The sequence below is a fragment of the Panthera uncia genome (genome assembly GCF_023721935.1).
Source record: "Panthera uncia isolate 11264 chromosome B3 unlocalized genomic scaffold, Puncia_PCG_1.0 HiC_scaffold_1, whole genome shotgun sequence".
Taxonomy (NCBI): Eukaryota; Metazoa; Chordata; class Mammalia; order Carnivora; family Felidae; genus Panthera; species Panthera uncia.
In genome coordinates this window covers 110,948,088-111,019,946 of record NW_026057582.1, presented here as the reverse complement: position 1 = coordinate 111,019,946, position 71,859 = coordinate 110,948,088, and the positions used below count along the sequence as shown (strand labels likewise).

Sequence of the window (71,859 nt, the reverse complement as noted above, 5' to 3'; positions counted from 1 at the left end):
TTGATAAGATCCTTGCTGGTGTTCTCAGGATCATCCCAGTCAGTGATTCTGTACTTCAGAGCACCATCAGGTAGGACATAAAAGCTACCAAGACTGAAAGGGATACTACCATACTGGAAAGCAGTAATGATTCTCAGTGAATTGGGAACACTCACCATTCAGTAGTTTGGGCTGGGCAAGATCTCCTTCTATTGTTATGAAAGTAAAACTTGGTCCAGGAGGTTTTGGAAAGTGAGAGGGCCAGGGCTATAAGCCACCTTGCTCTTGTGAACAAATAAGCTTAGTTAACACTAGATGCTCTTTTCCTTTACAGCTGTTGACACTCTGGAAGGAATCAATGGGGAAGCCAAGATGACGTGAGAAGAAAGAAGCATAGGAAAGAAGCCAGCCATAGGAAAAGCTAAGCACCTAGTACTCAGCTGTGCCAAAGAGATTTGGGGGTGGGATTCCTCTTACTGCACCCTAGGTCCTTCAGCAAAAATCAAAGCCAGAATAGGGAGACAGTGCTCCAAAAGGGCTAGCTCCTTTTAACTATGAAGGAGCCAGACTGAGTGAGTGCAGGTGGGGTGTGGCTATGGATTTTGAGAATGAAGAAGGTGCTGCTGAGGAGTCAGCCCACTTATTTAGTCAGATCTAAACCTCCATGTTGTTGCCATAAGGCCAAGACAAAATTTTTATTCCAGTCACATAAGGCCAAGACAAAACTTCCCCAGCCTCATGGAAAAGAAGGTGGTTTTGGAATGGAAAAGATGGAGACCTAGCACCTGGGAGAGGAGGCTGTGAAATCAACTTAGGATTTAGGTTCCTCGCACAGCTTGGCCTTGTTTATTGTGCAATGGTTCTCAGGCCCTGGCTCCAGAGGGTCCACTGCTTTGACTAAAAGACCTAATCTTCTTTCTCCACAGTCTTCCAAATGGTCCAACCTACTCTCTATGGCAAAACATTCCTTTATATTATGGTTTGATCTCACCTATGCTACAGGGGAGTTAACAGAAGGGTCTGTTCCACACTTGAGACCTAGAATAAAAGTGAAGGATGGTGTCCCCTACTCCCCACCCCTTCTCCATTCTGTTAGCAACTGCTACAGCAGAGAGGCTATCAATCATCTAGAACCAGGTGAAATCAGAGGCAGAGGCACAATGGCCTAATGTAACTCCACGACAGAGGAACATGAACACACACATTCTTGAGTCCATCTTAGAGAGTCCCCATGAAACTCACAGAAATGACATTACTGCTTTCCAGTAGGGTAGTATTCTTTCCAGGCTTGGTAGCTTTTATATCCTACCTGATGCTGCTCTGAAGTCAAGAATCATTGACTGGGATGACCCTGAAAACACCTTTCCATGGGAAAGGGGGCTAAATTCTTGCAATTAGTAGGTAAAAGTTTAAAGTTCTTGAATTGGGACAATAGTGTTTTGGGCAGTAATAACATAACAGATTAGTGAGAGCTGAACACACTCATGACATTTGGGAAGTTCATTATGAGAACTGCGGACTACTTACTGATCCTAGAATTAGAACTTAGTTAACATTGCAAACAGGATAGATACTTGACTTAAAATTGTGTACTTAAAGGACTCAGTTGACCACCTCTAAATCATTAACAGTTGGCCTCATAGGTAATATCCAGGTTCTGAGAAATAAACTATTTGCTACTGTAAGTGACAAAATTCCAAGACTCTCATTCATTAAAATTTTAATAATCTTCAAGTCCTAAATTTTAGCCTGGGCATGATTACATAAATATTGCAGTTTAATTTTTATGCCTGTATCTTTTACTCCATTTCTCTAGAAATGGAATTTGTGAGTGTAAATCTCTGGATACACATAATCATATTGCTTTGGTTATAGCCATTTACATGGTCCCCAGTATATATGAGAGTGTCCAGCATTGTGTCTCATCACTTAAAAATCTCTGCTAATGTCGCGTTTGAAAAATCTTATCTTACTGTTCATTTGATTTGCCTTTCTTTAATGATTTATTATGGTTAAAATAGTTTTACCTATGTTTACTAAATATTTTTAGTTTTTGTTCTGTGAATTGTCTGGTTATCAAGAATTTATTTGAGGGGCGCCTGGGTGGCTCAGTTGGTTGGGCAACCAACTTCAGCTCAGGTCACGAACTCATGGTTCATAGGTTCGAGCCCCGCATCGGGCTCTGTGCTGACAGCTCAGAGCCTGGAGCCTGCTTCGGATTCTGTGTCTCCTCTCTCTCTGCCCCTCCCCCACTTGTGCTCTGTCTCTCTCTATCAAAAATAAATAAAATATTTTAAAAATTTTTAAAAAGAATTTATTTGAGTATTTGCCTTTTTATTAATAATATACATTTTAAAATATTAAGGCCATTAGCCTTTTATCTTTCATATTTGTTGCAAGTATTTTCTTTAGTTTTTCTTTTAAGTTGAAGGTGCACTTGAATTGTCTGCCTGCCTTTGATTTTAGTTCCTTCTCAAGATCTTGTGTTTGGGTCCTGCCCTTGAGTTCCACATGTCATAGATGCTCCAGCTCAGGTCTGAGCCTAGGTGCAACCCCTCCAACCCCACATCCAGCATCTGGAGCCTCTGCTTATCTGTATCTCTTGTGGATAATGGGAAAACTGTTTCGTGTAGTTCTGTCTTTCCTCTAAGTGTTGCTTCTGATTGAAAAACTCATGCATATGGTATCTTCTAGCCCTAGAAACTTATTTTTCAATGTTTTATATTGCATTTTCAGATCTGCTTAAGTTCACATAAAATTTGACATTAATAATTTACTCTAAATAGCTAGCATTTGTTATACACCCTTATCTGACATGCATTTACATGCTCTTCTACTGTTGGCAGAAGAACACACTGACCTTAAAAGTTAAATCTGATGGAGGCTGAGACACCTTGCTTTGTTTCCCGGTTATGATCAATTACATCTATTTCTGCAAGTGATGTTAGAATACCAACCATACTGCTTCACAGGGACAGCTTATAAAGGCCCAATGGGTTCTTCCCAGAAAGTAAAGAGAGTATCAACTACTGAGTTGGGAAAGGTTACACTGAAAACACCAAAGAAAAGGATGGCTACATTCACAATTTGGCTGAGATCCATCCTGGACTTGGAGAGGTGAGGGCAAAGAGATCTTGGAGGAGGAAAGATGAAGGGCCAACATGGCAGAAAGCTCTGGAACTGTGGGGCCTGTGGTGTTTAATTTGGTGGAACTCACAGGGTGGTTTGGGTGTGTGGCTCCAGCACAGCTCATAGTTGCATGTGATCCAGAGTCCTTCGTAGAGCTCAAAGCCATTCTTGATCACCAGGAACCTCACCCAGTTCAGTGGGGACATGCAGATCACCATTAGGAAACCAAAACCACACAGGCTGCCACAGAACGTTCGGATGTAGATGTGTGTCTGATTCACATGCTGCTGCCGCCTCTGGGGTGGCATTGAGGCATTCGGATATTTGTTGACGGGGAGGGTAGGCTACAAGGATGAGGGAAATATTGCCTACCCAAAAAGATAACCATTGATCCCCAGGGGCTCCTACTCATCTCTACCTTAAGTGTCTCCATGTGGGCTTGATCTGTGGCTGTCTATCCCTACCCAGGGTGATCTTTTCTCTTTCTTTAGGATACTCTATCTAGACCCACCTTTAAGTAAGTCTTCTTCCTCCCATCTGACCTACAATTAGGTACCTCCTCACCCTTTGGTAGTGCCGGTTCCCCTTAATTTTGGGAACCTTAGGATTATAGAAGGTCAAGGCCATTTGTTCCCTGCTCTCCATCTTGGCAGCCAGTTCGCTTTGTAACTGCCACGGAATTTGTCTCAGCACCTCCCACATGTGCTGGCAGCATCAAAACAGGCCAGAACCCATGGCACAGATTCCATGTCCGTTTGATATTCTGGGTCTAATCAGATCAGGAACAAATCATCATATTTTAATCAAGTGCATGCATATGTGATGCTCCCACCTCTCCCTTCTCTGACCCTTTCAACTCCTTCATTAAATAAATCCACAAATATTTTGTCAGCAGTTGCTGTGTGTCAGGCCTTGTCTTAGGTCCTGGGATATAAAGACACAGTTCCCTAATAGCCAATAAAAAAGTTAACTCAGGTGTCTTCGGGACTCCATAGCTTGTGGTTAGAATTCAAGATTACGAGTAGCCTGGCATTCATGGTCTTGCCCCAACACTAAGTGGAAGGCCATGGGTGTGTCTCAATAGGCTCACGAACCAGTCTGTCAGCCATAGATCATCATGCAGTATTCCCCTCCCCATCCCCCCCCCACCTTTTCTTCCTTTCTTGCTCGAGTACCTTCTCTTCAATGCCTTCTCATGAAGCCATTCAAGGGTGCTACGGTTCTGCCACTGCCAGTGCTGACAGGGCCCACTGTGAAAATGCCAGCATCCCCAGCGCAGGGGGCTACCAGCCTGCGTGCTGAAAGCTACCATTCTCAATAGTGCAGCAGTGTTGGGTTCTATGTGAAAGTGAGAATGGCCTTTCCCTGTTTCCACAGCCAGCACAGCTTGTGCCCAGAGTAGCTCAAAGTCTTCTTTTCAAATAATTCTCTCAGTGTTGCTCCTAACTCCTCTCCCCACAAGGGCTCAAAAGCAGTCCAAGATGCTGAACAGACACCATCCTGTTCCACATCACGGACATTTATTCAAATAAATGACCAGCTGTATTGCCAGCTCTTGTTTTCCATGAACAGATAAACTCCGATTCCTAAATTTGGGCTGAATTAGAATGCCCTATCACCCGTTTCTCCCAGCATACCCTCTCCTCGCCCGCCCAAGCGTGTCGAAACCTATACTTTGTTAGCTGGTGGGAACAACTGGCAGTTAGCTTGTTTATGTCCATGCTTTAGCATGAAGCCCTCCTTCTCCAAAAGTGTTATTTGACTCTCTGTCTACCAGAACTTAGCCTAGCGCCTGGAAAGAATAGTATTTAATGTTAAATGAATAAATGAACAATATATTTTTAACTAAAGGACAGAGGTTGGTACAGAGGACAGAATGGTTAACATTTTCAGGGGAAAATTAGGAAAGATTTATTGGAAGAGGTGATGTATTAATTGGATTTCCAGCTAAGGAATATTCCAGGTGATAGAGGTGATAGGGCACTGAGGCAAAGAGAATGATATGTCTCAAGGCAGGAAACCATGGACAGCATGAGGTTCTTGAGACATTAGAAGCAATGTAGTTCTACTAGGTACAAACTCAAAGGTGAGGGTTGAAGGGTGCAGATATCAGCAAGAGCTAGATCACAAAGAATCCTTCAGACCATGCTATGCAATTGTATTGTGAAGTCTCAATTGCTGTGATACGCTAGTGCCACTGGAGTGATTATAGGAAAGACTTTTCCATTTGCAGCAAACTGGCTGTACAGCATGACTGTTAGATGCACACTCATGCCTAGGGAGCTAGACATAGGCATTGAATACACAGGCTTACCTTTCCGTCCCCATTCTAGCACTTACTTAAGTAGTTCCAATACTCATGGTTAGGTTACTTGGGGCAGTTTCCTTAACCTCACTGAACATCAGTTTCTTAATCTCTAAAACTGGGTTAATATTCATTCCTGCCTCATTAGAATTTTTGTGAGGATTAAATGAGATGATATGCATAAAGCTCTTAGCACAGTGCCTTCATACTTGCTCAGTAAATACTATTATTATTTATTTTTTATAAAGCATTTTTAAAATGTTTTATTCATTTTTTGAGGGAGAGAGAGTGTGAGTAGGGGAAGGACAGAGAGAGGAAGACAGAGGATCTGAAGCGGGCTCTGTGCTGACAAGCTGACAGGCTGACAGCAGCGAGCCCGATGTGGGGCTCCAACTCATGAACCACAAGATGATGACCTGAGCCAAAGTTGGACACTCAACCAACTGAGCCACCCAGGCGCCCCTGTTTGTTTTTTTTTTAAGTTTATTTTATTTTTTAGTAATCTCTACACCCAATGTGGGGCTCAAACTCATGATCCCGAGATCAAGAGGCATTTTGTGAACAGTGTCTGATTGGCGAATGATGCAACCCTCCAGCTGTTGAAGGAACAGGTTGGGCAGTACTGGACAAAAGGTAGGATGTTCTTGGCCTGCTGGGAACTTGCTAGGGCCCGGATGCATATGACAAAACATTATTCATGCATCACTGGTGACTGGGTATATTGCCACTTCCCCCACTTTAAAAAGCAATTTGGAAAAAATAAAATAAATGAAATAAAATAAAATAAAATAAAATAAAATAAAATAAAATAAAAGGCAATTTGGGGTCCCTTGCCTATTTGGCAGCCACTACCCCGGAGCCTGCAGGGTCCAGGAGGAGCATAGCTCAAGCCAGTGGATCTTGAGTCTTCAACACCAACCCAACACAATGTGGAGTTGCTGCAGAAACCAGACTATGGGGGCTATTTAGGCTCCCAGTCCCTCCCTGAAGAAGCCTGGAGCTCTGCTCTTGCACTGATGCCCTTCACTGTGGAACTGGCACAAGCTGGTTAAGGACTCAGTCTCTGAGAAAACAATTGGATTGATGTGAATGCAGTTTTGGAAAAACACGTGGATGATGTATACTGTAACATTCCACCACAGCAGCCAGTGAACCAGCGGAGGCACTGGCAGAGGCAGGCCCTGCTCCTGGGCCCCATGCTGACCTCGCAGAGGTCATCCAGGGGGGGAATGAAAAGCCAGGCCCCCACCATGGGATACTGAGAAGAAGAAAAAGCTGCTGGGAAGCTGCTATCAAAAGACATACTCTGGGAAAAAATGGCTCATGGAAATCATTAGTAAAGGAGACAAAATTTGGATGACAAAACATATAACATCCAGGAACTGAAAAATGATGCTGAAAACACACAGAACTCTCCTTTTCATTTAACCCTAGAAATACTGGGGGGGCGGGGCACCTGGGTGGCTAAGTCAGGTAAGCATCCGATTTCGGCTCAGGTCATGATCTCACAGTTCGTGAGTTCGAGTCCCTCATCAGGCTCTGCACTGACAGCTCAGGGCCTGGAGTCTGCTTCGGATTCTGTGTGTGTTTCTCTCTGCCCCTTCCCTGCTTGTGTGCTTGCTCTCTCGCTCTCGCTCTCTCAAAAATAAAAATAAACATTTAAAAAACACTAGAAATATTGGGTAAAAGGAACTTCATACAGATCATGCCACGAGTCACAATGGTAAAGCACAAGGCATCGTCACATGCTTGAGAGCAACGCCCTATCATGGTAGCAGAAGAAAGGCGTTCCTTCCCCTGGATATGTGCATGTTTGACAAATACAATACATGGTATTTCACGAGAGGATTTTCTACAGAAGAATTAAGCAAAATGTGAGAGACGAAGTATATGCCATTGCTAGCCTGGCACACTGGTGCTTAAAGCATGCTAGGTCCTTCCACAAAAGTGTTCTTGTGAAAGCATCCCCTGCTTCTCTTCAAGTTGCTCTGGAGGACTATTAAAGAAAATTCGACAAGTGAATTTTTATATAGTCCACCCATCTTTGCAGCACAATAATGCATCATTTCCATTATCTGTGTATATTCAATCATGAAGAAAAATAACTTAAAATAATTTCATGGCCTTGCAAAAAAAAAAAGCAGTTTGGTTAAAAGAAAATAGAGTAACATGTTTGTGACCTTACAGTAGGCCAAGAATTGTTTTTAAACAAGACTTCTGGGGCGCCTGGGTGGCTCAGTCGGTTAAGCATCCGACTTCAGCTCAGGTCATGATCTCACACTCCGTGAGTTCGAGCCCCACGTCGGGCTCTGTGCTGACGGCTCAGAGCCTGGAGTCTGCTTCAGATTCTGTGTCTCTCTCTCTCTGCCCCTCCCCTGCTCATGCTCTGTCTCCCTCTGTCTCAAAAATAACTAAAAACATTAAAAATTTTAAAAAAATAAACAGGACTTCTATTCACCAAAAGGTACCACTGAGAGTGTAAAAAGGCAATCCATAGAGTGGGGTAAGATATTTTCAATATGTGTATCTAAAAAAAACTCATAGCAAGAATATAATGAAGAATTCTTACAAATAAATGAGAGAGGCAACCTAATAGAAAAATGAGCAAAGTCCTTAAGTGATGTTTTTTCCAGAATAAAAGCATATACATATATAACATAAAAAAGTGCTCAGATTCATTAGTCATGAGGGAAATGCCAATTCAGACTGTAATGCGATATCACTGCACATCCACCAGAATGACTCAAATGGAAAAGTGTTGGCAAGTATGTAGAACAACCGGAACCCTCATACACTTCTGTTGGGAACGTAAATTGGTATGTTCACTGAAAAACTGCTTTTCGGTATCTGCTGGAGCCGAATAGATACATGTCCTTCTCATTTTAGGTAGCATGCAACAGAAAAAAGTGTCCACATGTTCACCAAAAGATATGTATTACAATGCTCATAGCAGCACTTGTCATAATAGCCCCAAATTGGCAACTACCCAATTGCCCATCAAGAGAAGAAGGGAGGGGCGCCTGGGTGGCTCAGTCGGTTAAGCGTCCGACTTCAGCTCAGGTAATGATCTCACACTCTGTGAGTTCGAGCCCCGTGTCGGGCTCTGTGCTGACAGCTCAGAGCCTGGAGCCCGCTTCAGATTCTGTGTCTCCCCCTCTCTCTGCCCCTCCCCTGCTCATGCTCTGTCTCTCTCTGTCTCAAGAATAAATAAAAACATTTAAAAAATTTTAAAAAGAGAGAAGAATGGAAAAATCATGGTACATTCATACAATGAAATACTATGTAGCAATATAAATAATTTACAAGCACAGAAGCAATATGGATGAATCTCATCAACACAATGTTGAGCAAAAGCAGCCAGATACAAAAGACTGAATATGTATGATTCCATTTATATGAAGTACAAAACAGGCAAAATCTGTGTTGTCAGAAGTTAGAAATACCCTTGGGAGGAAGATGACTGGGGACTAGGAGGGGACACTAAGGGGACTTTGGGGTGCTGCAAATGTTCTTTTTCTTGATCTGGGCGTTGATTACCATTCTATATGTATACTATACTTTAATAAAAAGTTAAAATATAAAACCAAGAATCTTAAAAATGTATCATTTGTCTTAGTAATTTCACCTCTAGGAATCTATGAAATAAATATTAGTTTTATAGCTTGTTGATATAACCTCTTATCTGCTAGGAACAGTACTAGGTGCTTTACATATGTTAACCCACTTGTTTTTGTGAATCACATTTTTCCATTTCATCTTCTAATTTGTTACTGCTGACATATAAATAAGTTATTCTTGTCTATGTATTTTATAGGACCACTTGACCAAATTACTTTAATTCCAATAATTCCTTTGGATAATTCTCTTGGATTTTCTAAGTAAACATCATATCGACTCCAAATAATAATAATTCTGTCTCTTCCTTTACAAAACTTGCCTTATTGGATTGATTGGACCCTCCAAAACAATGTTTATGAAGTGTAGTAGGCATCCTTATTTTACTCTTGACTTTAATGGAACTGCCTGTATTCCTTTTTGTTTCATATGTATATTCATTTTTGTGTTAGTTTCATTCTATTTCTGTTTTGCCAAGATTTAACGTTTAGAATGGCCGTATCAAATACTTTCTTAACCTCTAGAACATGGTCTTTCTCCCTTAGCCTATTTACCATATATGTTGTCATAATACATTTCCTAATGTTTATCTAAGTTTGCATTACAGTAATTAAATGTTTGTATAAGATACACTATTCTTTTTTGCAGATTTTTATTTAAGTTCTAGTTAGTTAACATATAGTGCAATACTGGTTTCAGGAGTAGAATTTAGTGATTCGTCATTTACATATAACACTCAGTGCTCATCACAACAAATCCCCTCCTTAATACACATCACCCATTTAGCTCATCCCCCACTCACCTCCCTCCATCAACCCTCAGTTTGTTCTCTATAATTAAGAGTCTCTCATGATTTGGTCCCCTCTATTTTTCCCTCTTCTCATATGTTCAGTTTTTTGTTTCTTAAATTCCACATTGGGTGAAATCATATGGTATTTGTCTTTCTCTGACTTATTTTGCTTAGCATAACACACTGTAGCTCCATCCACATCACTGCAAATGGCAAGATTTCATTCTTTTTGATGGCTGAGTAGTGTTCCATTATGTATATATACCACATCTACTTTATCCATTCATCAGTTGATGGACAGTTGGGCTCTTCCATAGTTTGGCTATTATTGATAATGTTGCAATAAATGTTGGGGTGCATGTATGTACCCTTTCAAATCTGTATTTTTGTATCCTTTGGGTAAATACCTAGTAGTGTAATTGCTGGGTTGTAAGATAGTTCTATTTTTAACTTTTTGAGGAGCCTCCACACTATTTTCCAGAGTGGCTGCACCAGTTTGTGTTCCCATCAACAGGGTAAGAGGGTTCCTCTTTCTCCTCAACCACACCAACATTTGTTGTTTCCTGTGATGTTAATTTTAGCCATTCTGACAGGTGTGAGGTGGTGGTTTTGATTTGTGTTTCCCTCATGATGAGTGATACTGAGAATACTGAGAATCTTTTAATGTGTCTGTTAGCCATCTGGATGTCTTCTTTGGAAAAACATCTATTCATGTCTTCTGCCCATTTCTGAATTGGATTATTTGTTTTTTGGGTGGTGAGTTTGATAAGTTTTTTACAGATTTTGGATACTAACCATTTATCAGATATGTCATTTGCAAATATCTTCTCCCATTCCATAGGCTTCCTTTTAGTTTTGTTGGTTGTTTCCTTTGCTGTGCAGAAGCTTTTTATCTTGATGAGGTCCCAATAGTTCATGTTTGCTTCTGTTTCCCTTGCCTTCTGAGACAGTGTCTAGTAAGAAGTTGCTATGGCCAAGGTTAAAGTTGCCTGTGTTCTCTAGGATTTTGATGGTTTCCTATCTCACATTGAGGTCTTTCATCCATTTTGAATTAATTTTTGCGTATGGTATAAGAAAGTGGTCCAGTTTCATTATTTTGCATGTCGCTGTACAGTTTTCCCAACACCATTTTTTCCATTGGATATTCTTTCCTGCTTTGTCAAAGATTACTTGACTGTGTGGTTGTGGGTCCATTTCTGGGTTTTCTGTTCTGTTCCACTGATCAATGTGTCTCTTTTTGTGCCAGTACCATAAGTCTTGATTACTACAGCTTTGTAATATAGCTTGAACTGCAGAATCATGATGCCTCCAGCTTTGCTTTTCTGTTTTAGGATTGTTTTGGCTATTTGGGGTCTTTTGTGGTTCCATACAAATTTGAGGATTGTTTGTTCTAGCTCTGTGAAAAATGCCAGTGGTATTTTGATAGGGATTACACTAAATGTGTAGATTGCTTTGGGTAGTATAGACATTTTAACAATGTTTGTTCTTCTAATCCATGAGCATGGAAAGTTTTCCCATTTTTTTTGTGTGGTCTTCAATTTCTTTCACAAGTGTTCTATAGTTTTCAGAGTACAGATCTTTTACCTCTTTGATTAGGTTTATTCCTAGGTATCTTATTGTTTTGGGTGCAATTGTAAATGGGATTGATTCCTTGATTTCTTTTTCTGCTGCTTCATTACTGGGGAATAAAAATGCAACAGATTTCTGTACATTGATTTTATATCCTGTGACTTTGCTGAATTCATATATTAGTTCTAGCAACTAATGTTTTTTGTGGAGTCTTTCAGGTTTTCTACACAGAGTAGAAATGTCATGTCATCTGTGAACAGTGAATGTTTTACTTCTATGCTAACAAACAGGGGCAATCTGTAAGAATAGACTAATTCCTAGAAACATACAAACTACCAAAACTGAAACAGGAAGAAACAGAAAATTTGAACAGACCTATAAACAGCAAAGATACTGAATCAGTAATAAAAAAAAATCTCCCAGCAAACAAAAGCCCAGGGACAGATGGCTTCCCAGGGAAATTCTACCAGACATTTAAAAAAGAGTAAATACCTATTTTACTCAAACTGTTCCAAAAAATTGAAACGGAAGGAAAACTCCCAAATTCTTTCTACCAGGCCAGCATTACCTTGATTCCAAAACCAGACAAAGACCCCACCAAAAAGAAGAATTTATAGGCCAATATCCCCAATGAACATGGATGCAAACATTTTCAAGATACTAGCAAATCGAGTTAAACAGTACATTAAAAGAAATTATTCATCATGATGAGGTGGGATTTATTCCTGTGCTGCAGGGGTGGTTCAATATTTGCAAATCAGTCAACATAATACACCACATTAGTAAAAGAATAAGAACCATATGATCCTCTCAATAGATGGAGAAAAAGCATATGACAAAATACAGCACCCATTCTTGATAAAAACCCTTAACAAAGTAGGTAGAGATGGAACATAACTCAAGATCATAAAATCCATATATGAAAGATCCACAGCTAATATCATCCTCAATGGGGAAAGACTGCGAGCTTTTCCCCTAAGGTCAGGAACAAGACAGGGATGTCCACTCTCACCATTACTATTTAACATAGTACTCGAAGTCTTAGCCTCAATAATGAGACAACAAAAAGAAATAAAAGACATCTGTTATTCTTCTGATATACTTCTAGGAGTATTTGTTTTTATAGTTGACCCAAGAATTATTTAGAATTTAAAAAATATAAACACGTTTAGATTTTTTTTCCAGTTTTAATATATTATGGTCAAAGAACATGTCCTATAAATTCTACTTTTTCCTTCTCATCACAAGGAAAAAAATGTAACTATGTATGCTGATGGATGTTAACTGGACCATTGTAATGACCATTTTGCAATAATACAAATATCAAATCATTAAGTTGTGCACCTAAAACTAATGTTATATGTCAATTATACCTCAAAAAATGAAAAAAAAAAAGTCCCACTTTTTGGAACTTAGTAATATTTGAGGTTTTTTGAGTTTTCTCAATGTTCTATAGACATTTTAAATTTTTTTTAAGTTTATTTATGCATTTTGAGCGGGGAAGAGGCAGAGGGAGAGGGAGAGAGATAATCCAAAGCAGACTCTAGGCTGACAGCTCAGAGCCCAATGTGGAGCTTGAACTGACGAACTGTGAGATCATGACCTGGGCTGACACCAGGAGTTGGACGTTCAACCACCCAGACGCCCCGGTCTTATTGATATTTAAATACAATGTATAAAGGGGTGTGTGTGTGTGTGTGTGTGTGTGTGTGATGTCTTTTTCATTGATTTATCTGTCAACAGACACTTAGGTTGCTTCCCTATTCTGGCTATTGTAAATAATGCTGCGATAAATATAGGGGTGCACATATATTCTCAAATTAGTGCTTTCATTTTCTTTGAGTAAATACCCAGTAATGGAATTATTGGATCACATAGTATTTCTATTTAAAAATTTTTGAGGAAGCTCTATACTGTTTTCCACAGTGGCTGTACCGATTTATATTCCCACTAACATAGCACAAGGGTTCCCTTTTCTCCACATCCTTGCAAACACTTGTTATTTCTTATCTTTTTTTATTTTAGCCATTTGACAGGTGTAAGGTGACATCTCATTGTGGTTTTGATTTGCATTTCCCTGATGATTAGTGATGGTGAGCATCTTTTCATGTGTCTGTTGGAAATCTGTATATCTTCTTTGGAAAGATCGCTATTCAAGTCCTCTGCCCATTTTTAAATCACATTGTTTTCTAGTGTTGAGTTGTATAATTTCTTTATACATTTTGAATATAAATTCCTTATCAGATATATCATTTGCAAATATCTTCTCCCATTCAGTAGATTGTCTTTTTGTTTTGTTGATGGTTTCCTTCACTGTACAGAAGCTTTTTATTTTGATGTTGTCCCAATAGTTTATTTTTGCTTTTGTTTCCCTTACTTTTGGAGACATGTCTAGTAAGAAGTTGCAATGGCTGACATCAAATAGATTACTGCTTATGTTTTCTTCTAGGATTTTTATGGTTTCCGTTCTCACATCTAGGTCTTTCATCCCTTTTGAGCTTATTTTTGTGTATGGTATTAGGAAGTGGTCCAGTTTCATTCTTTTTCACATAGCTGTCCAGATTTCCCAGCACCATTTATTGAGGAGACTGTCTTTTTCCCATTATATATTTTTGCCTACTTTGTCATAGATTGACATTTTGGTACCATTTTAAATGTCTCTAATTGGGGTGCTTGGGTGGCTCAGTCGGTTAAGTGTCTGACTTCAGCTCAGGTCATGATCTCATGGTTTGTGAGTTCAAGTCCCATGTTGGGCTCTGTGCTAACAGTGCAGAGCCTGCTTCAGATTCTCTCTCCCTCTTTGTGCCCCTCTCACTTTTCTCTCAGAAAAAAACCAAAAACTTAAAAAAATAAATGTCTTCTATCAACAACATTTAGACGGTTCTTTGGACAATTTGAGTCTTTGTCTCTGATTAGTGGAATTTAACCTATTTACATATGTGATGATAGTTTAGATTGATTCGGCTTAGTCCTATCCTCATTCTTTGTATTTTCTGTTAAATACATATTCTTGTTTCCTCCTCTTTCCCTCTTATTTGCCAGAATGATCCAGTTTTCTTTCATCTTTTTCTTTTTCTATAATAACATGTATGTCATGTATGCTGTTTCTGTCTTGCTAGATCTTACTTACCAATTTCATTATACATATATTTACAATTAAGTTTAAGATATTAACAGTAGCAATGAAAGGATAATACTAATATTGAAAAAGATTGATTAAATGAGCATTTTCACACATTACTGGCGAGAATGTCAATATTTATCCCATGTTTCCAAGTATTTACAGAGAGTGAGAGGGAATTATATGGCTTAAGCCAGGAAAGGCCTAAGACTGTGGTCAATCTCATCCAAGGTACAGAACTGAAGGATGAAACTTCCAAGTGAAAACAAGGTATTGATGGTGGGATAGGATGAAAATAGATGCTGGCTTGGCAACCAATATCCTCAATGATGGTCATTGTAGTATTGCTTATAAGTGAGAAAATTTGGAAGCAACCTAAATGTGCATTAATGGGAACTGACTAATTAATTATGGAAGCTTCACAATTATGGAACTTTAACCATTCAATTCAAATGTCCTTATCTATAAACTGAGAATAATAAGAGCATCTACATATATCAAACATAAAGTTACCGTGAGGCTTAAATAAATTAACATAGGTAGAGCCCTTAGAATGGTGTCCAGCACATGATAAGTATGTTAGTGCATGTTAGCTACCATTATTATTATTATTATTATTTCGCTTTTAAAAACAGAATATTACAGGGAGTAGAGGGGGGGAAATTGGATGAAGGTGGCCAAAGGCACAAACTTCCAGTTATAAGAAATAAATCCTAGGGTTGCAATGTACAATATGTTGACTAAAGTTAATACTGCTGTATGATATATATGAAAGTCATTAAGGGAGTAGATCCTAAGAGTTCTCATCACAAGGGAAAAAATATATATATTATATGTATCTATATGAGATGTGGACATTAACTAAACTTATTGTGGTAATCATTGCATGATATGTGTCATTATGCCATACAACCTAAACTTATAGAGTGCTGTATGTAACTATGTCTCTATAAAACTGGGGGACCCCCCCCTAGAATATTAGCTCTTTTACATAATATATTGGTTTTTAAAAATATTGTATTTGAATTCCAGTTAACATACAGTGCAAATATTAGTTTCAGGTGTACAATATAGTGATTCAGCACTTCCATTCAACAGCCGGTGCTCATCACAAGTGCACTCCTTAATCCCCATCACCTATTTCACCCAATCCCCCCCTCCCCACCTCACCTCCAGTAACCATCAGTTTGTCCTCTATGGTTAAGAAGTCTGTTTCTTGGTTTGCCTCTCTGTCTTTTTTTCTCTTTGCTCATTTGTTTTGTTTCTTAAGTTCCACGTATGAGTGAAATCATATGGTATTTGCCTTTCTCTGACTTATTTCACTTGTCATAATACATTGTTAACTGAAAGATGAGAGCATGGCAATAGTTATATCATGCTCTCATTTTTTGTTGTTAGAGATTATGAATGTATGCGCAGAGAAAATGGTCTTATACAGAAATAACCATACATACTTTTTCATATATATGGTTTCAGCTCAGGTCATGATCTTGCAGTTTGTGAGTTTGAGTCCCACATCGGGCTCTGTGCTGTCAGCCTGGAGCCTGCTTGGGATTATCTCTCTCCCTCTTCCCACCCCTCTCAAAATAAATAAATAAACTTAAAACTTAAAAAAAAAGTGTCCATAGGACATTGAGAAAAACTGTCAAAAACCAAATATTACTAAGTTCCAAAAAGTGGAATTCTTTTTTTTTTCATTTTTTGAGGTATAACTGACATACAACATTAGTTTAGGTGTACAACTTCTTGATTTGATATTTGTATTATTGCAAAATGATCATCACAATAGTCTGGTTAACATCCATCAGCATAGTTACATTTTTTTTTCTTGTGATGAGAAGGAAAAAGTAGAATTCTTACAGGACATGTTCTTTGACCATAAAATATTAAAACCAGAAAAAATATAAACATGTGTATATATTTTTAAAATTGCACATATATATTTATAAATTTGTACTAAAGTGCCAGTAGTCTTTATCTTTCTGGCTTTTAAAAAATTTTTTTAATGTTTATTATTTATTTTTGAGAAAGAGTGCACGCACAAGTGGGGGTGGGGCAGAGAGAGGGAGACACAGGATTAGAAGCAGTCTCCAGGCTCTCAGCTGTTGGCACAGAGCCTGATGTGGGGCTTGAACTCACGAACTGTGAGATCATGAGCTGAGCCGAAGTTGGACGCTTAACCGACTGAGCCACCCAGGTGCCCCTATCTTTCTGGCTTTTATGTGGTCCCTTAGCACTTAAAAGAGCTCAAAAGCATGAAATAAGCCCTGGGAAGGGTATAAACATCGGGGAGGATGATGGTGAACCCAGCAGATCAGGTGGTTGGGTCATGAGGTATTCTGGAAAAGAAAACTGTAATTCCTGTGTAGCTGAGTTTGTGAACTGAGAGTCATCCTTCTACATACAATATTGTGCTTTTTGAATTTTAAAAAATAAATACATATTGCTTTTATAATAAAGTAATGATAGTCATTGCCTCCCCATAGAGTCCCTTCTAAGTGAATCTATTCCTTCACTAGCATCTGTTCAAAGGTGGGAGTTTTGATCATCTGTGGGTTAGATGACTGCCATGTCTTACCAATAGCCACAGCTGTTATGATCAAGAATGACATCTCTTCCTAGCAGGACTAATCATATCCTGTCTCTGGAGAATCGAAAACTGGAATACTGAGGGAATAAATTAGGGAGATAAGGAGAATGAAACAGATGCAGGGGTGGAGATGAGAGTCTGGATGGGTCCTGAGAGACCACAGGGTAACCTTGATTCCTAATAGATATTACAGCCTATTTGACCTTGGCTATAGCTACCTTCTTATGTCTAGATGCTTGTGAAGATGATTAACTCCCCTCTGTTGAGCTAGTTGGAGTTTTCTTCCTCACAACTAATAGAACTCTGATACGAATAGTAAGTGTTTAACCTTTTGCACGTAGAACATGAAGAATCATTTTAATTTTTGAAGCATTCTTATATTACGTATTATCACTCATAGTAATTGGAAGGATCACTGTTTATTTGACCTTTGACTGCATGGATAGAGCTCTAATTACCTCATAATTACTTGTGTGTTCACTGTTGAATTTGAACAATTCTTTATCCTTCCACTGGCCTCCTCCCACTATCTGCCTAATGTGGACTCAAGGAAGGTTAACGGATTTTATTGTTTTCCTAAGCAAACTTTAGGAAGTCAGCTGTCAAGGGAGAGAAAAATTGGCCAAACACAGTGACTTTATTACTTGCATCGTTGCTTCTTTCTAGCTCTAAAGTTAATTGAAAGTTGCCATGCACATTCAAATTCAATGATCGTTCCTTTCTAGAATAAGGCAGTGGGCTAAGAACAAGATGTAGGCTTAGTGGACTCCATGATTAAACCGCATTCAATTCCCAGGAGACTAGATGACTGCAGGCATTTCCAGAGGCACAATCCAGTGGGGTAGAGAGAGTCCCAGTTAGGAAGGCCACACATCTGTGGTCTGGTTCCAGCCTTACCACTCTCTGGCTATATTTGCAGCTGGTTGGGTAACTGCAATATAAAAATTTATTGGTGTGCCTACTGCATGAAAAGCACTGTATTATGCGTATCAAGGAATGGATTTTGTCATCTGACAAAAATTTACTGAGCACTTACAATGTACATTCACTGTGCTAAGTTCTGGAAGTTTCACTATGAACAACATCCTATTCTTGTTCTTGAGGAATAGCACTTCAACTTTACCTCGCTGGTTCTCAGTTCTTTTATCTTAAATGAGAAGTAACCTAGATAATTTCGAAGATCATATCTAGGTCTAAACATTTATGCCTCCCAGAATTCCCCCCTAGATCTCTGTATCCCCTTTGGGGGTGCCAAGGGGGTTGTTCTGTTGTTTTAATTCAAGCAAACATTTACAAAAGAGGATTAAATAGTTTTCAAACATACATTACGAACAGTAAATATATACTGTTTGTATATCAGATTTCAAACATACACTATAGTATGTATCTAACCATGCATAGGTTTGTATGTTTGAAAACTATATATTGTTTTTTTTTCCCAAACAGCATATATTGATTTGAGTTCAGTAATGTAGTGTCTCTCCCTAAGATCTTTGTTAAGAGTTGAATCTTTCTCTGGAATTTCATGAATGCTTGATCTTTATTCATGATAGTATAAGGCCAGGAGCAGAATATTCAAACTATTGAATTTTGGCCAACTGCCTAATGTGGTTATAACCCAAGTCCCTATGGAAGAGACATGCTGAGGATACTCCAGGCCAAGGAACACTGTAGCCAGGGCCTTGACCCAGATCTTGAATGAATACTCTACACAGGTGAGCTAGGCATTACTACCTTGGGGCCACAGGATTCCTTCTGCCTAGCCTACATCCTGCATCATGTTCCACGCCTCCCTTCTTCTGGATACTTCCTGACTCCTCTCTCCAGTTCTCTCCCAAGTGGGAGGAAGCCCCAGGGCATTTTCTGTGACAGAAAAATTCAAAGAAGGATAATCAATCCCAGGAAGGAAAAAAAAATCCAAGAGAAAGATCCAAAAGGCACTCCCAACATAAGTAAGACATTTTAACTGTGCTCTTACCACAAAGAGGTCTACCCATAGCATCGGTGATATTGGACATTTTGGAAATCTGATTCACAGTAATATGCCAGTAATGTTTTCTGAAGTCAAACGTTAATAGATGGCCAAAGAACAGGAAAGTTGAAGGGGTTTGCGCTCTAGGTTTCTTGGAGTCTATAGCCTATTAGTCAAGAAAGGAGAATAGACCCAGGCAGGAGGAGAATGGGAAGAAGGCAAGGAAATGAGTGATAAATTTTAGGGCCAACCGGGGAATTCCAGTGGGCAAAGGGTCTGAATGATTCTCTCTAAAGGACTTACATAACTAGTTTAAGGTTTCATTGGTACCCCACCTCCCTAAAGGGGGTTTCAGATTATGTCTGTGGTTATGGCCAGCATGAGCATTTATAACCACTGAGGCTCTAGGCATAAAGGCCTAAGAGATCAGACTGGAGCCAAGATAATCCTAGGCCAGAGAAGCCATCAGGTTGCCTGGAGCAGGATGCAGTTTAAGCAAAAGGGGTCCCTATTGAAAAGGCCTTAAACACCACATAACGATCCTAACTATATAAATTTGCCCTTTTTTGGTCTAAAAATCCCAACATCAGAGGCTGCTGCCCCAACCTGGATAGGATTTCTGATGTTTTCCCATGAGTTTATCTGACCTAGATGTAAGCTTAAAGTAGGCAAGAGCCTTAATCAAATAGCGCCTATGGTAAAGGGGAAACTAACAGTTTTATCAGTATTTCTCTTCATGTGCTATTGAGTCTAGACAAACAGAACTGCTCACACCCCCATAGCACTCCAGATTCTTTAGAGATCTCTGCCTAGGTTCATTCTCTTCATTCAAAAATATTCATTAAGTGTCTGTGAGCCAGACACTGTTCTAGGACCTTCTGGATCCTAAATCAAACAAATTAGATGAAGTTCTCAAATTTGTAGCCCTTCTCCATGGACTGCTTTTCGTCTACACATTGAAATTCTGACTATCTTTAGGGGCGCCTGGGTGGCTCGTCAGTTAAGCATCCAACTTCAGCTCAGGTCATGATCTCACGGTCCGTGAGTTCGAGCCCCGCGTCAGGCTCTGTGCTGACAGCTCAGAGCCTGGAGCCTGTTTCCGATTCTGTGTCTCCCTCTCTCTCTGCTCCTCCCCTGTTCATGCTCTGTCTCTCTCTGTCTCAAAAATAAATAAAACGTTAAAAAAAATAAAAAAATAAAAAAAAAAGAAATTCTGACTATCTTTAAAATGTTAATACAAATGCTTCCTCATTTATTCATTCTTTCAACAAATATTTGTTGAGCACTTAACCACATGCAGAATCCTGGCTAAGGCAGTAAGGATACCACTGTGAAGAAGATACCATTCACTCAGCATGTGGTTTGTGGGGGACACCAACAAGTAAAGAAGATAAAGTGACAGTGCCATAAAGAAGCACCCAAAAGGAAGTGATGTCTGAGTGCTTCTCAAAGTTTCTCATAGCACATGTAGGAGATGGCTCTTAGCTGGAGGTGACTGGCTAGGATGCCTAGCTGCCCCAGGCTCTGCCTGGCCACCCTAAGGATTGAGAGGATCACTGTCTCAGCACACTTGTACCCCAGTCACAGCATACATGCCGGTCTGGTCTAGGCAAAGGCCTGAAGGGTAAGTAGATGCGAAACTGTAGAAAAGATATTCAGAGTCCTGTAGGTGTTCATTTAACAAGTCTTTATTGAGCTATGTGCTAGACACTGTGCCTGGGGCTAGGAATACAGAAGTGAACACAGAACCTGTGCTTAAGGAGCTTTTACTCTAGCAGAGAAGACAGACAAATGGACAAGCAATTACAATACTATGACATAAGTGCTCTAATGGAGATAAGCTCAAAGGGTTATGGGATTTTACCCAAGTCTGAGAGGTCAGAGATTTACAGGATAGTAAAAATGTAAGTTTAGACCTTCAAGTAGGTGGAGTGTGAGTGGGAGGTGGGAAAGGCATTCCAAGAAGAGAGTATGGTAAAAGTGAGATAATCATGGCAAATCTCCTTTTGTTATCCCCATAAGCCCTATCCTTAATACAGGTTCCCCACTATCTAAAAGTAGAGCATTCCTGGGGCGCCTGGGTGGCTCAGTCGGTTAAGTGTCCGACTCTTGGTTTTGGCTCAGGTCATAATCTCATGGTTTGTGAGTTCGAGCCCTGCGTCGGCCTCTGTGCTGACAGTGCAGAGTGTTCTCGGGATTCTCTCTCTCCCTCTCTGCCCTTCCCCCGCTCCCTCTCTCTCTCTCTCTCTTTCTCTCTCTCAAAAATAAATTAATTTTAAAAAAACTAAAAAAAAATAAAGTAGAGCATTCCTATGAAACCTTTCATAAATCAAAATAGTGTAAAGCAAAGCAGCAGCAATTACCCTTAATTTATATGGAAAATTTTAATTTGAGTATTCCCAGACCAAAAAAATAATCTCTCTGAGGCTTTTCTGATACCTTTGGACACATCTTGCTAATGGAGGCCCCAAATAAATGGAGAGAAAGCCCAGATGCTCACAGACACGGTTCAAAGGTGTGGCGGCTGAGCATAGTTCCCAGGGAAGGGGCTTGACACGGCCACTCTTTCTGTTTGGGGCACACACTGCCTCTATAATGGCTTGCTGCAAAGCAAACACTGAACACTATTTTCACTTTTTGCCTTTTTTTTTTTTTTTTTTGTAAAAACGAAAATCCTCCAGATTTCTTTGGCAAAACAGGTGCTGATGTGATGGAGGTTTTTCATAAAAGCAAAGTGGCTTAATAACAACTTTCAAAAAGCAGGTATACCTACATGCCATCTTTTTTCACTCCTCTGTGCTTTGCCCATGCTCCCCTTCCCTGGTTGGCAAACTCTTGCTTTAGGAGCCAGCTGGAAAGTCACCTCCTTTGTGAAAGACTTCCCCAGGCAAAATTTAGTCATTCCCTCCTCTCTGCTTCTACAATGATGAGTGTATGAATCAAAATTCTGGACACATTGTCTGATAGTGAATTCTTTTTCTGATAATGTAAACTAATTTTATTAGAAGCTATAGATATGAAATTATGTTTCATTCATTTAACAAGCTCTCTTTAATAAAAGGAAAAATAGAAAAAAACAACCAAATATCATATACTAGATTATCTGTGTCCTTATCTTGTTATTCATCTGTTAAAATTGATGGCAATGTATATATATTAATTTAAAGAATTCACACTGTTAAATAACCTTAATTTTAATTTTTGCTACTATCTCTATCTGATTTCTAAACATTTACATGGATTATGACTTTAAGTTTTTAATGGTTGTTCATTACTTTTCTGATTGATGTATTTCTTAGAGGATAATATGTTTAAAATATTCTCTCAAGAAAAATCTTTGTATTTTCATTAGTAATTTTTACAATCTCTTTATTCAGAGTTCAGCTCCTTCATTCTGTGACTTAAGTAAATGACTCCTTTCCCTTGGTACACGTTGAATATCACATAAAGGAGTGCCTTCCCACATGCTCAGTCCTGAAATCACACTTTGACCTGCTGCTCTTGTATTTACCCCTCCGATTCTGGATACCCATTATTTCCTGGATCTACAGTCCTCTTTCTGCTGTACAGCTGTTCAAGCTGTCATTATCTTCCACTTGCAATAAAAAAGGGCCCCTTAACTAGTTTATCCATGCAACCATTTCAACGTGAGATTGCTAAAAGGCCAAGTCTTTGGGATGATTTTCAATTGTCCACAAAACAAAGTGCTGACTCTTGGGATTGCTATGTAAGCCCCTGAAGGGGCCTGTCTTTATCTCTGGGTATTCCCAATCTTGCACCCAAAGTCTAAGCAATGTCTAAATGCTTGCAGTAAGTATATACTGTCTGGAGGGGGAGGGGATTGGGGGGCAATTACTAAGAGATTATCAACCATCAGGGCAAGAGCCCACGCTAGAAGCGGGGAATGGGGTGCCTCCAGCTCGCTCTGAAAAGTACAGATTTTTTCCAGTCATAAATACATCACATTTTTGTGATCTCGTGATAACTGTCAAGCAGAGCCAGTCAGACTCTCCAATTCCAGCCCCTTTCCGCCCCCCATTATTTCACATCACCACGACCTGTGGTTTTCATCCTCCAGCTTTTCTGCTTCTGAAGTTCTCTGGGCCCAGGACGTCCTCCACCTCCCATCTCGTTCGCGCTTCAGGCTGGGAGACTGTCCCTTCCCGCTCGCCCACGCCACCCTCCCACCCGGCGCCCGCGCCTACTAGCTCCAGGTCGCCCGAGCGTGGCCGCCGGGCGGTCTTCGTCACCGCCGCACCGCTCTGTGAGAGGAGGGGCAGGGAGCTGGTCCTCCGGGATCGCGGCGTAAGAGGCGGGGGGGGGGAGGGGGCGTGTCGGCTGGTCACGTGGCACGCCGATAGTCACGCGGGCGCCGCTCAGCTGACCGGGGGCTCACGTGGCCCGGCCGGCCGAGAACGAGGGGACCGGCGGGCCATGGCGGGCTGCGGGCTCTGTTTTTCGCTGCTGCTGGCGGCAGCGTTCGCCCGCCAGGCGCAGGCCCTCTGGCCATGGCCCCAGTACATCCAAACCTCCGATTCGCACTACGCCATCTTTCCGTACAACTTCCAGTTCCAGTACCATGTCAGTTCTGCCGCGCAGCCGGGCTGCTCCGTCCTCGACGAGGCCTTCCAGCGCTACCGCGACCTGCTCTTCGGCTCCAGCTCTTGGCAGCCTCCTGAACCCACAAGTGAGTCGGACCTGCCCCCGCCTCGTTCCCGGCTCTCAGAGGTCCTGCCCCGGGGCAGCTCGCCAGACCTCCTGAGACGCCCTCCTTTTGGCTTCTGCCCAACCCTGTCGTCTAGTCACAACCCTCTGGCCTCCACTTCCTCCTGCGCCTTTTCTCCAGCCGTCATCTCAGTCCCCAGCTCCATTCTCTACTTCGCTGAGCTGACTTCTGGAGCCAGGATTTCTCCGTAATCCTGTCCCCTGGCTCTGTTTCACCAAGAATGCCTGCCGCAGGACTGCAATTCAGTCTGGATATCAAATTGCTGAAAATACTGTGCCGGGAGACATCGAAGGTGATCCCTCCGACCGTGTGCAAGTGTCGCAGGGTCCTAGTGAGGCTGTGACTAGGGCTGGGTAGAGGACAATAGAGCTGACACCAAAAATTGGCAAGATAAGACATTAGAGATGAATTGATCTGTGCAAAATTACATAAAAGTGTCTGACACATAGCATGCCCAGTGAGAGAAATCAGAGAACACTTCCATAGGGAAATGAATTTTGAGCAGCCACTTATTGTGGGGTGGTGGATGTAATTGGCCAGGACTGAAAGAGTATTCCAGAGAGGAAGCAAGGCTTGACCAGAGGTACAGATGGTTCTGATTGAGCTCAAAGTGCTTTGAGGGTGTGTGTGTTGAGAGTGGGGAAGCATTGTTGCATCCACAGGACTCCTGAAACAGAATGCTACGGGCACCAGTGACAGTCACAACAAAGTTTATTACAACGAGAGGCAAGGCCGACCGATCGGGACCAACACTCTTGATAAGAGTGTGGCCCCGAACAGCCGGGGTACAGAGTTTTTAAAGCCGATCACATCGTTTTATCATTATCTGGGAACAGAACAGAGAAACAGTTCCCAGATGAGTTAGAAACAGTTGCCAGATGAGTCAGAAACAGTTATCGAATGAGGTGATTATTTTAGACTTTCTGCCGCCAAGTTGCAACCAGTGGATCTCCTTGACCTTGTCTCTGATGCTCTTTTTTTGAGCTTTTGTTTCCTTCGTTGGTAAAGCCTGATTCACAAGAGTATGAAGTATGATTTACAAGAGTAAAAGCAAGGCTGTTATCTTGTGACCTTCAGTGTCAGAACAAAGTTGTTATCTTTCAAGCTAAGCGTTAGCCCTACAGTACAATTTAACCCTTACGGAATGAGGTTGGGGAAAGCGAGACTGAAGTCAGGAGTGCTTTGGATATTGGTTTCATCTAAGAAGGGGCTGGCAGTTTTCTTTAAGTCAGTTGCTGAAAATTGTGTTTGAGGATTATTATTTCACAGCAAATTGGTAAGTAGAGTCAGCAACAGATAGGGATACAATTCTACTTTCTGGGCTTAAAATTTAGAGTTTTCTTGAAACTATTTTGGAATTTAGTTCTCAAGTGACGATGTATAGGTGTTTATGGGGGAAGCCATATTTATGATTGGGCCATATGATTAACATTATTTTGTACTGTGTTTCAAGTGCGATTGAATTACTTTTGCAAATGTTCTCATTTGATTTATAGAATTAAAGGCATTTCATTAAACAGATGGTACTGAGAGAGTGACAGATAATTGAGGCAAAGAAATAAGAGTCTCAGCATCAGGGTAGTTCTCAACTGATAAGATGGATTAGGCTGGGGAGGATAAAAGGGTATTGTGTGTGTGTGTGTGTGTGTGTGTGTGTGTGTGTGGTAGGTCACGTATTTCTCTGAATCCTTTATGACAAGTAATGCCTTAGACAAGATTGGCAGTCAGAATGTTTATTTTGGTATAGAGCAGTTAGGGCCTGACTTGTGCAAGGAAAAAAAAATTGTCATCTAACTGGTATGTGCCTGTTCCAGTGCCAGGCACTCTGGAGGTTACAAGAAAAGTATGCTCAGAAGTAGTAGGCTTGGGCGCCTGGGTGGCTCAGTCCGTTAAGCATCTGACTTAGGCTCAGATCATTATCTCTTCGGGTGAATGTGAGCCCTGCTTCTCTCTCTCTATGCCCCTCGTGGGATTCCCTCTCTCTCTCTCTCTCTCTCTCTGCCTCTCGTTCACTTGTGCCCTCTCTCTTGCTCTGTCTAAAAAAAAAAAAAAAAAAAAATTTAAAGTTAAAAAAAAAAAGTAGGCTCAAGCTTTGCAGTCCAGTTAGAGAAATATGAAGCAAAAGGACACAATGTATTTTAAAATGCCCAAAAGATAATTAGAATGTTTGCCACTGTTGTATAAATTAGGATAATTCCTGTATTTCTAAATTAAGCCTTTACCTCCATTGCTATAGGTCTAGAGTTTAATGAAGAAAATAGAAATGGGGATAATATGTGACAATGGGTCCTGTAAATTCTCTAATAAAAGATTTAGAGACAGATAAGAAACTAAATAAGATGTTTATTTCAATTTGTTACCTTACTGTGAATGAATGTGCTGTATGAGGGTTCTTATCCCTTGAGAGATAATGAAAACTGGTTTGGATGAACATTACCAAAGACACAGAAGTAGCTTCCTTCTTTATTCTTCTTCTGGAGTCTTTCCTTTGAAACATTAGTCTCCTGGGAGGCTTTCAGATGGCTTGAACTATAATCCTTCTTCTGCAAAAACAAGGATGAATCCCTGGAGGGGAAAGCAACATCAGCAAGGCCCACCAGACTATATTTCTCTATGGGGCTGATTTTAGGAAAGAAAACAACATGCAATTTAAATCTTGGCTGACAGCTTTCCATCTCCTTCTTCCACCTAACTTCCTTGTAGGTTCCGGGCCAGTGTTCTTTTTAATGTAGCACAACTTCTGGTTTTGATCTGAACCTGGAATTCAGTGGAATCCATACTTCTCTGAAAAACAAATCTCTTCTTGAGGTTTGATTTGATTCTGAATTCACCTTCAGGAGTTAGCTGTAGTCCACTGATTGCTGAATGGTCTAGGAAGGTGTTTAATATTTGCTACCTGTTTTTGTTGTTAGAGGTGTTTCTGTCAACTGGAGGGTGTGTGTTGCATGTTGTTAAACCTGTTAAATGGAATTATTTTAAGCTCTAGATACTTGAGTGAACCTACCTCCCTGTTTTGATTATTGAGCCACATCTTGTTTATGACTCAAAAATCTGCTTCCTTGGGATGGTACCTATCTGACATTGCCTCGAATGCATTTTTTGGGTACCTGGTGGAGTTGATAAAGCCCAAGTTTTTCAGGTAAAGTGCTAAGTCTGATTATGCCATTTGACTGAAGTCTTTGCTTTTCTGAAACTAGTTGATTGAAGCTGTAGTATTTAATGGTTATTAGAAGTTTGCATCTAGTTGTGATATTCACACATTCATACCTGTGAATTACTTAGGATACCATTGTCCCTGAACAGAATAACTCCTTTTATTCTAGAATGGAAGGAAGATTATTATGTGACTGTCTGGATCCTTCTGCAATCATTATCAATATTTGATTTGCTCATCCTCAGATATGAAACAAGTGACTAGTTAGTAAGTGGCATAGTTTATTACAATCTAAATCTCCTAAAAAACCTCCTTTGGCCATGCCTTCTATTGCAATGCCTGAAATATAATAGATACTTAATTATTTGTTGGATATATTAAAAGGGCTACTTTGTATAAAGTAGAAAGTGCCATGATTTTTTCTATTTCTAAGATCATCATAAAGGAGATGGTTTGCAGGTTTCATTTAGAAATGATTGACTTTCAAGTTTTAAATCTGGAGTATTAGCATGTGATTCCAGGGAAAGGAGGATCACACTATGCTGTGGTCCCAACTGGGACTAGTCTTCTCACAAACTTGGAGATGCCTTGGAAGTGCATCTAGGGAGTGTAGGAGGGAAACAGATAAGGTTGGGCAGCAGGGGTGGGGAGCAGGAGCAGTGCTAATTAGTGCTGCACTCTAATTGTACTAGTGGCTATGTACACTTTAACCAAGGACAGGTTATTCCTGCGAAGCCTTGATGGCCCCTAAGTTTAATGTTTTAAAGCTAAGAGGAAGAGGGGCGCCTGGGTGGCTCAGTCGGTTAAGCGTCCGACTTCAGCTCAGGTCACGATCTCGCGGTCCGTGAGTTCGAGCCCCGCATCGGGCTCTGTGCTGACTGCTCAGAGCCTGGAGCCTGTTTCAGATTCTGTGTCTCCCTCCCTCTCTGACCCTCCCCCGTTCTGTCTCTCTCTGTCTCAAAAATAAACGTTAAAAAAAAAAAATTGAAAAAAATAAATAAATAAAGCTAAGAGGAAGAAAACCATGCAGGAAGAGTGTTTTGCAGTTGAGTTACTTTTCTTGTGAAGGGGTATGTGGAAAATGGAGGGATATATAAGGAGGAGAAATAGGAACATTTGGAAGGGGATGGGTAGCAGGAGCATAGTTTTTTTGAGGGCCAAAATAATTGTGCTCCATGTTGAATTCCAGGGCCTATACTAGCTTGGCCACCACCAGCCTCTCTTCCCACAACCTTGTGTTTTCTTTATTGTTAAATCATAATATTTCCCCAATAGCTTGGGATAGTTACTGACTCCAAGAAGCTCATCTTGATCAGGATGTGTGTGGGTAGCCTCGGCCTGGTTTATGAAAAATTCAAGTCTCATTTCCTTGAGCTAGCATTGCTCCCCCTGGATATTCTGCTTGAAAACCTATACAGTAGACGCAAGATTTATTCAGGAGTCAGCCAGAGAATATTGAGCAATCACTTGTTTAACTATGTGCCCTCATGCAAATCACCTAATTGCCAAGTAGTTGCTGCTCCTTTTTTAATCCTTCTACCTTCCAAGCATTTCTGAAGATAACAGGGAGATAGTGATGAATGTTTTTACAATCTTTGAAGGAAGATACAGTAGAAGGAAGAACTTGGTGATTTTAAAATAAAACAACAAAAACTAAGTCTAAGCCTCAGAGCTGCCGTTCCTCCCATCTGCTTCCACCTGACCTCCTCATCTCCGAACAGAAGAATGAAGCAGGGCATTGCAGGTTTTTTGCCGATTGGTACTTTGTTTTTGTGTTTTGTTTTTATCAGCAAGTGTGAACTCTTTTTTTCTTATGGCTACACAGTTTTTTACTGGGGCTCATTGTCGATTTCTTAGCCTGTTAAAGGCATAAACCTCAATCCTTTTCCTGTGGATTACACAGAAGAAAAGGCGTTTTATTGCCCACCAGTACTTCTTTTAGAAATGAAAGAGGTTACTTTTATATTTCTGCATTTTCCTAAATTTCCTCTGCTGGCCCTGGAAATAAATGAGAAGTCAATATGCATCACCAAGAGGTTTAGCCCGTTGGATTAGGAGTTTTCTCCCACCTCTGTGGGGCCCCTGACAGCAAAGTCAGCTGACTAGAGGAGGGTGGGTCTGTAGAGGTGATAGTCTTATGTGTGCAGGGTTTTCTGCGATCTGCCTCAAGGTTTATACATCTATAATCCATCATAATAGAGAAATGGATTTGCTTTCCTTCTCAATTCCTGGCTATAGTGAATAAGACCCATTCCTGTGTCAACTTCTCTTTTTCATTTCCTTTGCTTCTGTTTCAAGCTTTTGTTATTGCTTAAGCTTAGCTTTGCACTCAGCCCTGATCCCTAGCCCATAGTGGTGTGTTATCGTTATGTCCACTTCCTGAAGGTGATTAGACTTGGGTATGGTGTAGAACTCTTGTCTTTGGAAGTGTGTGCTTGGATGCGGGAAGTTTGGGTGCTTACCACCTTTGGTGTCAGTAAGCAGCCTTCTCTTTTGTGTAAAGCTTTGGGAGCAAAGGAGGTGGCTTATCAGGTACCTAGTGTCCTAGATGAAATAACTATTGTCATATTTGACCTTGTCCTGGTAGTAGCTAGTACTAAGATCCACATTAGTGGCTTTGGTCTTTGGACTAGAGCCACAGTCCTAGTTTGATTCAGAGTTCTAAGTTCATGTCCCTTTTATATGTTAAAGTCTCAGCCTATTTGCCATACAGAGTGATATCACACAGTAGTGGAGCCTTCAGGCTCCTGTGAGAAGCTCATGAAAAGCCCTCACAGAAGCTGTTCCTATGGTGTGGTTATCCCACGAGGCAGCGGATGCTGGGCTCCTCCGGCAAAGTGGCAAAACTGACTTTTTAAGAAAAAGGAAGTAGAAGGTGGAAGGAAACTAGCATTTATTAAAGAGTGTCTGGCGCTTGCTATATGTTATGCCCTTTAATCTTTGCAACAACTCTGTTAGGTTGGTGTTATCTCCATCTTTGAGAACTGAGACTCACAGAGGCTAAGCAACATGTACAGGGTTTCACAGCCAGTAGTGATGGGGCAGAAATTCCAGTCAAGTCTGTTTGTCTACAGAGATTGTGCTCTTTTCAATGTGCAATCTTAGGGCAATCTACTACTTATAAATATTTTCACCAAGTATTATACCAATTAGCAATTTGGAAAACTACTGGCCTTTGGTAGGAGTAAGCTTTGATCATACTTTAGCATTAATTACCTCAGATAATAACTTCTAACATCTAATTGCTTAATCATTAGCACTCACGTTATGAATGTTTTGATCCTGGGCCCATCATTATCAGATTCCAGTAGTATTTCTGGCCAGCTTCCTTCTTTCCATCCATCCTTAGTACAAGTAGTATTTATTAAGCAACTATAATTTGTCAGCACTTGTCCAAGAATATGAATTGAACTGTCCTTGTCCTTAAAGAATTTACAGTCTCTAGAAGTGGGAATACAGACCTACAGTAATGTATCAGTAAAGTGATTTTTGCTGATAGATACACAGTGCTTTGGGAACACCTGGCCCAAGTGTATGTGTTGGAGTGGAGGGGAGAGTACATTTTGAGAAGACTTCCATTAAAAGCTGTCCTATCATCTTTGAAAGTAGTAGTTGATGGGGACACAAGGAGTAATCCACATGGGAAGAACTGTACATGGGAAGAGCTGTCAGGAAAGAAGCCTTCATGTCATGTATTTAAGAAACTCAGTCACTGGTTGAAGCACACAGAGCTAGGGTAGATCAGCAAGTTAGCTATATGGTACAGAAGCTTGAGAGAATGAGTTGGAACACCTCCAGGGGACAGGAAGATTCAAAAGGTGACCATGAGAGGGTGTTAAGGTGTTGTTGGGTAACTGCTATGCTAGAATGTGGGTTAGTTCTTCCTCTTGAGTGTTGAAATCACCTAGGATGATAGTCAACCTTGGAATGGAGAGGAAGACTGGGGACCAGGTTCCAAAATCTTGGGTAAATAAAGAGGTGACCAGGATGTTGCAGAGTGTTGGTGGCAAGGAGAAGCTCAAGATTTTACAACTGAATGTCATGGGCCAGAGAAAAGAGGTGTTTTTTTTTGTTTTGTTTTTTTTTGTTTTTTTTTACTTGATGGTAGAAGCTAGATGTCCTGGAAGCAGCTGAGAAGAAGCTGCCTCTCAGAGCAAGTTGTAGGGGAAATAGTATTCCTGGGGAGAGCCTTGCTTCAGTTAAAAGGAAATAGACTCAGGATGTTGGTAGTTCATTAACCATGGAACAGGATTCCAGAGGGCTTGTGGGGGTGGGTGATGTGTAGTCCAGGTGGCTTGGTGGAGGAGAGGAAACAACATTTATAGGAATGGGAGTGTGGGTCCAGAACAGAAATGAGCAGAGGTGTCTATATACTGGGCAGAATGACAAAAGATGATAGCACTATGACATCATAGATCCTCCTGTTGGATTGCCATGAAAATAAGCTCCAGAGACCAGCAAGAGTTCATATGCCTGGGAGAATTTAATATATGGTAAAGGAAACATTTCTAATCAAAAGTGAAAAGATGTTTAGTCAATAAATATTTGTGGATGATTGGTTATCCATTTGGAAAACATAAATTTAAACCTATACCTCATATCAAACACAAAAGTAAATTCCAGGTGGATTAAAGATCTAAAGATAAAGGCTATGCCATAAAATTATTAGAAGAATATTAAAAGAATGTTCATATGGCCCCAGAGGCAGAGGAAGCCTTTTTAAGCAAACATATAAAGGAAAAGACAAACAGATTTGACTACATAAAGTGAAAGACAAGCAGATTCGACTACATAAAAATCAAACCAAGAGAGCCATAAGGTTAAAAAAATAAAGGACCAAATGGGGGAAACGCTTGCAACCTTAAAAGACAAGGTTAAACTCTAAAAGGAGCTCTATAAATCAATAAAAAAAATTTTTTTAAGTGCAAAATATATGGCCAGTAAATGCTAAGTGATTCTCAAATTCAGTCATTATATTTAGAATACAGTTGAGGGATGCCTGGGTGGCTCAGTCGGTTAAGTGTCTGACTTTTTAAAAAACTTTTTGTAAATTTGTTTATTTTCAGAGAGAAACAGAGCACATGAGCAGAAGAGGGGCAGAGAGAGAGAGTCCCAAGCAGGCTCTGTGCTGTTAGCACAGAGCCTGATGTGGGGCTCAAACCCACGAACTGAGATTATGACCCGAGCTGAAGTCAAGAGCCCGAATGAGCCACCCAGGGGCCCCTAGTGTCTGACTCTTGATTTCAGCTCAGGTCGTGATCTCACAGTTTGTGAGTTTGAGTCGGGCTCTGTACTGGCAGCACGGAGCCTGCTTGGCATTTTCTCTCTCTCTGTGACCCTCCCCTGCTCACTTGCACATTCTGTCTCTCAAGATAAATAAACCTAAAAAAAAAAATAAAAATATGAACAAAAAAAAAAAAAATATATATATATATATATATTTTTTTTTTTTTTTTTTTTTTTTTTTTTTTTATCAAGCTGGCACAGATAAAAAGGAATTGAGACAGTCTAGTTTTGGAAGGATGTGAAGAGATGGGCCCGTGTATGTTGATTCAGATGTAAATCAGTACAATAATTTGGAAGAGTAATTTGGCAGTGTCATTAACTGAAATTTTTCATATCTTTGGCCTCGCATTTCTACCTTTAGGAATTTTCCTGCAGAAATCCCTCAACAGGTGCTTTAAAAAAGAATATATATATGTGGGGTGCCTGGGTGGCTCAGTTGGTTAAGCATCCAACTCTTGATTTCGGCTCAGGTCATAATCTCATGGTTCATGAGTTTGAGCCCCGCTTTGGGCTCCATGCTGACATTGTGGAGACTGCTTGGGATTCACTCTCTCTCCCTCTCCTCTCTTTCTGCCCCTCCCTGGCATGCACGTGCACTCTTTCTCTCTTCTCTCTCTCTCACACACACAAAATAAATAAACTTAAAGAAAAGAATTGTGTGTGTGTGTGTGTGTGTGTGTGTGTGTGTGAGAGAGAGAGAGAGAGAGAGAGAATATTTACTAGAACATTGCTTATAAGATCAAAAACTTAGAAGCATTCTATCATGTCCACAAAGACAAGTTAGGACTTTGAACTTTTTAAAGTATATTTCAAAAATGGAATTTTATTCAGCATTTAGAAGTAAAGATTGTAGATCTATGTATATTGACATTAAAAGATCTACAAATTATTGTGGTAAGTGGAAAAAAGTTACAAACTAATATGTTTAAGATCTCATTTTTGTTTCAAAAGTAATCTATATATTTAGGAAAAAAATTGAAAGACTGTGCAAAATGTTAACCCAAGTTAACTTTTGGGATCTAGAATTACAGGGAATTGCTCTCTTGTGGGCAAGGGGTGAGGAGAGAGGGGAACAGATGAAGTTTTAAAAGTAGAGGAAAAATGGAAACTTTTAACTACAACATTTACAAAAGAAGGTGGAAGGGAGAACATTCAGGATTTGTTTTTGGGCTAGGTAGATTGCACTTCTGATTAGGTATTAGTAGTCTCTAAAGGGTGAAAAGTCTTGGGACTTGTGGGAGGAGGCACTATGGTCCAGACTGAATTTAGCAGCACTATGGAGAGGCTCTAGGCTCGGGGCAGTTGGGTTCTCAGACTCCTACTTGGATAAGAAGTTTGATAGGGGTGGCCTTGCCTCTTCCCCTATCCACAACAATGTACTTTTGCATTGGCTACTTCCCAACCTTAGAGTACCTTTTCTTCTCTTGGTAGCCTGGCAAACACCACTTCAGTGTTCAAGGTTCTGCTCAGAGGTCCTCTCTAAAGTGAAGCATCCCTTCCTTTGTGGAGGTAGCTGTAATATCTACCCTAGCCCTATCACACTGTTTTATAATTGTTGTTTGTTATTTGTCTCCTGCTAGACTCTGAGCTCCTCAAGGGCAGGGACTAGGGCTTGTTTTTATTTTTAACTGCCCCAGCACCTAGCATGGTTCCTGATGTAGAAAAAAAAGCTCAATATATTCTGGTTGGAATGAAGAAATGAGTGGGAAATGAAAGATTTCTAGGATTTTCATTAGCCTGAATATGGGGAGAGAAGGCCTGGATGTGACGTATATAAAGGTGGAAGGGGAAGGGGAATAATATAGGCTTGGAGAACCGACACTGGCACCAGCCTAGGAGAGTACCAGGACACAAGGGGGGGGGGGCACGGTACACCTGAAAGAGTAGGAGGGTGCCAAAAGCTGGGTTGACTTTCCTAGTTTCCACTCCAGAAGCCAAACCAAATGCCACTTTATAACCAAAATGAATGTTTTCTTTATGCTGCTAAAATTCTGTGAATTAAACTCACTGATATGATAGAAATGTTTTGATTCAGGGAGGAGCAGGTTGGTGCAGGGAGAAGCTATTGGGCACTGAAGTAAAGACATAGTTTCTGGGTACCCTAATTCAGGAATGAGCTCCCCCTTCCAGCGTAGTAAAAAGACCTGAATCTTTGGATTAATGGACCAAGGGTCTTCAAAGTAGTGTCCGAAAAGACACTTTCTGTATGCCTGGGTGTCTTCTTACCATTCCCCACCCTAATTCCAGGACTTCACAAATACTAGGTTTGGGTCTATAGAAGTAATCTCGCCATTAACTATTTGCCATTTATGCCTGATTATCATGTAGCACAAGCATTATGCATACATAGCATTAAATGTGCATTTTTTAATTCTAGCATCATTCATTTTTTCAGCAAACATTTATTGAATGACTACCGTGTGTCAGGCACTGGAAATACAAAGGCACTGAGATTGGTCCCTGCTGTTGAGGAACTTACAGCCTCGGTGAGGAGATAGACAAATAAACAGCATATATTAAAATAAGTGTTGAAAATGTATGTATACATTGCTTCATGATCTCATAGGAAAGTCTCTTAGGAAAGGGTGGGGGAATGATAGAAAAGTTTTATAAAAGGAAACCAGAGCTGTTTCATAATTAGGTGAGATGAGGAGGCAATGCAGTTTGCTTCACTTGGCGGAAGCAATATGTGCAAAGAAAGGTATGGAGAAAATGTGGCATTTCAGGATTCTGTAAAGAGTTCTTTGTGTTACTGTGGGACTCCCTGCACGGGATCCAAGCAGAGATCTTCATTTTAAAAGATCACAGAGGATAGTAGATTGAAATGGGTATATATGCAGGGAAGGCAATGGAGAGGTTTTGTAGTCTTTCAGGGGAGAATTTATGAGAGGCTGAATTAAGGCATTGACCCAGTGGAGGTGGGAAGGTGGTCATGATTTTGAGATAATAAGGATTTTGTAGTTATAAGACTTAATTGGGTCTTTCTTTTTCAGTGCTGTAATCTCAGTGCTTAGCACAGTGTTTGACACATGGTATACAGTCGATAAATATGGGGTGAATGAGTTTTTAATGTACACAGAAAGATGGGAGAAGGAGGAGGTTTCTGTCAGGATAAATCAATAGATGATACTGTTATCAAACAGAGAGAAGATCATCCAGGAAAAGGAATGAAGAGTTAGTTCAATTTCGTATTTAAGATTTGAAGGGCTTCTAAGCCATTTGAGTGTAGGCCTGTGGGCCGAGTCCCAGAAGAAGAGTTAGCACGGAAAGGTAGATTTGAGAATCATCAACCTACTGTGGGGTGGGTGACATTGCCCAAGGAGAGTGTAAGTGAAGAGAAAAAGAGAAGTCCGGAAGCCTGGAAACCCCTGGGAACACTAGCATGTAGGGGCTGGCAAAGGAAGGGAAGAGTGAGGAAGCATATTCAAAGAGAGCTTTGTCCTCTAAGCTACGGAGTTTAGTTTAAAGAACATCAGGGGTGTCTGATGCTGCCAAAAGGTCCTAGAAGAAGTGAGCGGCCACCAGAATATTACCTGTGTGACAGCAGGGATTTTTGTCTGTTTTGATCATTGCTGTGTCCCCAGCACTTAGAACAGCCTGGCACATAGTAAGCACTCAGTAAATAACTGTTGAATGAATGAATGAATAAACTGAAAAAGATCCCTTGAATTTAGTTACTGAACCACAGACCCTTGGTGAAGGCATTTTCAGAGGAGTGGTAGAAAAGGAAGCCATATTATAGTGGACTAAGGAGTAGATAGGATGTCAGAAGTGGCTACCAAGAGAGGACTAAGCATGGCCAACTCTGTGATCACTTATGTGCGGGCACTGACTAAGCCCTTTACATGTATTGACTCATTTAATCTTCCCAACAACTCAGTAAGGTAGGTGCTAATCATGATCCCTATTTTTCAGATGAGGAAGCTGCAGCACAGAGAGGGAAAATAACTGGCTCAGGATCTCATAGCTAGAAAGTGTTAGAACTAAGATTTGAACCCACATCTGTCTGGCTTTGAAGTTCAGCACCTAACTGCTCAGGCTACATTTCCTTTAGAGTTTCTTTGGGAACAGTAGGCAAGAGAAAGAACCTGTTGGAGATAACATGGAGTTGAAATCAGGAAGACTTGCAAATATTTGAATGCTGATGGGAAAGAATCAGTAGAAAGAAATAACTTGAAGATTTAGGGGAAAGGGGAAAGCATTTATACAAGAGGAGCCTCAGGAGAGATCCAGAGCACAGGTGAAAGAAAACCCCTTCCACCCAGGTAGGAGAAGGTAAAGACCAGACATGTGTTACAGCTGTTTTTGTCAGGAAGGAGAGGGGAAGGTAGAGATGGATGGGAGTTCTCTTCTGATTGTCTACTGAGAGTAAAGCCAGTGGTGATCAAGTTACAGGCTTGAAGAAAGTGGCTCAAGTTTGAAATAGCTGTTGAAGAGAATAGAAGAAAGGAGTGGTAGAGATGGGAGATTTTCAGGGCAGCATCAAGGGCCCAGCCAAGTTGACAGACCATGATTTTATAGTGACCAAATCCTATCATTACATGATTTTCTCTCTTCCCTCCAGCAGGATGCAGTAGCCAGGGTCGGTGCACAGAAGGCGGATGTGAGATTGATCCAGAGTTGAGGGTTTTGCTCACTGCATGCAGTAGAATAAAATGATAGGTTGTTAGGAGAATTGGCTATATTGTGTTTGAAGTGAGAGATCAGCACACCCAGACTGAAGAGAAGATGGGAGAGGACTGAGAACAGTAGAGTAATGGAAGGGTTATGGTACTGGCCTCTGGAGAAGGTTCAACAGTGCGTAGAAAAAGGGTCTCAGAGTTCCACGTCCAGATCTGACCTGTCTGTGAGGAATAGGCTAAATTATGCTAAAAGGGGAGAGGTGCTAAAGGTAACTAATTTTTTGTTGTAAATACTTCTGTACTATTTGAATTTTTTTTATCTTCTTAAATTTAGAAAAATGCAAACTGTTCAGTGAACCAGAAGAAAAGAGCAGGTGTACATGAAAGCAGGGGGATGAGGGAGCCGTGGAGATAGGATGTACTGGCCACAGAATGGGACTCTGGAGCATATTATCTGTGTGTGGAGTCACAAAGTACTAACTCTTCAGAGGAATAGCCGGAATCTGGTCCTACCTTGCCATTGTTTACAGGGGAGAAAATAGTCCTGAGATTCACTCAGCTTAGCAGCAGCTGAACCAAAACAAAACCAACCTTTTCTGATCTCCCTGCTCAGTGCTCTGTTGGCCATGCTTCTTCCTGAGCACTTGAGACTTCAGAATTTCCTGTTGTCCCAGCCAGGCTCATTGTTGAGTGTGCCGGGCCATGCTTCCTACACCTCAGTTCTTCCCAGTGCAGAGCATGTGGGTGCATGTAGAAGCAGCTGGCCTGTCCCTTGCCTATTTCCTGCTTGCTTCAGGGTAGCAACTTGGAGGCGGAAAACCACAATGATGATACACTGTTTATATCCTTTTAAGTGACCCAGTGTCCCTCCTGTTTTGCCAGTTCTCACATTACCACTGCCTCCAGACCTTCCCCCTCATAACTTGTTTAAATAGCAGCCATGATTCTGTATCTCCTTTATCAGCCCAAACCCAAGTGAGTCACTGAGAGCATTTAGGATAGGGAATCTTCACCATAAGATTAGTGGCAGGGGGTGGAGGGATAAGCCCTTAGTTAGGGGCATTGTTCTAGGGGAAAAAATCCTTTCATTTTCATTTTCATCAGATCTTGTAAGGAGTCTACCACCCTCCCCCAAAGGGACTATGGATTTAGAGGATGGCCTGCAGGTGTGTTTTAGAAAAATAAAAATACACTAACAACAAAACAGAAGCTAGATGTTTTCTTACATTCCAAGCAATTGTTCAGATAAACCTAGTATTTGTACAGCCTCTTGTGTCATTAGGACAGTGACCGTGGCAGTTGTACACGGGTAGTTTTAATTTCTCCTCAACTTGGTAGCCTGAAGTCCACGGAATTAACACTTAAAGCCCAGGACTTTTGCCCTCTTTTGGATAGATACGCAGATGATCCCTCCTCCACACGATGATACTGGGGCACTGTGATGTGTGGGATTGGAGTGGGGGTGAGGAAGAGAGGGATGAGGGCATAGTTTAAGGAAGAATATTCTTTTGTAGTTTTTTTCACTCCTCCCTCTCAGTTAAGTCCTCCTTGGTCTTTGGGGTTTGTAGAGATGGCTTCTCTGCCTGGGGAGCTTGGGAGGGCCCTACAGATTCTGCTTTGAAGGTAGTTTCTGCCCTGGCAGTCTGGTCGTCCTGTCTTGCTGGGGGTGAGTTTTCAGGGTTTAGAATAGAGTTGTGAGTTGGCCTGGCCCAGAGTAGCCTCACATTTCCTTCTCCCTGCAGGATTTAGGCAGGTATTAGTGTGGGATACAGGTTATTTACAGGGAGGGGAAAGAATGCATTTGCTTATGGTGGTAGGAATGGGCTCCTTATTGGCTTGCTTCTTGGCAAATCTGCGAGCTGGGATGCGGTCATGTGGTAGTGCTCAAGCAGTTAGAGCTCCTTGAAAGCTTCCTTGAAATGGCTCAAGGCTCTTGGATTCCTTGTGCCTAGAGATGGATACTATAAGGGATCCAGTCTGGTTCTGAATTCTCACCCTGCCTTTTTCCAGACTATCCTATCCCTGACTTTGTGGTTCCATAGGAAGTCATGGTTGTGGTGGTACCAGTGTGGATGTATGTGGCCCCAGAAAAGAATAGAAAGGGGGAGTACATTCGGGTTCAGGCTTGGAGCTGTACAATCAGAACCACCTCAAAGGTCACAAGGAAGAATCCTTAGGAGGAGGGGGAGAGACAGCACGTTAGTATCTTGGCTTTGGCTCTTTTATTTTTTTCGGTGGGGAGGGGTGGCATCTGTAGAACTATGCTCAATGTTGGCTCATACTGGATGGCTTCCCACTGCTAGACAGAAGTCTGCCTCAGACAGAGAACCTGTTTGGGAGAGGGAAGGAAGCAGGTTGGGATGGTGACCATGTCCCTTTGCTGGGGCACCAGCTAGATTATCTCAGGCCTCCTTTGCATAGGAGATCCTTCTGTCATCTGCTTCGTGTGCTTGCATCAGCTCCTGGGCTTTTACAAAATGGGAAACCCTTCACCTGGAGCCCTCAAGAACGGTGCTACTTCAAGTGACAGTCTGCAGTGAGAGGGGCGGTACACCAGAATGTAAAACTATTCCCTTCATCAAAACAAATGTGTAATGAAAAAATGTTAGAACTGAACAGTGTGTTTATTCTGACATAATTGATTTACATTCCAGCATTGTATAAGCTTTCTGTCTATCAGTATCTTTCCTTTCAACCAGTAGCACAGTTTGCAAGTCAGCAGCTAATCTGCAGACCACACTTTGGGTAGAAGTGCTCTCGAGCTGTCTCTAGTTGAGAAGCAGTTGTTGTGGTGTTGGAATCATGTGCTTACTGTACCCAAACTAGAAATAGAGAGCCCTGGCTACAAAGAGCTGCTGCCAGATCTTTGATACATGGGTCAGGGCGGGTTATGGGAGAGAGGGCAGCACAACGAAAATGAAAAAATTGAACAAGTGATGAGGCAGTGCCTATGGCAAGGGTAAATGCCCTGTCCTCCTCCCTTGCCTCTCCCCACATGCATGTGAGCAGAAGGGACTAGAGTTAGGGACCTTCCTATGAGACCTTGGTTTTGCCTGTTAGCTTCTGGTGACAGGTCAGCCATGTTGAGTTTACCCTGTCCTTGCAGGAAAACAGCATACACCGGAGAAGAATTCATTGGTTATCCTTGTGGTCCTTCCTGGATGTGACCAGCTTCCTTCTTTGGAGTCGGTGGAAAATTGTAAGTGCCACCCTGTTCCCTGTTCTAGAAGAGCAAGCACTTGTCTGGAGATATAACTCTGGTTGGCCTGGCCTAAGCTCCTGATGCTAGAGCCCTCCATGACTGTGGAGACCCAAGGTCACCAAGTGCTGAGAGACACAGAGGTGAATCTTTTGTGTGAACTCTAACCAGTGTCTGAAGGTTGACTGTGGAATGTCACATTGGCTTTTCACCGAGTCCCACAGGACACTTGTCTTCTGAACTGCATATAATTCCAATGCCATTTTAGGAATTTGCTGATTTTCTTTAAGAGAGAAGGAGTTTTTGGGCATGACTAGAGTTTTTGGACATAATGATTGAAATAAAGCCAAATCATTAGCACTGTGATGCCTCCGTGCCCCTGAGCAGCAGCAGTTGGGAACTTCTCAGTCTTCAAAGTGAACGTTCTAGTCTTGGCTTCCTCCTCTCATTCTTGGATGAAGTAGCTGAATGAAACCTGAAGACGAAGGGAGAGGAGGGTGATTACAAAGGCTTTGGGAACACTGTAACCTGGACACATGCCTCCAAGCATCCCTGTCCCCTTCATACTCTCAGCTAAGGGCTGGTGGAAACTCGTGTTTCTGGAGGGGGAGGAAACTGAACCACAAGGCAGGTGGTGTTTTTCTGCTCTAGCTAGACCCTCATCATGCATTATCTTTTAAGGCCTGCAGAGCTGCTGGGTGACCTCCCTCTCACTCTAGTCCAAGGCCTAGCTGACCTGCAGATGCTCTCCTCTGGGGATGTCTCCTCTTTGAATGGAAAAAAAATGTGATCTTTCTGCTGTTTTTTAATCGAAGGATTTACACAGAACATGTGATCTGTAATCTGAGAGTAGAATCCTTAACCAATGGAGTCATTTCTGTCATTTCAGACACCCTGGTCATAAATGATGATCATTGTTTCCTCCTCTCTGAGACTGTCTGGGGAGCTCTCCGAGGTAACATGGGAGCTGATGCTGGGATGGGGAGAAAGGGGTGATGTGGGAAGGTTGGCATCAGTGGGTTGGGAGAATAGGGCTGAGGGTCCGGCACATACCCCCACTTTAGGAAGCTTTCTTTATGGAGATCAGTTGGAGTGTTTCCCGGTCTCCCTGAAGGGAGTGTTCTCCTTACAGCTGTCCCAAGAAATTGATGGGTGTCAGCCTGTGCAGCGGCAGCAGTGGCCCTCCTGGGCAGGTGCTCTGGGGCAGCAGTGAGAGGCCCAGCAGGCTGATGCTCGGTGCCGCAGGGGACAGGCTGCTTGGGAACCCCACCACAACACTGCCTGTTCGGCTGTCACTAAACACACATTATTAGAAAGATGCATTGTAAAGGACAACCATATCACAAGAAATAGATAAATGTCAAAAAAGAAGTAAATAGTAGTAAAACATGCAGAACTAGATTATTTCAGGAGAAATGAAGACTTTCTTAGCTAACAGGTGATGGGCCTGTGCCCTTCCTCTTGGTTTACTGAAAAGGTATTTGGTCCTTAGATATAGACTTAGCCAGATACCTCTACTACTTTTGTAAAACTTCTGCTGGTGAATGAGTAGGGAAATTCTAAACAGAATTTCAAACCTTGTTTTGGTTTGTCTTTGTTCACTTACCCCTCCTCTTCCCTCTCCTGTGTTTTGGAGAAACAGCATGCTGATTCCCCTTTCTGCTCTCTTACACCTTTCATGCAGGGGCTAATGATTAGTCAGGTTGAGATAAGGGAAAATCTGGGACTCCAGAATTTTGGGTGTCATAGTCAGTGTAGAAAGAAGCCAAAACGGTATAGAAGCAGTCTGCCTTGAAGCAGATGCTGAGTGACTGTCAAGGTTTCAGATTCTTTCATTCTGAAATTTTGAGACTCTGGAAATCCCTTCACAGGGCCTCTGCTAGGTTTTCAGAAGAGGGGCTTTAGCTGTTGAATCCATACAATGCTCTGGACTCAGCATGCCCGCCCTTAGGCCTTACCAGAATCTAGGAGTTTGTGTCCACTGGACTGGGGCATTTGCTGCCTACCATACTTCAGCTCTCTCCTTATAGCTGGTTCCCTTCTCAAGCTCTGAAGAGGAAAGGTGGATGATTCTTTGTCTTCTAGGTCCAGCCGTGGACCCAGGCTCCTTGGAAACTTAAGCTTATGATCACTTTTCCACAATTCAATCTGGGATAATAGAAGGGGCAGTAGATTGAGGACCCTTTTTTCTCTGTTTCCTTAGCTCCTGATCAGTATTAATTATGGAAAGCCTTAAATGTGTGAACTGGCTTGTCCCTGCACCTCTCCACACAAACACACATCTTGGCCTCTCTTAATACTCTTGTGAGTTCAAGGCTTGGAAATTATGGATAAGAGGTCTGTGGGTTTTGAGGGTGTGTTCAAGGAGGGGTACTAATCTGCTACTCTTACACTGCTACCTCCTAAAATAAAATACAGAGTAAAAATAGCTACCGGCTTCCTAGTATCCCCTTTGCATCCGTGTGGAGACTCATTAAGCCCGTACTACATCTGCTTTTATTGTGTGCCCAGGCATTCTCCTCTGCCACATTGGGAACCTTCCAAATGGGTGCATCTTTTTCCCCACCTCTCTAAGCCTTTACCCTGCCTCTCTACTTCCCCATAGGTCTGGAGACTTTTAGCCAGCTAATTTGGAGATCTCCCGAGGGCACGGTAAGTGGGGGCCCTCCAAAGAGGCTCCTTTTAAATCTCTGGAGTTGTCTCTCAATGTTGAGAGTCCAGAGAATAACTTATTGCCTTACACAGAGTCCTGGTGGCTCAAGATGGCCCCAGCAAGAGTTAGAAGGAGGTGTGGGTAGAAACTGGTTTGGTAGATTTGGCCTGTTTGGAATCACTGTAATTCAGTTCCCCTGAGTAATGACCTTGAGACCACACTGCTTTAAAGAAAATAAACAGGGGCGCCTCGGAGGCTCATTCGGTTAAGTGTCCAACTCTTGATTTCAGCTCAGGGCATGATCTCACGGTTTGTGAGATCGAGCTCTGCATGGGGCTCCACGCTGAAGTGCAGAGGCTGCTTGGGATTCTGTTTCTTCCTCTCTTTCTCTCTGCCCCTCCCTTGCTCACGCAAATGTGTGCGCATGCTCGCTCTCACTCTCTCTCTCTCTCTCTCTCTCAAAATAAATAAATAAACTTAAAAAAAAAAAAGGAAACAGATGAAAGTGAAAATCCAGAATTTGTAGGCTGAGTGGTGTGTGGGACAGCTATATCTGGCTAGTGTGGGACTGTTACTCTCTGACAGGTGCCTCCTGGTGGTCATTGAGGTAGAGATGTGGGGCATTTGGAGAGATAGTTACTCTACAGAACAGTCATAAATTGGCTTTTGAAAGATTAGGAGACTTTTCCTCATCCCCCCTCCATTCCCATGGTGAGTTCCCTTTGAATCCTGACTGCTTCAATGTTTGATCCACACAGTTCTTTATCAACAAGACTGAGATTGAAGACTTCCCCCGCTTCTCTCACCGGGGCTTGTTGTTGGATACGTCTCGCCATTACCTGCCACTGACTAGCATCCTGGACACTCTGGTACCCAGGCCTTAAGGCCATCTTTGCCCTTAGTGTTCTGGGGTGTTGGGGCAGGGATAGGCCAGTTGCCATATTCCTAAAGAGTTACAGGGTGAATGTATGTAACTTTAGGAGCTCCTCAGAAAATGGAAAAGATGATCCGCTCTTTAAAAAAAAAGAAGAGGGCTTTAAATCTATCCCACTGGCTACTCTGGACCAACCAATGTCCAGGTTATCTCCAGGAATGCAGAAGGTGATTTGGGGAATTGGTTTTTTTGACATAGCAGTTTAGCTTAGGACAAAGTCATAGGAAAGATCCTCAAAAGCCATAGCTGGCGATGTTCCTATTTTGAGTTTCACGAGCAGTCTTATCTCACAGTTGCTGATCCAACTCATGTGTCTACCTTTTCCTTTGCTCCTCTGATGGAATCAAAGCAGTAGACACATCTGTCAGTCTTGGCTCTGAGGTTTATAGGCTATGAGATTACTAAATTCAACAATAGACTTCACAGTTTGGATAAACGTTAATCAGACAACCTAAAACAAATGGCAGGGAGAAGTATTAGTCTTCAAGGTATTGTGGTGCTTTTGGAAGACCAGTGTACCACATAGTTTAAGCCATCCTTTCGGTGTGGCTAAAATTCATCTCAAAAAGAGGAGGCGCTGCCTCTGTCAGCCATCCTTGGATGTGCCTTGGCAGAAGAAGGAATATGCTAGGTCTTCCCTCTATGGCAGGCACTCCCTGGTCGGAAGATTTGATAGATAGACCCTATGAACACTTATTAAGAAGCTGGGGCAGGCTGGGCCTATTGAGGTATGTGGAGCAGCCTGCCTGTATGTCTACCTTGGGAAAGTGGAGAAGCTGTGGTGGGCTCATAGCATGTGCTCTGGTCTACAGGACGTCATGGCATACAATAAATTCAACGTGTTCCACTGGCATCTGGTCGATGACTCTTCCTTCCCATATGAGAGCTTCACTTTTCCAGAGCTCACCAGAAAGGTATGTCTCAATTTCTCCAAGACCAAGTTTATGAGCTGATGTCTGAGCCTGGCTATGGCCCTGCTGGCAAGGACACTGGCTGTCATCCTAACCAGCCAGTTTTAGAGACATACTGACTTAGAGGAAGGGCACTGGATTTGGAATCAGGAGACCTAAGTTTGAGTCAAACTTTGCATTAATTTTCACTGTGACAACTAGGAGATAATCTCTCCTGGTGTTTGTTTGTTTATATCCTGTTACCTACCTTGTTGTCTCACTGGCATTTTGACACTCAGATAAAGCAATAGATGTGATAGCTTTATGGGAAATTCTGACAAAGGTCCTTGGAGATAGTCCCTGATACCAAAGAGCTGTGTAGGTTGGGGCGCCCGGGTGGCTCAGTCAGTTGAGCGTCCGACTTCGGCTCAGGTTGTGATCTCGTGGTCTGTGAGTTCAAGCTCCGCGTCGGGCTCTGTGCTGACAGCTCAGAGCCTGGCGCTTGGTTCGGATTTTGTGTCTCCCTCTCTCTCTGCCCCTCCCCCGCTTATGCTCTGTCTCTCTCTGTCTCCGAAATAAATAAACATTAAAACAACAACAACAACAACAACAAAAACCTGTAGGTAGATTTTCTGATATCCAGGGAGTCCTGGAGGCATTTTGAGTGTCTTCTACTCTGCTAGCCTTCAGGAAGTGAGATTGTTATGGGCGTCTCTTGCCTTTCAGGGGTCCTACAATCCTGTCACCCATGTCTACACAGCACAAGATGTGAAAGAAGTGATTGAATATGCACGGCTTCGGGGTATCCGTGTGTTGGCAGAGTTTGACACTCCTGGCCACACTCTGTCCTGGGGACCAGGTAAGAATAATGTCGGATAGAGGGAGCCTACTGGTCCCCCTCAGTGGGCTTCAGGGCATTGACTCTTGGATGTGGTGTGCCTGGCCTTGGTCCCTGGAAGAATGGTTTCCATCAATAACTTACACCTGGGAACTTAGATAGGCAGAATTTATTTTGGACAAAGGAGTCCACTTCTTAGTATTAACCTCTGGGCAGATTCTTCTCAGATGCCTTTGTCTTAATGATGCTCTTGCAGTTTGTGCCCTAGAGCGGAAGAAAGATTTTGTCAGTTTGGCAGCAGCATCAGGCTCTCTGCTTTCCTGCCTAAAGGCAGTAGGAGAGCAGCCTTTGGGAGCAAGGGTGACCCCTGCTGGAAGCAATATGTCAAGGCAAGAGTGTGTATGTTGATCGCAGTCTGGCTGTAACCCAGACTCATGATAGTGAATATATTTTTATTTCTTTGACTGTGACTAAAAGTTCATGGTCACCAGTGTATATGAGTGCTTGATGTTCCTACTTATGTGCATTGCAGTTTTTATGAGCACAATATCTTACTTTGTGCAACTTAATGTCCTTAAGTATATGACTGTGGGGGGGGGGGGTTCTATGTATTTGTGACACTTATGTGGGGTTCTTTGTCGGCTTAGGTTTCCCTGGATTATTGACTCCTTGCTACTCTGGGTCTCGTCCCTCTGGCACCTTCGGACCAGTGAATCCCATTCTCAATACTACCTATGAATTCATGAGCACATTTTTCTTGGAGGTCAGCTCTGTCTTCCCAGATTTTTATCTTCACCTTGGAGGAGATGAGGTTGATTTCACCTGCTGGTATGATCCCCTTTGGTTTTCCCATTGCTTCCTGTGTGGAATTGCTCACTCAGAATAGAGGTTAGCTCCTGAGAGGCTACCTATCTCAGGTACTCCTCAGGGGCTAACGTCTGAGAATAGTCTCAGTCCAGATGGCTCAAGTCTTAGGTCTTTCCTCTTACCCCTGTATTGAGGCCCTACCTGATTTTGGTAAGGTTGTGAATATGTAACTATCCCTTCCTCCTGTCATGTCCTTGAGATACATATGGAAGAACCAGATATGGGCACAGAATTGTCCTGGGAAAATCCAGGATAGGGAAAAATAATTCCCACTTTTGAAGACTTAAAATAGTCTGGTTGAAGAGTGAAGACACAGGTGAATTTGAGAATACTATATGTAATTGTTTGTTGTTTTTTTTTTTTTTTTGTAATTGTTCACTAGGTATTAAACTGTAAGGTTCAAACCCTCAGATTTACTTAGCTCAAGAGAGGTTGATGGGCTTCTCTGAGAAGTGGGCACTAGAACTGGATCTGGGGAAATAGTTGGCTTTTTTGAGCGGTAGCGGAGGGAGAAAACATTCCAGGAGGAAATGTGAGCAAAATATAAACGTTGTTGGGGGAGGCAAGTGCAGCAGGTAACAGCAACACTTGTACCAATCTGGAATAAAGAATAAATGTTAAGGGAAAAGCAAAATATGCGTGGGTAGGGGGTTAAACAGAGAAGCCAGAATCCAGTGTGCCAGAGCCCCAAACCAAGACCTCAAACCCACATGCTGTAGTCGAGACAAGTTAATATGCGTTCTTGTTGAGAGTTTGAATTTAAAGCTCTTCAGGCCCAAACTCCTCCTTTCTCAGCCTGTGTCAATGGCCCCCATCACACAGCTTTGTTCAGCCACACCTGCCATATTTGGAGGCTCTGAGATCCAAAGTTGATTAGTTTTTCAAGTGAAAAAAAGAAGTTGTGGGAGGCCAGGTGACTAATCGCCAAGTTTTTGAGGCTGTTGAAAGAATTAATCTCCATTTTCTCTTGGGATTCAGGAGGTCCAACCCAGATATCCAGGCCTTTATGAAGACGAAAGGCTTTGGTAATGACTTCAAGCAGCTGGAGTCCTTCTACATCCAGACGTGAGGAAGGAAAGAGGGTGGGCAAGGTCCCTTGGGATTACCTCCTTATGGGGTCCTCTCTTTTCATACCAGGACCAGGCCCTGCTTGACCACCCTCTGGGCCCCTGAAAGGGTACTTTGTTCTATCCTTTCAGCTTTGGAGTAGTCAGCTCCCAACTGGGGAAGGCACTGCCCAATTAGGAATGGGCCCATAGCCAGCCTGAACCCCTACTGGCACCAACAGCCTACAACCTACTTGAGCTGACCAGACCCTTTCTTTACTCTCCAGACTGCTGAACATCGTCTCTGCCTATGGCAAAGGTTATGTGGTGTGGCAGGAGGTGTTTGATAATAAAGTAAAGGTGAGCCAGGGGCATAGAGAGAAGGAGCCACCTGTAGTGCTTCTTTTGGTCTCTCAGCCCTTTCCTGCCTCTGCACAGACTGGTCCACCTGGGGTTTAGATTAGGCTTTACTGTTCAGAGCACCGGGGGCCATCTCTCCATTTTCTCCTCCAGAAAGGTCACAGAAGTCTGAGACCTGGGTGTGAGTGTCAGAGCTTCTGTCTATCTTCCCTCAGCACAAACTGATCATGAGTTATTTCTGCTGCTAGGTTACTTAGGATTCCTGAGACTGGCATGCTGGGTTGGATTTTCCTTTCTGAGTCATAGACTAGGGTCTTCCAGGTCTGGGAGCAGGGCTACCTTCTTCATTGTTGATCAGCCTCTTGCCAAATGGAGGGGTTCTATGGGAACTTTATCTCATCCTCAGAAACATCTGGGGATTCTTTGACATGGTAGCTCTTGACAAGTCTCCTGGGCCCCACTGCTTGCCTCCCTTAGCTTACAGCCAGTATTACTATCTCATTGTGGACAAGGAGGCTGTAGGAGGACTGAAAGAGGAAGCAGCTGGGAGGACTCCTAGGGCCAATAGAATCCCTGGCTTCTGGACTGGGCTGGGAACTCAATAGTGAGGAATCACGGAGAAATACTTTGCTGCTTGGGAACAGAGCGGCCACATACCCCTTGGCCTGGTTTGCTTGCATAAGAATGTGGGCCAGAAATCTCCTCAGCTATGTGCCATCACTGCCATTTGACCTTTTGTGACAGGTTCCTCCAGATACAATCATCCAGGTATGGCGAGAAGAGGTACCAGTAAATTATTTGAAGGAGCTGGAGCTAATTACCAGAGCCGGCTTGCGTGCCCTGCTCTCTGCCCCCTGGTACCTGAATCACATAACTTATGGCCCTGACTGGAGAGATCTCTACGTGGTGGAGCCCCTGGAATTTGAAGGTGAAAGCAGGGAGCTCTCCTTGCTGACCAGATGAGGCTGGTGCAGAGAGTGGGAGACAGGAGGGTCTGGGCTAGACCTTTCAGGTTAGATGAGATGAGCTGTTTGAAGAGAGGGCTACATTGGGAAGGTGGTAGAAACCCTAGGGTTACTCCCCTTGTTCCCAGCAGCCTGTTGTTGCTTGTTTTCTCAGGTGGCGCTCAGCAGAAGGCTCTAGTGATTGGTGGAGAGGCCTGTATGTGGGGAGAGTATGTGGACAGCACAAATCTGGTCCCCAGACTCTGGTAAGGGTTTCCTGAGGATGTGGGTGCTGGACCTGTGGGCATGGGTTCTTCTTTATAGACTCATTCCTGTCCAGTCACCCCCAGCAAGTACCTCCTGAGAGAAGGCCTGAGAGAAGGAGCATTGGAGTGATCCTTCTGCTTGTACATTATACTCACCTATGTAACTTCCACACAGGATAAGGTTTGTTATCCCCACTTCACAGATACAGTGAGGCCTGGAAAGCACAGATGGCTTGCTCGGGACCCAGCACTTAAGTTCATGATTCCTGTGAAAAGACTTCCTTAATGCTGTTTTCCTAGCAGCTTGACCAGGCCTGGCTGGGTATGCAGATTGTACATTCTGAGAACACCTGTTGCTCCCGTCAATAACAGTTCGTGATGCCTTTACAACTTACTCTGGTACCATATCTTTGGGAGAGGAGGAGAGTGGGATCAATGATCTGTACCTTAATGACGATGGAGCTGAGCCCTAGAAGTCCCTAGGAGCCCTCCAGCCAGGTTGTTGCTCTGAATAACCTTGACCCTGAGTCCAGGGTGCCTAAATAAGAGAGAGCAGCCTGTGGGTGTCCAGAACCTTTACAGGGAATGCGGGAGCCAACCTGGTACACAACCCTTCCCTCCAGGCCCAGAGCAGCGGCCGTTGCTGAGAGGCTGTGGAGCAACAAGTCGGTGACTAACCTGGACTTGGCCTTTAAACGTCTGACACGGTTCCGCTGTGAGCTGCTAAGGTAAGCAAGCAGGCCGTGTTAGGGCCTTCCCACAGTGGTGGGCAAGTGGGGGCTTACTGACAGGAAAAGAATACTAATAATAGCTAATGCTGACAGAGGTTTACTGTGTAGCAGGCACCGTTCTCAGCTCTCTATGGGCATTATCTCATTGAATCTTAACCACAACTCTGTAAGGTAGGTAGTTTTATTCCCACTTTAGAGATAGGCAGTGAGGCACAGAGAAGTTAAGTAACCAGTCCAAAATCATTCAGAACCAGGATTTGATCCAAGCCAACTTCAAAGTCTATGTGTTTAGCCATGGTTATGCCTTTATGGACTCCCGTGACACCTGTGCCAATGTTGGGGATGGGCCTGAGTAAGGTGGTCATTTCCCTGTTTTATTTATTGACTAAGTCTTGAGGACTTGGTGGATACAGCCTAGTGCTGAGCTGAGAGCGAGCCATGGCAAGGTCTAGGCCTCAACTATCTGTAATTCACTGGGCAACTTTGAGCCTGTTCCTTACCACCTCTAAACACGTTGCTCACTTGGATAATAAAGGAGGCATGCCCAGAGGTCCTCTATGGAGATTGGTCACATCCTGGAATTGGTGAAGCTAAAAAGGATTTCATGTCCACACCTCTGCAGGGACAGGACAGCACATTAGTTCCCCACTGCCACTGCATTTAGAGCATTTGAGCCATTAAAGGCGGGCTCAGTGGGCCAAGAACACTAGGCACCCCTTAGGCATCAGCTCTTTTCTAAAAGTACTGAGTTATTTGGGACTTGGGTACAGAGATAAGCAGATTAGGAATAGGGATGTGTCCCCTCAAATTCCTGGATGTCTCTGTATCAAAACCACCTGGAGCGCCTGTCAGATTCTTGCCAACACATGACCCCAGTCCGAGCAAGAATCTCTGGAAATGAGAGATACCTGAGCAATTCTGGTGTACAGGGGCAGTTTGAAATCCACTGAAATAGAAGTCGGGGGGTGGGGGGAGACTGTTGGTTGTGGTGGAGGTGTTGCTGGGGCCTCAGACTGACTCCTGTCTGAATGGCTCATCTCGCCCTGTTTCTTCATGTCCTCTTGCAGGCGAGGTGTCCAGGCCCAACCCCTCAATATAGGCTACTGTGAACAGGAGTTTGAACAAACCTGAGCAGCTCCAGGCACTGAAGAGGGTGCTGGCCCTAGGAGAGTGGTAGTGGGGCCAGGCTTCCACTGCATCCCGGCCGGGGGACGGAGCCCCTTGCCTACGTGCCCCTGTGCATGGAGAGAAGGGGGCCAGTGTTGGCACTAGCATCCAATAAAGAGTGATGTGGCTTTTTTCCATAATGAACATGGACTACCTGTGTAAGAAAAATGTGAATGGCTCTGGGGTAGTGAGTTGCCTTCACTGGCCTTCTGCTCCTGAGAGTGTTCGGGCTTATCAGGGCCCAGCCAGGTTGGGCTCAGTGTCTGCCCCTGGAGGAATCTTACAAGTTGAGGGCTGGGAATGAAACCCTGTGCAGCCTATGGCTTGTGTGACACCTCTCCCACCCCTGACACATAGTCTAAACACATACCCCCATCTTCAGTCTGCTCACTTCCCTCCAAGTGCGAGGCCACTTGGACCTCCAAGGGTTCCATGTATGGAAGAAGGCATATTAGCAGCCCGAGGAAGTTCTGGGAGAGGGAAGGGCTCTCCCCCATGCGTACTCACACACTTCCCACCCCTAGAGCTTTTCTTCTGCTATGGATTTCTTGTTTCTTATTTTGTTTTGTTTTGTTTCTTTTTCAATTTTTTTATATAAATTCTAGTTAACATATAGTGTAACATTGGTTTTGGGAGTAGAATTTAATGAATCATCACTTACATATAACACCCAGTGCTCATCACAAGTGCCTTCCTTAGTACCCATCACTCATTTAGCCCATCTCCCACCTACCTTCCTCCATCAACCCATTATGGTTTGGTTCTCTCTCTCTTTTTTCCCCCTTCCCATATTCATCTGTTTTGTTTCTTAAATTCCATATATGAGTGAAATCGTATATTTGTCTTTTTCTGACTGACTTATTTCGCTTAGCATAATACACTCTAGCTCCATGCACACTGTTGCAAATGGCAAGATTTCATTCTTTTTGATGGCTGAGTAGTGTTCCATTGTGTATATATACCACTTCTTTATCCATTCATCAGTCAGTGGACATTTGGGCTCTTTCCGTAGTTTGACTATTGTTGATAATGCTGCTACAAACATTGGGGTGGATGTAGCCCTTCGGATCTGTATTTTTTATCCTTTGGGTAAATACCTAGTAGTGTAATTGCTGGGTTGTATGATAGTTCTATTTTTAACTTTTTGAGGAACCTCCATACTGTTTTCCACAGTGGCTGCATCAGTTTGCATTCTGACCAACAGGGTAAGAGGGTTCCCCTTTCTCTGCATCCACACCAACATTTGTTGTTTCCCGTGTTGCTAATTTTAGCCATTCTGACAGGTATGAGGTGGTATCTCATCATGGTTTTGATTTTATTTCCCTCATGATGAGTGATACTGAGAATCTTCTCATGTGTCTGTTAGCCATCTGGATGTCTTCTTTGGAAAGAAATCTATTCATGTTTTCTGTCCATTTCTGAATTGGATTATTTGTTTTCTGGGTGTTGAGTTTGATAAGTTCTTTACAAATTTTGGATACAAACCCTTTATCAGCTATGTCATTTGCAAATAGCTTCTCTCATTCTGTAGGCTGACTCTTAGTTTTGTTGACTGTTTCTTTCACTGTGCAGAAGCTTTTTATCTTGATGAGGTCCCAGTGTTCCTGTTTGCTTTTGTTTCCCTTGCCTCCTGAGATGCATCTAATAAGAAATTGCTCTGGCCGAGGTCAAAGAGGTTGCTACCTGTGTTCTCCATTCTCCTTCAAGATTTTGACCTCTCACATTGGGGTCTTTCATCCATTTTGAATTAATTTTTGTGTATGGTGTAAGAAAGTGGTCCACTTTCATTCTTCAGCATGTCACCGTGCAGTTTTCCCAACACAATTTGTTGAAGAGACTTGTCTTTTTTTCCAGTGGATATTCTTTCCTGCTTTGTCGAAGATTACACTACCATACAGTTGTGGGTCTATTTCTGGGCTTTCTATTCTCTTTCATTGATCCATGTGTCTGTTTTTGTGCCAGTACCATACTGTCTTGATGACTACAGCTTTGTAATATAGCTTGAAGTCTGGAATTGCGATGTCTCCAGCTTTGCTATTGTTTTTCAGGATCGCTTTGGCTATTTGGAGTCTTTTGTGGTTCCATACAAATTTGAGGGTTGTTTGTTCTAGCTCTGTGAAAAATGCCTGTGGTATTTTGATAGGGATTGCATTAAATGTGTAGATTGCTTTGGGTACTATAGACAGTTTAACAATGTTTGTTCTTCCAATCCATGAGCATGGGATTTTTTCCCAATTTTTTGTGTGGTCTTCAATTTCTTTCACAAGTATTCTATTGTTTTCAGAGTACAGATCTTTTGCTTCTTTGATTAGGTTTATTCCTAGGTATCTTACTGTTTTTGGTGCAATTGTAAATGGGATTGATTCCTTGATTTCTTTTTCTGCTTCATTATTGGTGTACAAAAGAAATACAACAGATTTCTGTATGCTATGCTGATTTTATATCCTGTGACTTTGCTGAATTTATGTATTAGTTTTAACAATTTTTTGGTGCAGTCTTAGGGCTTTCTACATAGAGTATCATGGGTTTCTTGTTAATTTAATTTTGTTCAACTATTATTTAAATATTATTGAACATATATTGTGGTCTTGACATGGTGGTAGGTGTTGAATTTGAAGGACTTGGTCCCCAGAGGCCCTGGCCAACTCTCCAGTATGCCAGCAGTTTCCACCTGCTGCCTCCTACCCACTTGCAACCCAACAGCATCTTCTCAAAGAATTGATGGCCCAGCTGAGACCAGGAGAGGAAAGCCCCTGAGGGCCAGGAGGTGGGCATATGGCTCTGGAAGAGGGTCTTTGCACATGTAAACAGTTTTCCCTAGGAGGAAATGGCTCGTTGTTGGACCAGACTGCCCCTTGGTGGTTTCGTGTTCAGAGGTAATGATGCAGCCCAGAGGCTGGGGCAGTAGTAGACAGCAGCTGTTCTGGATGAAGATTTTGTTGATCGTTATTTAATTCTTTTACCTGGTCCTAGGCTGAGAGGGCAATGGAGCAGTCTGAGGCATTTCTTTTAGAAAGTTTCCATTCAGGTGGATACAGAAACTTGGGAAAGGCAGGCTGAGAAGTGGTCTGAGTAAAATTGGTCCTTAAATGGCATCTTTCAGTCCTTTTATCATGCCCCCTTGGAGACCTGGTTGGAGGTACACCAGCCCTGCTTTCTTGTATTGTTTTTACAGGAACAAGGTGGGTACCTTTTATCAGCAGAATCCTTTTGGGGACAGGGTTTTCACACAGACCAGATTAGCCAAGCCCAGGGCTCTGGCCTAGAGAGATATAAGTTAAGCCTCTACCATCTGCCCTACCAAAGGAGCCCGCTTTCCTCCATTACCCAGAGAAGCTTGTGGGGTGGTCCCAGGCAAAGACCCTGTACAAACGCTCCTCACTTCAAATGCCCTGCTTTCTTCCTAATCATAACTAGCATTGTTACTGTTTGGGATAATGTTAAATAAAAAGATCAGACACTTAGGTTGTAAGTCTCAATGAAGTCAATAAAGGAGGAGGCCATGAAAACACTGTTGCAGCAGTAAGTTTCTATGATTTCTTATTCCTATTATAAGCATTTTCTATAATGTTACTATTTTTGCAGTTAAAAAAAAAAAAACCAATGTGGCACAGTTAAGATTTTCACCTGTGGGATGTGCTGTTTCCCAACCTCCCCCAAGGCTCCTGTGGGCCCACTGATCATGAGGGCACTTACCTGAAGATCCTACTAGACCTCGTACTGCTGACAGGTCAGAGACACAGAGACAGTACCTGCAGCAAATATCCAGTCTGTTCTAGTGCACAGAATCACTGCTTCTCTATCTCCCCTTCTTTCACTTGGCTGTGAATTTAGTGCCCCATCCTGCAGAGGGTCAGACTGCTCTGGCCTGCTTGTGTTCCTGGTGCACCACCGGGGGGCAGGGAAGTGCCCAGACTGATTTCCTGGTTCTTCATCTTAGTGCAGAATCCTGCTCTCCTATGAATCTTAGCAAGGATGCCAAGTAGGCCTAATGGGAATAAAAGTAAAGGAGGAGTGAATGGAGGCTAGGAGGACATTCAGCCTCCCCTCTCTTTGGTAGGAGTTGAGAGCATGTGCCAGGTATCCCCCCTGCTTAGGATCTCGTGTTTTCAAGTGCACCTCTGTACATTCACATAGGGATAGGAAAGCAGAGGACTTGAGAGTATAGGTGCTCTGCAGCACTAATGATGCAGAACGGAAGGGGTAAGGAAAGCCGAATGATAATGCAAAAGGGTGAAAAAGGGTTGTATGGATATAGACTGAATTTAATTTATACTGATGTACATATACATGCCTGGTGACAACAGTTACTTCATTCTAAAGCTTAAATTTTTATAGTTTTTGTCAAAACAGGCCACGACAATGTTGTTTTATATGCTTCCCCCCCCCCCCCACTAAGAAAGAAAATAAGTAGAAATTGGGTACTTTATCTATTAAAATCATCCTGTATTTTTCTTTATAAATAAACTCTGAAAATTTGAAAATTAGTATCCTTTTATTCCAACTGTTAATAAATATATAACATAAATACGTATTAGCTAATTTCAGTGAAATGTTTCCTTGTTGAATTTTTTCATTACCATTCACTCTATATATACATCTTCACAGTCCTCACAGTTGTGTGTGTGTGCGTGTCTGTGTGTGTGTGTTCCTGCATTTTTCAATGAGATTTTTAAAATGAAGAAGTCAGTGAGCCTTGCTTATTTTCACAGTAATTACTGTACTCCAACCACATTCATGTTATGTCTTTTCTACCACAGTAACTACTTATATTTTTTAATGATTTCAAGTGTTTCAAACAAAAGTGTAGAGAACAAAATAATAAACACAGAATAATCACCACCCAGCTTTATCACATTTCAATAGTTATAGTTGCTTCAGATTTTTTTAGAGATGAGATACTATATATGTCCCCTTTCCCAGTCCCAGGCCTTTACCAAAATAACCACTTTCTAGAATTTATTTTAAATCTCATTTCCTTTGGAGTATCTGATACTTATTTCTGATTTTTTTTCATTGTTAATAAATTTTTATATTTTACTTTATAGCAAATTAAAAAGGAATGTTTTAGAAGACACCCCCAAAAGAGCAGTGTGTGTGTGTGTGTGTGTGTAGAGACCAGCTGGCAGGCAGACATGGGCTGAGGAGAGGGGCATTTCTACTGTGCTGGTGTGCTGCTGAATGTAAGAGAATGCATGATGGAAGTATCTGGATAATCTGTTATAAAAGAGAAGATACTTGAACATAGGAATTGTGAGAAAACTATGCGAATGTTTGATCTAGACTCACATAAGTCAGAAATTTGAAGATACTTGTGGAGATCCATCTAGGGAAACAGTGCTCCTTCATTCTTATGTGCTTTGTGTGTCAAGCATTGTTATAAGTACTTTATTGGATATCAGTTTATTTAATCCTCATCCTAACCAGTGAGTTAGGTATCAATATTATTCTCTCACTTTTTATTACTTTTTAAAAAAAATTATCACATAAGTAAGGAAACAGACACAGAAAAGTTAAAAAGTTAGACAGCTAGGCTGAGTCAGGATTTGTACTTAGGCAATATGGATTAAAACTCACCTAGTTAATTCTACACTGTACCTGCACCTGGTCATTGGCTACTGCCCCACACTGCACTCTTCCTCTCTTGGACACTACCCTTAGGCATACGAATAAAGCTGGGTACTCAACTACATCTGGGTTCGAGTCCATTTCCTCCCACCTTGCTCTACAAACCTTTTCATTATAGATGGCTCCTTTCTTTCTTCACACAAATAGGTGTAATATATCCATTTTCTGCTTTTAATTTTTTCAAAATCGCCCCGTTGTCCAACTCACTTAGGATATGCTAGTTTTCCCTTTCAAAGTGATGTATCTCTTGAGTTCTCCATCATTCCCTGACATTCTGCCTGTATTAATCAGGACTCCTGTAGTTGCAAAGAAACACCTCAACCTGGTTTAAGTGAAAAAAGGTAACATTGTATCTGTAATTGCATGCTTCATGTAACAGGAGTCAACAATTATATGATCCTAGGAATAAATCTAAAAGATGTGACTTTCTAGAGAAAATTACTAAATTTCTGAAAGACACAAGACCCAGATGTAGATAGGTAACATGTTGATAAGTGAGAAGACCCAAAATTGTAAGAATTTAAATATCTGTAGATTAAATGTGAGTCAAATTAAAATCCAAATTTTACTTTTTATTCTTAATTTATCTAACCGGTAACAGTTTGTTAAATAATAACACCAACAGTGTATTTGGTTAATATACCTTATAAATAAATGAAATGACAGCAATGTTATCAAAGATGAGAGGGAAGAATTGGAAATACTCTGTTATAAGGCTCTTGTACTCTTTGTGAAGAAGTATAGTGTTATTCAAAAGTACACTTGAATTAGTTGTAAATGTATTTTACAAAACCTAGGGCAACCGCTAAAAAGGTTAAAAAAGAAAGTGTAACTGATAGGCTAATAAAGGAGAGAATATGAAATACCCAATTAAAACCATAAAAGACAAAAAAAAAAAGTAGAATACAAAAATAGAAAAAAATGAAGAAGGGCAACAAATGGAAAACACAAGTGTGTTAGGTAGTAATCTACCTTTATCAATGATCACTTTAAATATGAATGATCTAAATACACCAATTAAAAGAAATTGTCAGAATTAAAAAACTAAGACCCAACTACATGTTGTCTTTAGGATCTCACTTTAAATATAAAGACACAGATGGATTACTAGTAAAGAAATGGAAAAAGATATACCAGGCTAACATTGAAAGAAAAACTGGAAAAGCGGTATTTCAGACAGAGCCAGCTTGAGAGCAAGGAAAATTATCAGGGAAAAAAGAGGGCATTACATAATGATAAAGGAGCCAATTTCCCAAGAAGACATAATCCTTAATGTGTGTGCCTTAGCAATAAAATATAAAAATACATGAGAGAAAACTTATAAAACTGCAAGGAGAAGCAGACAGATGCACTATTATAGTTGGAGTCTTCAACTTTATCGATTGGAGACTCATTGACAAATTCAGCAGGTAGAAAATTAGTAGTGACAGAATTTAACGTCATTTAACATAATTTACCATCAGCACTCAACTAGATCTGTGCATTCCCCTTTAGTTCACGTGGAACATTCACCAAGTTAGACCACAGTCTGGGGCATAAAACACACCTTAATACATTTTTAAAAATTGAAATTATACAATGTATGCTCTCACCCCACAATGGAATTAAACTAGAATTCAATAATAAGTGTAGTCAAAAATCCCCAAATATTTGAAAATTAAACAACATAGTTCTAAATAGCACATGGGTCAAGAGAAATTTTAAAAAATGTTTTAAACGGGGGCACCTGGGTTGCTCAGTTGGTTAAATGTCCAACTCTTGATTTTGGCTCAGGTCATGATCCCAGAGTTGTGGGATCAAGCCCCACATCAGGCTCTGTGCTGACAACGTGGAGCCTACCTACACTTCTCTCTCTCTCTGTCTCCCTCTGCCCCTCCCCCCTGCTTGCATGCACTCTCTCTCAAATTTAAAAAAATGCATATTTTAAATGAATATGCAAACACATCAAATTTTATGAGATGCAGGAAGAGCAGTACTTAGAAACTTATAGTACTGAATATATATATTAGCAAAGATGAAAGATCTAAATAAGCTCTGGGACACCTGGGCTACTCAGTTGGTTAAGTGTCCAACTTGATTTCAGCTCGGGTCATGGTCTCACAGTCATGAGATTGAGCCCCGCATAAGGCTCTGCATTGATAGTGCGGGGCTTGCTTGGGATTCTGTGTCTCCCCCTTTGCCCTTCCCCCACTCTCTTTCTCAAAAATAAATAAACAGTAAAAAATCAGTAAACCTCCAGCCAATCCAGCCAAGAAAAAAGCACAAATGACTCTTATCAGAAATGAAAGAGGAGCCATCACTATTGACTCCACGGACATTAAAAGGATAATAAAGGAACATTATAGATAACTCTATGCCCACAAATTTGATAACCTAAATGAAATGAATCAGCTCCTTGAAAGACACAATCTACCAGAATTCTCACAAGGAGAAATAGATAATCTGAATAGGCCAATATGTACTAAGGAATTAATATTGTTCCAAAATAGCACCAGGCCCAGTTGGGTTCACTGGTAAATTTTACCATATATTTGAAGAAGTTGACACCAATTGTCCACAAATCCTTCTTGAAAATGGAGGGCAACATTATCCTAATACCAAAAACAGATAAATACATTACAAGAAAGGAAAACTACAGGCCAATATCTCTTCTGAACATAGATGCATAATACTCAACAAAATATTAACAAATCCAACAATGTATACAAGGAATTATACACCATAACCAAATGAGATTTACTCCAGGATACAAAGCTATTTAAACATTTGAAAATAATGCAATCCATTGCATCAACATGCTAAAGAAAAATTATATGATCATATCAACAGATATAGAAAAAGCATTTGACAAAATCCACAATCCACTCATGATAAAAAGTCTCAGTAAACTAGGAAGTGGAGGGATGATAAAGTACATCTACAAAAACCCTACAGCTACCATCATACTTAATTGTGAAAAGCTAGATGCTTTCCCCCAAGAGGAACAAGGCAAGGATGTCCCCTTTCTCCACTTATGTTCAACACTGTAATAGAAGTCCTTGCTAATGCAGTAAGAACAAGAAAAGGATATAAGGGGAAGGAAGGAATAAAACTGTAGATGGCATGGTTGTCTATGAAGAAAATTCCAAAGAATCAACAAAAAAACTCCTAGAGCTATAAGAAATTATAGTAAGGTTTCAGGATGCAAGGTTAATACACAAATGTCAATTGCTATCCTATATACCAACAGTGAATAATAGGAATTTGACATTAAAACACAACACAATTTATATTAGCACCAAAAAATTAAATATTTAAGAATAAATATGTACAAGATCTGTATGAGGAAAACTACAAAACTGTGATGGAAAAATCAAAGAAGACAAGAGATATTTCATGCTCTTGGATAGGAAAATTCAATATTATCAGTTCTTGCCAATGTGATCTATAAATCCCAATCAGATTCCCAGCAAGTTATTATATGGACATTAACAAACAGATTCTATGTTTATATGGAAAGGCAAAAGACCCAGAATAGCCAACACAGTATTGAAAGAGAAGAACAAAGTTAGAGGTCTGACAATATCTAATTTCAAGACTTACTATAGTCACCATGATAAAGACAGTTTGGTATTTGGTGAAAGAACAAACAGATCAGTGGGATGGAATAAAGAACCCAGAAATAGACTAACAAAATACTGTCAATTGAACTTTAAAAAAGGAGTGAAGGCAACTCAATGGAGAACACTATTCTATTCAACAAAGTCCTAGAATAACTGGGCGCCCACATACAAAAAAAAAAAAAAAAAAAGGAACATCCAAAATTAATATAATACAACATATTAATAGAATAAAAGACAAAACCCACATTCTTAGTCACAGAAAGAGCATTGGACAAAATAGAAAACAGATCTATGATAAAAAGCTCTCAACAATATAGTAAGAGGAAGGAATTTCCACAACCTGATAAAGAGTATCTACAAAAAAATCTACAGTTGACATTATACTTAGTGATGAAATACTAAATGTTTTCTCCTAATATTAGGAACAAAGCAAGGATTCTCACCTCTTATATTCAAGATTACAGTGGAGGAGAATCATATGTTCCAATTTTCTGAATTTAGGTAATGCTTACTGCAGATGTGTGCTATAGACATTAATGTAATGATAGTATAGTACATACTAGAAGCAAATGTGCCCAAGGTAGGGTTTATATATCATATAGCATACACTAAAAACAAAATTGCCTGAGGTAGAGTTTGTATATCATACATGATCGTAATGAGTATTGCCACTATGTAGGGGAAAGAACTCTGGCCAGAGATCTGGATTCCATCAGTATCTTATTTTTTATATACATAAAAAGAGGAAACCGAACTAGATATAGCTAAACTTTGTCAGGCCCTATAATTCTGTGATTATTTGCTTGATGTTTTATTATTATTATTATTATTATTATGTTTTAATGTTTATTTATTTTTGAGAGACAGAGAGACAGAGCACGAATGGGTGAGGGGCAGTGAGAGAGGGAGACACAGAATCTGAAGCAGGCTCCAGGCTCTGCGCTGTCAGCACAGAGCCCGACGCCGGGCTTGAACCTACAAACCGTGAGATAGTGACCTGAGGTCAGACACCAAACCGACTGAGCCACCCAGGAGCCCCTTGATGATTTATTTTTAAATACAAATGAAAAGAAATATTAAACACCTTTTAAAAAATTGTACTGGAAGTTCTAGTTAGTGCAGTCACGCAAGAAAAATAAATTAAAGCCATACAGATTAAACAGGAACCAGTAAAACTGTCTTTATTTGCAGATGACATGGTTGTTTATGGAGAAAATCCAGTTGAAGCTATAAAAAAGCTACTAGAACTAATATCCGAATTTAATAACATTGCAGGATACAGATCAATATACAGAAATCAATTACATTTTTGTATACAAACAACTACTAGAAGTTGCAGTTTTTAAGAGATACCGTTTGCAATTAAAAATTTGAAACTTAACAAAATATATAAAAGACCTATACACTGAAAACTACTAAACATTTTTGAGAGAAAAGTCTAAACAAATGGAAAGGCATATTTTCTTCAAGTAGCAAAAGTCTCAGTTTTGTTAAGGTGTTGATTCTTCCCCAGATTGATCTGTAGATTCAGTGCAATCTCAGGCAAAATCTCAGCAGATTTTTTTCCAGAAATTGGCAAGCTGATTCTAAGATTTATATGGAAATGCAAAGGTCCTAGAATAGCCAAAACAACTCTGAAAAAGAGCAAAGTTGGGGGTCTCACACTGCTTTCAAGAATTACAGTAAAGCTACAGTAATCAAAGCAGTGTGGTATTGACATAAAGATAGAAAAATAGATCAATGGAACCAAATAGGCCAGAATAAACACACACATACATGCAATTGATTTTTGACAAAGGCAACTAACTCAGTGGAGAAAGGATAGCCTTTCTCAACAAATGGTATCCATATGTATATATCCATATACATATCCTTATGTATATATATATACATAATTAGCTCAATCCATATGTCACACTGTACACAAAAATTAACTAAAAATAATGCATAGAACTAAATGCAAAACTGAATACTACAAAACTTCTAGAAGAACACACGGAAAATCTTTGTGTCCTTGGCTTACGCAAAGATTTCTTAGGTATGCAAACAAAAGCATTACCCATTAAATTACAACTTGATAAATTGTTTATCATAAAAATTAAAACTAAAAACTGTTCTTCCAAAGTTACTGTTAAGAGAATGAAACTATAAGCCACAGCCTGCCACAAAAATCTTTAAAGCGTAAATTTGACAAAGGATTGGAACTATCTAAAGAATATCTAAAGAACTCCCAAAACATAATGATAAGAAAACCCAGTTTTTCTTATTGGAGAAAAGATTCTGGTACATTTTAAATAAGCCCACGAAAAGATCTCGACGTCACTAATCACTAGGGAAATGGAAAGTAAAGCTGCAATGAAATATCACTAGACACTTATTAGAATGGCTAAAATTTAAAAGACTGGCTATAACAACTGTTGACAAGAATGTAGGAGAACTTCAATTCTCATACACCGTTAGTGAGAATGTAAAATGTAACAACCACTTTGGAAACCAGGTTGACATTCTCTTAGAAAGCTAACCATGCACCTATGACATGATCCAGTCATTCTGTACCATCCTTGGTATTGACCCAAGAGAAAAAGAAATATATGCCTGTAAGACTTGTACATGAGTGTTCATAGCAGCTTAGCTTGTAATGACCAAAAACTGGAAATAAAGGACCATCAAAACATGAATGGATAAACAAATAGTGGTATATACATGCAATGAAATAGTACTCACCAATAAAAGGGAATGAACTATTGATGCACAAAAGTATGGATGAATCTAAAAATAATTTGCTAAGTAAAGAAGCCAGAAAAAAAAAAAAGAGTATGTACTGTATGATTCCATTTGTACAAAACTATAGAAAGTACAAAGTAATCTATACTAGCAAAAAAATGTATCAGTGATTGCTTGGGGATAGGATAGGTGGGAAGGAGCAGAAGAGAGAAATAACAGGAGCACAACTAAACCTTTGAATGTGATGGATCTAGTCACTATCTTGAGTGTGGTGATTTTATAGGCTCATATGTCAACATTTATCAAATTATATGTTCTATAGCGCCTAGCTGGCTCAGTTGGTAGAGCATGCAACTCTTAGTCTTGGGGTTGTAAGTTTGAGCCCCACGATGTGTGTAGAGATTACTTAAAATCTTTTTAAAAAAGTCATTATTCTAAATGGATGCATTTTAATGTATTCAATTATACCTCAATAAAGCTGTTTTAAAACAAGGTATCACCATACAATCCCCAAAATACTAGCATTTGAGGATAAATCAATGCCTATACAACCAACATGTATTCAGCATCTGTACAGGAAAAAAGCAAAGGGAAGGCAATGAGGGGTATAATATTCTTGAGAATGAGAGAACCTACAAATCACTGACAGGAAGTAAATGGTTAAATACAATCTGAGAATAGCACCAAAACTGGGAGGAGGTCATACAGACTCAATTTGCAGGCAAATGCAAAGGATCTGCAGTAATTTCTGGAGATGTTGAAGTGGTCTGAATCCTCATAATATCTTGACACTAACAAATCAAAACTTCCTTCCAGAACAAATCTTTGAAGCTAAAATAGTTATTCTTCCCATTGCTCCTTGTAACCAGAAAAATTCATTACACTTACACATGAACAATTGAAACTAGTATCAACTGAATCCCATACATAGTCATTATAAGATTTAAAGAAGAGAGAATAGTAATGTCCCCATTGACAATGAAAGCATGACAGAAAGATTTACCCAGAAAGAAAAAAAGAAGAGGGGCACCTGGATGGCTCAGTTAAGCATCCAACTTCAGCTCAGGTCATGATCTCGCGGTTTGTGGGTTTGAGCCCTGTGGGTTTGACAGCTTGGAGCCTGGAGCCTGCTTCGGATTCTGTGTTTCCCTCTCTCTCCGCCCCTCCCCCACTCTTGCTCTGTCTCTCTCTCTCTCTCTTAAAAATAAACATTAAAAATTTTTTAAAAAGAAAAAAAGAAGGAAACCATTAAGAAAATGAAAAAACTATTAAAAATCATTACAAGTAAGATTAGAAAAATTCAGAAATCTGATAACAGGAAAAAATTAAGAGTTTTAAAAAAATTAATGTTTATTCTCTTTTTTGATTTTTTAATACAGATGGTATTATTTTATTGTGCTGTTTAATATACTTTTCAAAATAAATTTTATTAAACATACTGATAAACAATAAATTCTAACTTTTAGTGTGGCTTATATGGACTCTTCCTCTCTTAGGTTCAAAGGGATTTCTTCTAGCAGGTTGGAAGCCTCTTTTGAACATTCTGGGACTTTCTTTTTCTTTGGCATCTGGAATGCTTTGAGATGTCTGCTTTTATGCTCTTATTAGCTATTTCTTTTCTTTTTTTATTAAATATAATTTATTGTCAAATTGGTTTCCATACAACACCCAGTGCTCACCCCAACAGATGCCCTCCTCAATGTCCATCACCCACTTTCCCCTGTCCTCCACCCCTATCAACCCTCAGTTTGTTCTCAGTATTTAAGAATCATTTCATTTATTCATTTTTGAGAGACAGAGCATGAGCAGGGGAAGAGCAGAGAGAGAGAGGGACACAGAATGCAAAGCAGGCTCCAGGCTCTGAGGTGTCAGCACAGAGCCCAATGCAGGGCTGGAACTCACTGACTGCAAGATCATGACCTGAGCTGAAGTTGGATGCCTAACGGACTGAGCCACCCAGATGCCCCCCAAAATTAAGATTTTTGAAAGTAAGTTTACAGAGCTCAGGAAAGAGAATAAACTAAGTTATTTCTGAATTGAAAACTAAATTAGAAGGAACACAAGAGAAAATGACAATGCATAATATTTTCAAACACACAAGATTAAATGAAGGACTTTTTTAAAAAGATAGAAGAGGGGCGTCTGGATGGCTCAGTCGGCTAAGCGTCCAACTCTTGATTTTGACCCAGGTCATGATCTCACGGTTCGTGAGAGCGAACCCTGCACTGTCATTGCAGAGCCTGTTTGGGATTATCTCTCTCTGCCCCTCCACCCTCAAAATAAATAAATAAACATTTTTTTAATAAATAAAAGAAGGAAGAAATAAAAATGGATTTGAGAGAAAGTTATAGAAAAAGAAAATAGTCAAAGAAGACCTAACATATGTATGATAGGATTTACTAAAAAGGAAAACCAAATCAATGGAACAGAATATCTACTAAAACTATATTTTAATAATATTTTTCTGAAATTAAAAGCCTTCAAACTACAGGTTGAAGAGACACGCATGTACCTGAAGAACAAACCCGATTGGCCAACACTGAAGAAATGGTGACACAAATCTGCAGTGCCAGTGTTGGGGCCCTTAACTAAACAAAGATGGAGTCTATATACTAGCCCTATGTTACTTACTTCTTCAGACAGACTAGGACCTATTAGCCCCAAAGCACACTGGCAACGTTTTTACACACTGAATTGTTTTAAAGATTGCTCAATTAAGCAGATTTTTAACCATTTACAACCTATCTGCTTTGTGTAATGTTAACTTTCAAAAGAAAACTGCCTAGTATTTTACCAGCAAAATTGAGTTTATATGGGAATAACAGAGAATTGCAATTTGGGACAAGCAAACTACATTAAAACCATAAGCAAGTTTGGAAAATAAAGGAGAGGAATGCTGCTTTATAGAAGGGGCAGTTGGGAAGGCTGTTATGAACAAAAAGTCCTGTGGAGTAAACTAGGAGTTTGAAGTAAAGTGGTATTTCATTGGCTGAGTTTATGACAGTCTTTTATTGGATGGACTGTTCCCCCAAGAGGAGAAAAACCTTTTTTCCTCCTTCTGGGATAGTAAAGTAGTAGCTAAAGTAATATTGACTTGCTTGCAAGGTGTGTCTATTCCTGTTGGATGTGCTATTGACTAATAGCATGTGAGCTCCCTCTGCTGGTCTCCTGACTCCATTCTAAATGAGGTTTCATTTCATTAATTTTCACAAGGCCTGTGACACTGAAGCGGACACAAATAAGCCATAAATAAGAGAAACCCCAGGGCTATAAAGACCCCAAGCCACTGTTGTACAACATCACCTAGACATGTAAACCCCCTCTTTGGCCTCCCTCCTCCCAAGAGTTCTGTGGTTCTGGTGCACTTGCCTTTGGAAGGTCTCCAGCTCTTGAGGAAATTCTCCTCCCACGACCCCTCTTGCAAACCTGTCAAAGCACGGTGCAAATAAAACTCATCATGTGCTACTGCCACCCTGTGGTCACATCTTTTACATTGATCAACCTTGAAATCTTTCAAACTCACTGTAGGTCAGCACCCCTGATTCTTATATGGACTAGGTCCTACAGAAAGCCTACAGGGTTCTCTGGAGTTTGATTGAAGACATCACCAATTGGGTTACAGAGTCCCCCACCTGATTCTCAGGCTCCCTCCTTGGAGACAAGCTATCCTCTTCATCATAAGACCTTAGTCAATGGTTATATTGCTGATTACTATATATTTTGACACATGGTTATTACTACAATAACAGAAACACATGGAGAAGTGAGGCACAAACCTACTGGTTCAGCTTGGGTTCTTGTTCCATGTCACATCCCTTTCCTGTCTTAGGGATTGACTGTCACTGTTACTGTTCAATGCCCACAGGAGGACAGTCACATTGACTTATGAACACTGAGCTCTTACTAGTTTCTAGTCAGTCTTAGTGTTTCATTCCTTTCTAGATGTAACAGTAACAAAATGCTGGGCAAAGATATGTCTACCAAGTACAAAGTAAAAGAGAGTACAGATGGTAAAACAAATTAGAATTAAATGCAAAAAGCTTAATACCGGATTGTGAGGATAATTTTATGTTGTAAGGGTAAACTCTCAATGCAGATATAACGTCTATAAATCTTAAAACTCAGCATAACTTAGCCTCAAACCCTGTAACACAAGAACTGTTAAGAAAACATATGTGTGCATATATGGCAAAATGGAAAGACATAAAGCTGTTAGGGGAGTTATTGGGAGAATGTGACCCACCTCTCCCACAATGATACTCCACTTAAAGGGTGTAGGATATAGAAGACATGTAAATTATAACTGAATTAATACATATCTGTAGAACTTAACATGCCAGAAACAGAGAATCAATGTTTTATCAGGTTGGCAAACAACACAAGTTTCAACTTCCTTCTACTGTCCAAAATCATATAAATGTTATTACATATATTCCATAATCATAGCAGATACAAGTATTGTAATAAAAATTATAAGTAATTTCTCTAAGACAGAAGTGAAATGGGTTAGGATTAAAGATGAAGTTCCAACTCAAAAGAGATGACTGCAATAAGTGAGACTGCTTCAGGGTGTCTTAAGGAGTAGATGCACAGGCACACCTCACTTTACTGTGTTTCACTTCATGTGCTTCACAGATAACTGCATTTTTTTTTTTTGCAAATTGTAGGTTTGTGGCAACCCTGCATTAAGGAAGTCTATTGGCATAATTTTCCCAACAACATTTGCTTGCTTCATGTCTGTGTCACATTTTGATAACACAATATTTAAATCCGTGATTATGACTTCTGAAAGCTCAGATAGTGGTTATCATTTTTTTTTAGCAATGAAGTATTTTTAAAGTATGCATTTTAAGACATAATGCTATTGCACACAGGAGAGTACATTATAGTGTAAATATAACTTTTATATGCACTGGAAAACAAAAAAATTATTTGGCTCCCTTTATTGTGATATTCACTTCATTGCAGTGGTCTGGAACTGAATCTGCAATATCTCTGAGGTGTCAGGATAATACCAGATATACCAATAAAATCAGAGTAGTTGCAACTAATTGCGTTAGAGAACCAATCCCTATCTTGTGCCAAGCAGTAAGTGGTAAAAACTTCAATAAAGATAAATGTAGAAATTAATAAAATGAAAAAATACAAAGAGTTAGTCAATAATACAAAAATATAATTGTTTGGAAAATGCAAGCATTATTCAAGAAAAAAAAGAGTAAGAAAAGACTTTATTAAAAACAAGGGGGGCGCCTGGGTGTCCCAGTTGGTTAAGCATCCAACTCTTGATTTCTGCTCAGGTCATGGTCTCACTGTTGGTGAGATCGAGCCCCACATTGGGCTCCTCACTACAGCATGGAGCCTGCTTGGGATTCTCTGTCTCCCTTTCTCTCTGCCCCTCCCCTGCTCATGCACTCTCTCTCTCTCTCTTTCAACATAAATAAAATAAACATTAAAAAAAAGAATGAAAAACGAGATATAGCTACAAGAACAGAAGAGATGAAAATTTAAGAAAAAATTAGGTTAAACATTGTGCAAATACACTTAACACTACAAGTTTTTAATTTTTTTTTAACGTTTATGTATTTTCTTGAGACAGAGAGAGACAGAGCATGAACGGGGTAGGGTCAAAGAGACAGGGAGACACAGAATCTGAAACAGGCTCCAGGCTCTGAGCTGTCAGCACAGAGCCTGATGCGGGGCTCGAACTCACGGACCGCGAGATCATGACCTGAGCCGAAATCGGGCGCTTAACCGACTAAGCCACCCAGGCGCCCCGACACTGCAAGTTTTTAAAGACTTTTAAATTACCAAAGTCGATTCATGAAGAAGCATGAGGATATTTGTGTGATACCAGATATTTGAGTGGAGGAGATGCACCAAACCAAGACACTAAGCCTTTTTAAAAAAAGTTTTATGCTCTTTTTATCTAAAACACATTTAACTAACATTTCCCAAGTCAATATGCTAGAAAATTTTGTAAAGAAATATATTTTTTTATACTTGATCTTGGCCAAAAGGCCGAGAAGCAATGAGAAGAAATATATATATTTTTAATATTTATTTATTTGGGGGAGGGCACAAGTGGGGAAGGGGCAGAGAGAGGAGGACAAAGGATCCGAAGCAGGCTGTGCACCAACACGCTGACAGCAGTGAGGTGATGTGGGGCTTGAACAGCAAGATCATGACCTGAGCCAAAGTCAGATGCTCAACTGACTGAGCCACCCAGGTGCCCCTGTAAATAAATATCTTAAAATAATAATTCATAAAAAATAGCTGAAAAGAAAATTAGTGAGCTAATCTAAAGTAAAAGCTCTTAGGAAATTGCCCAAAATGCATCAAAGGAGCTCAAGGTGATGGATGTTGTGAAAGAGAAAGAGTTAGGGAGACAGACTAAGACAATATGACATATCTTAATCAGCTTTTCTGAAGGAGTGACTACAAAGAATGGGATATTGCAGGTTTGGTTTCCTGGGAAACTTCCTCTTAGATAGCTTCATGAGATTGAGCCCGCATCTGGTTCTGCGTTGCCATTATGGGGCCTACTTGGGATTCTCTCCCTCTCTCTCTGCCCCTCTCCTGTGCATGCTCACACTCTCTCTCAAAATAAATAAAAATTTAAAAAATAAAATAAAATAAGATCGTAAGAGCACCAGTAAGGAAAACCCAATTACCTGCAGAGAAATGACAAGTTAGTTGACCATTAGTTGACTTCTCATAAGCAAAAATGGAAACCAAAGGATGATGAAATAATATCTTCGAAATGTTGAGAGAAAATAACTGTACACTCACTAAGCTATGATTCAAGAAGTGGGCCAAAATATTGAATTTCCAGATAAGCATAGCAAAGTTTACCACCAACAGACTCCTCAGTAAAGGAAATTCTAAAGCAGTAGTTTTTAAACTTGTTTGCAAGCACATTAAAAGCAACAGGGCAGCTTTGAAACACTATGCCTATGTACTACCCCAGCAACTCTGATTCAGTTACTCTTACAGCCTATGGCTGTAAGAAGGTACCGCTTTTCCTCCCACCACCAAGATGGTGTCAGAGAAGGTCAAATGGGGAGGTAGGACTTTCATCCCTAACCAACATCAGAAAGCTCCTTTTCTGTGGCTTCACTGAAGATCACATGGGACTCATCTCCCTCTTTGCTGGAATGGAGTCAAAGAGGCCTAGTTGGAAGTTTCTACCTCCATCCAGTAGTTATAAGACCTCTTTCCCTCCCATTCAGGGTGGTTTTAGCAGAGACCTAATAGGAAACCTGAACTTCAAACCACACCTGTCAGTAACAAGGCTGTGTCCCTGTTTCTCAACTAGTGTAGGGCCAAAGGAGACCTGCTAAAACAGAAATTTTAAATATTCAAAGTTTCAAAAGAAAATGCTGGAATTTCTTAATAGGTACCAACACTGAGATGAAACAGATATTGGAATTAACTGCCTAAGATTTTAAAGCAGCCATCATAAAATGCTTCAACAAGCAATTACAAACACACTTGAAACAAATAAAAAAAAGTATCATCCAAAAGAAATAGAAGATATTAATAAGAACCACATGGAAAATTTAGAACTGAAAAAATACCAAAACCAAAATAAAAACTCACCAGATTGGCTCAAACATCAGAATGTAGATGACAGAGGAAAGAATCAGTGAACTTGAAAACAGAATAGAGCTTACCCAATCTGAACAACAGAGAGAAAATAGACTTAAAAATTTAACAGAACCTCAAGGACCTATCTAACATTCTTGTCGTCATAATTCTGGAGAAAGGGGAAAGAGGAAGGGGCTGTAAAAGTACTTGAAAAAATAATGGCTGAAAACGATAAAAATTTAGCAAAAGGCCAAACTCGATAGATTAAAGAAGCAGAGCAAAGGCAAGACAGGATAAAGCCAAATCACAGTCAAACTTTTGAAAACTAAAGACAGAGAAAACAGAGAAAAAGAGAGGACATCCTACCTATGGTGGTGGGGGGCAGGGAACCATTTGAATGACAAAATATTCTCATCAGAAACTATGGATGCCATTTTTTAAAAGTGACACAACATTTTTTAAGTGCTGAAAGAAAGAACTGTCAAACCAGAACTTTATATGCAAAAATTTCCTTCAGGAAAGAATAAACCAAGACATTTTCAGATGAATGAAAACTTAGAGAATTTGTCAGCAGTAGAACAACCTAAAGAAGTTTTTAAAGTATAAATGAAACAATAAAAGAAGGAATCTTCGATTATCTGGAAGGAGAAAGGAGCAGTGGAAGGAATAAATGTGTGGGTATATACAAGAAGTTTTACTGCATCTCCAGTTTTCCAAATTGTTTTTGAATAACATCTCTGATGTGGTTCTCAAAGCACAGAGAGAATATATTTAAGACAATTATATTACAAATGAGGGAATATAAAGGAACTTAAGAGTAGGTAAGTTTTCTGTACATCACTTGAACTGGTAAAATGTCAACCCCAGTAAACTGTGACATTTATGTATGATATACCTAGAATAAGGAACAGGCAATCCTAACGAAGGAAAAAGAAAAAAGAAAACAAAACAACAACAAAAAGCTAAGTGGCAGATTTGAGCTCTGACATAAGGATAATTACATTAAATGTAAATGGTCTAAATACAGGAATTAAAATTCCTGTGAAGATTGACAGCTTCAAATTTTAAAATGACCCAATTATGTGTTGTCTATAAGAAATTATCTTCAAATATAACAGTACAGGTAGGTTGAAAATAAAAGGATAGAAAAAGATATACTATGCAAACACTAACCAGAATAAATCAGGAGTCACTATATTTAAAAAAAATTTTTTTAACATTTATTTATTTTTGAGAGATACAGAGACAGAGTGTGAGCAGGGGAAGGGCAGAGAGAGAGGGAGACACAGAATCTGAAGCAGGCTCCAGGCTCTGAGCTGTCAACACAGAGCCCAATGCAGGGCTAGAACTCACAAACTGTGAGATCATGACCTGGACCGAAGTTGGATGCTTAACCGACTGAGCCACCCAGGCACCCCAGGAATCACTATATTAATATCAGATAAAGTAGATCTCAGAGCAAGATATTTATCAAGAACAGAGAATGACATTACATAATGATTTTAAAGAGTCAATCCACCAAGAACACATAACAATTCTAAATTTGTATGAACCAATCAACAGAA

The 71,859-nt window shown here is 40.8% G+C and overlaps 2 protein-coding genes and 1 pseudogene across 4 annotated transcripts in view; 2 read left to right on the top strand and 1 right to left on the bottom strand.

Annotated features, from left to right (window-relative positions):
• Nucleotides 1-3,790, bottom strand: part of LOC125910119 (transmembrane protein 202-like) — a 9,224-nt gene extending 5,434 nt beyond the window's left edge. Inside the window, exons 1-2 of the mRNA XM_049613829.1 lie at nt 3,673-3,790; nt 3,197-3,452 (exon numbers count right to left, since the gene is read on the bottom strand). Of these exons, the coding sequence (XP_049469786.1) occupies nt 3,197-3,452; nt 3,673-3,753 (337 nt within the window). The 5' untranslated portion in view covers nt 3,754-3,790. The remainder of the gene's footprint in view (nt 1-3,196; nt 3,453-3,672) is intronic.
• A 2,706-nt stretch (nt 3,791-6,496) lies between these two features.
• On the top strand, nt 6,497-7,479 carry LOC125909031 (NADH dehydrogenase (ubiquinone) complex I, assembly factor 6-like; annotated as a pseudogene).
• Nucleotides 7,480-23,460: 15,981 nt separating this feature from the next.
• Nucleotides 23,461-60,198, top strand: HEXA (hexosaminidase subunit alpha). Of its 3 annotated transcripts, none has more exons than XM_049611871.1 (14): nt 23,461-23,757; nt 39,965-40,057; nt 40,947-41,012; nt 42,663-42,709; nt 43,469-43,579; nt 44,457-44,558; nt 45,261-45,393; nt 46,020-46,200; nt 47,218-47,304; nt 47,573-47,645; nt 48,390-48,573; nt 48,765-48,855; nt 49,479-49,583; nt 50,654-60,198. In XM_049611871.1, the coding sequence occupies exons 1-14, from the start codon at nt 23,505-23,507 to the stop codon at nt 50,715-50,717; spliced, it is 1,590 nt and encodes a 529-aa protein (XP_049467828.1). In that variant the 5' UTR covers nt 23,461-23,504; the 3' UTR covers nt 50,718-60,198. The 3 variants fall into 3 exon arrangements, with proteins under 3 accessions (XP_049467828.1, XP_049467829.1, XP_049467830.1); XM_049611872.1 differs by lacking the exon at nt 42,663-42,709 and adding an exon at nt 34,632-34,722 and having other exon boundaries at nt 23,683-23,757; XM_049611873.1 differs by lacking the exons at nt 42,663-42,709; nt 43,469-43,579 and adding an exon at nt 34,632-34,722 and having other exon boundaries at nt 23,685-23,757.
• Nucleotides 60,199-71,859: the final 11,661 nt, after the last annotated feature.

Coding starts and splice junctions, on each gene's coding strand:
- HEXA (XM_049611871.1), top strand. CDS start 23,505: ATGGCGGGCTGCGGGCTCTGTTTTTCGCTGCTGCTGGCGGCAGCGTTC. Junction 23,758..39,964: donor GCAGCCTCCTGAACCCACAA/GTGAGTCGGACC, acceptor CTGTCCTTGCAG/GAAAACAGCATACACCGGAG. Junction 44,559..45,260: donor TTCCAGAGCTCACCAGAAAG/GTATGTCTCAAT, acceptor CTTGCCTTTCAG/GGGTCCTACAATCCTGTCAC.